Here is a 71593-nt window from a genome sequence, read left to right on the forward strand (position 1 = left end):
GTCCTCACAGCCTCAACAGCTTTCCGGGCCTCCCTGAGCCCTCCCTCAGACATAGGCGCGCACTTGATTCTCTTTGTTGTCCTCCTGCCACAACCACTGGCAGTGTCAAGTGTCATACACTCGAGCACTAATGAATTCTGAACAATGTATCTTGTGAACTTAATCAGGCCCTTTGTAGAGGTAAATCCGGTGACCCTCACATTCTTCAGATTGTGATGCCAACATTCCGGCAGCTGCCTCAAATGCAACTGAGCTCCCCCATCAAGGTCTCTAAAGACTGAATCATGTACCAGCATCTCGTCAGTTTGTATCTGCATAGGATCAAGATCAATGCCGCTGTTAAACATTGACCAAATAATATTAAAAAGAACCCAGAGTATCTTTATTGGGTGGAATCACTAATACTTCAACAAAGATTACCACAAACAGGGAAACATTTGCAAAATTTATCCTGTCAAAGTTGCATCTAATCACTTGGTACATTGAGTGAAAGTCAAACTTAAACTGAAGCAACTTGGTAAATTGCTTGCTACAGTACAACTGCTAGTTCGTGTTAAATGAGGCAGAACCAATGTTACACAACCGATCAGTAGTTAACATGAGCACCAGGTTGTTACACCCGTTGCCGCCGGCGAGGTACCACGACGTGAGCATGAACAGAGAGAGACGATAGGTGGCAGCGGAACGAGGACAGATCCTCCTCCGATTTACTTCTGAATTGAGTTCATGAGTTCAACTTGCTTACAAGACTGGGTCTTATACCCGATAGCTAGGACACGGCACGCAGGCCGGCGCTTACTTAAAACAAAAACATACTTTGCGAAAACGTAAACTACTAGTTGTGCCTTCATCTTGATGATGCGTCACGGCCCAGTCGTGACATCTCCCCCCCCCCCCACCCCCGAGAGTTGAGATGACGCTTGACCCCAAGCGATAGCTTCTAGAAATTACTTCTGTACAACATAGAAGTCCTCCCAAGTAGCAGACGCAAGAGAGAATCCCGACCACTGAAGCAACACTTGAGGGATAGCAGTATTACCGCGTTTAACCAGGCGACGTTCAAGTATCTTGACCGGAACTGTGGAATGAGCACTCAAATCGACCAGCTTCTGAATGTCTGAATAATGAGGGGTATGATCAGGAAGAAACGACTTCAACTGGGAGACATGGAACACGTTATGAACACGACTGTCAGCTGGAAGATCCAAGCGATAAGCCGCGCCACCAATACGCTCGAGGATAGTATAAGGGCCAAAGAACTTGAATGACAGCTTGGGAAATGGGCGATTCACCACTGACGACTGAGCGTAGGGCTGCAGCTGGAGAAGAACTTGCTCACCCACCTGAAACACCCTGTCAGTGCGAAGCTTGTTGGCCTGTTGTTTCATGCGGTTCTGTGCTTGAGCCAACTGTGTCTTAAGCATCTGTGTATGTTGTTCACGCTGAACCAATAACTCTTCTACAGAGGAATCAGACGAACTAGGAGAGTTCGATGGAGGAGAAACAATCCCAAGATTGGGCTCATAACCATACAAGGCTCGGAAAGGAGAACAACCCAATGCAGAGTGGAGAGACGAATTGTACCAAAGCTCTGCTAGAGGAAGCCATCATTTCCAGTGGGTTGGAGACTGATAGATAGCACATTTCAAATACATCTCCAGACATTGGTTCACCCGTTCGGTTTGGCCGTCGGTCTGTGGGTGGTATGCAATGCTGTGAAGTAGTTTGGTGCCCAACTGAGTGAATAAGGACTGCCAAATGGTGCTGAGAAAAATACGATCTCTATCTGACACCATGGATTTGGGAACGCCATGCAGCTTGACCACCGAGTCCAGAAGCAACTTAGCTACTTGCTGTGCAGTAAAAGGATGTTTGAGAGCTAAGAAATGTGCATATTTAGTAAACCGATCGACAACCACCAGAATAGTATTAGAGCCCTCTGAAGATGGTAAACCCTCCACAAAGTCAAGACTGATATCTTGCCAGGCACCATGAGGAATAGGAAGAGAATGAAGTAATCCAGCAGGATGAGAATGCTCATGCTTGGCCTGCTGACAGATAGAGCATTGCTTGACAAAATCTTCCACATCTTGCTTCATGCCTTTCCAATGGAAATGATGTTTCACCTTGTGATAAGTAGGAAGGATTCCAGAATGGCCCCCAATTGGTGTGGAGTGGAATGCAGCAATTAACTTAGTTCTGAGAGCTGAATTTTGACCCACCCACACATGGTTTTTGTGTTTAATCAGTCCTTGATCCAAGTAATAGCCTTGTGTATTTGGAGAAGTAATGGCTAAGGACTGAAGAAGGTGTTGGGTTGTGGGATTAGAATGATAAGAATTAAGAACTTCCTGAATCCAAGGAGTAGCTTCAGAAACAGCTTGTATAGCCATTAAGTGACCAACTCGAGATAATGCATCAGCAGCTAAATTTTCCTTGCCTTTCTTACATACCACCTTGAAATGCAAACTCATCAGCCGAGTCATAGCTTTTCTCTATAAATCTGATTGGAGATTCTGTTCTGTCAAAAAGGACAAGCTCTTGTAATCTGTTTGAATAATGAACTCCTGTCTTTGCATGTAAGATCTCCATTTTTCTATTGCCATGATCAATGCCAGGAACTCTTTTTCATAGATTGAAAGTTGCTGATGTTGAGGCCCCAGTGCTTTACTAAGAAAGGCAATTGGTCGGCCATGTTGCATAAGAACAGCCCCTACACCAGTAGCACAGGCATCAGTTTCTACCACAAAAGGGTCAACAAAATTGGGTAAGGCTAACACAGGTGTATGAGCCATTAGATGTTTGAGGTCCTGAAATGCCTGGTCTGCAGCTGTGGTCCAAATGAACTGTTGCTTCTTGAGAATATTAGTGAGAGGTTTAGCCACAATGCCATAGTGAGGAACAAATCTTCTATAATAGCCAGTAAGCCCCAGAAAACCTCTTAATTCAGTGACAGTTGTAGGTGTAGGCCAAGCCAACATAGCTTCTGTTTTGGCAGGATCAGTGGCAACACCAGCTCTGGAGATAATATGGCCCAAATAATCAATCTGATCCTAAGCAAAAGAGCATTTACTTCTCTTAAGAAAAAAATTGTGATGCCTTAGTTGCAGAAGTACTAATCTCAGATGTGCTAGATGGGATTCCCAGGATGGACTATAAATCAGAATATCATCCAAAAACACCAAAACAAATTTCCTGAGGTAAGGCTGAAGAACCTCATTCATCATACACTGAAAAGTGGCAGGTACATTTGTGAGACCAAAAGGCATGACTCTAAACTGAAAATGACCATGGTGTGTTTTAAAAGCTGTCTTAAGCTCATCCTCAGGATGCATTCTAATCTGATGGTAGCCTGCAGTCATGTCCAGTTTGGTAAAATATTGGGAGCCCACTAACTCATCCAGAATTTCTTCTATAATAGGGAGGGGAAATCTATTCTTGATGGTGAGATCATTCAATTTACGGTAGTCCACACAAAATCTCCAACTACCATCCTTCTTCTGGAATAAAAGAATAGGAGAAGCAAAAGGGCTTAAGCTGTGTGATATGAGACCAGCATCCAAAAGTTCTTTGACCTGACGCTCTATTTCATCTTTGTGGCCAGGAGAATATCTGTGTGGTTTAGAATTGACTGGAACAGCTTGAGGAACTAATAGAATAGTATGATCATAAACTCTGCTAGGGGGTAGTGTGGTTGGTTTAGCAAAAACATCATCAAATTCCTCAAGAAGAGCTTCCAATTCAGGAAGAGGTGAAGAGGTAGACTGTTCCACAAAGTTAACTATGGCCATAGCCCACAAATCATTATCTTTACTGAGTTTCATTAAAGAAGTAGCAGAAATGGCTGACAGAGTCAAGGGAGGAGACTGAACACCTGCCAGCTGAATGGCCTTGCCCTGATGGCAGAATTCCACCTTATGCTCATCCCAATAACAAGTCATAGGACTGTGAAGTTTGAGCCAGTCATACCCAAGAATGGCATCATAGCCTCCCAACTGCAAAACTTGCATATATGATGTAAATGTGTGGCCCTGGCACCACCATTGCAAATCAGGCACAACTTGATCACTGAACAAAAGCTGACCATTAGCTACTTGAACTTTCTTTGGTGACACTGGAACTGCAGAAATCCCCACAGCTTGTAGAAAAGAGGGACTGACAAAACTATGGGAGCTACCACTATCCAGTCATATAAGCATAACTTTGTTTTTTTTACTGGCCTTCAGTTTTAACACCTCTCCATGAGCTGTACCCGAAATGGCATTGAGAGAGAGCTGCTGAAAATCATCAGAAATAGCATCCTCTACTGCCAACTGGGTCCAAATCTCTTCAGATAGTGGCTGATCAATATCATTGATGGCTAAAGCGTGGACCTGAGCCTGAGGCCGTTTAGTGCAAATAGCAGCATGAGCAGCATTATAAGTGTCCCCATAATACATGCATAAGACATTGGAACGACGAAAATCTCGAAGTTGTCTCTCTTTCCACAGGGAATTAGTACTGGTGGTAGAAGTGGTGGACTTTTGATCAAACTTTGGTGTAAAGGAAGGATTCTTGGGAGAAAACTTATTGGACTTGAACTTGGTGGCATCCAAAAGTTGCTGCTGCACTTTAGCCAACAAAATGGCTTTCTTCATAGCACTGGGAACTTGTGATTGCACAGAAGCTCGCAATTCAGGTTTGAGACCAGTAGTAAACTGTGTGACGAAATAAATTTCATCCAACCCCAAATTATGCATGCTGACTTGATACTGAAGGTCAACAAAAACAGTGACATAATCTTCCAGAGAACTAGTTTGTGTCAAAGTAACCAGATCACCAATAGAATCTCTGTAATCATAAGAACCAAATTGATCCTCTACAACAGCAATAAACTCTGCCCAACTGCCTAAACCATTTCTGAGCTTATAAACCTGAAGCCATTTAGAAGCAGGACCATCCATGTGCATGGAAGCAGCAATTGTCCACATAGACTCAGGAACATTGCATATACTAAAGTAATTCAGACATTTATCTTTCCATATCTTAGGATGCTCACCAGTGAACAGAGGAAATGACATCTTAGGAACATATGGTCGAGAAGAGCCAGAGGACTCACCTTGATGGCGATGATTAGTATGCATAGTGCGGGTGTGAGGTACCTCCTGAGAAGCGGATGGATCAGATCGAAACGCTGCAGAAGACGGGTAATGGTGGTGTTCAGCCAGGCGCGCCACCACAGTACTGGTAACCTCCATTTGCTTGGCGAGGGTTTGCTGATCCTGCAACACTTGATCCATGACTTTAGTGCTAAGATCCAATTGAGACGCCATATGCTGCTGAGTTCGATCAATATCCGCAACACGAGAAAACAACAAATCAATACTCTCAGTTATACGAGACCAGCGATCATCCTCACGCTGACTAAAAGCATCCATCGCATCCAGGATAAATTGGGACTGCACCGAGGGCTTAGGAGGAGCCGTGATGAAAGTGATGGGGAAAACTGGTGGAAATGGAAACAGAACGCACCCAAAAGCGGTGCTCACACCCGATCTCAACTAGAACCTAAGCGGCGCGTAGAACAGGGGTGTTCGACGGCGCCAGGCGGCTAACCGTCGATATGCAGGGCTGCCGCCGACTAGAAGTCGGTGGGCGGGGCGAGGACGCCGAACCCGGATCAGGAACGGCGGAGCAGTCGAACTCACTGGAGAGGCGAAGTCGACCAGAGACCGGTGTCGTCGGGGACGAAACAGAGGAGCGGATGCCGAGAATCGCTGAATCTGATACCACTGTTACACCCGTTGCCGTCAGCGAGGTACCATGATGTGAGCATGAACAGAGAGAGACGATAGGTGGTGGCGGAACGAGGACAGATCCTCCTCCGATTTACTTCTGAATTGAGTTCATGAGTTCAACTTGCTTTACAAGACTGGATCTTATACCCGATAGCTAGGACATGGCACGCAGGCTGGCGCTTACTTAAAACGAAAACGTCCTTTGCGAAAACGTAAACTACTAGTTGTGCCTTCATCTTGATGATGCGTCACGGCCCAGTCGTGACACAGGTCTCCAAATATACTTTTAAAGGTTTCACTTAGATAACAGCATGTACAGAGAGCATAACTTACATCTAAGATGAAAGTCTCCAAGGCAGGAGATGCCTCCAGGAAAGACACCAAACAAGAGTAATCAGAGAGGTAGTGCCGTACAACATTCACAAGATAAATGTCCAAGTATTTGAGGTGGAGGAACTTGCTGGACATCATTGGTGTCTTTACCTTCTGAAGAAAGAGGAACCTAATAAATAACTAGTCATGCTAGCTATGTATAGCATCACATCGCAACCGGCCTGTATAATACGGTGCATTTTCAAAGAACAAAAAGGCAATGGCACATAAAACATAACACATACCTCGCCAAGTGATTCCACGGTAACTCTTTCAACTGCTGGCATGAAAGAAGGAAGGATAGTACGAGCATAACAAATCGTGTTTGGCTGACTACTCCTCACAGTAATGTGTTTGACCTCTTTCGCTCCAAGAGAGATCTGTGGTAGGTTCTCCCCACAGACAAAACTGGAGAGCTTTGGAGCACTGATCTCTACTACTCGTAATTTTTTACATCCTGCCACATGAAAGTGATTAAGGTGCCACAACACGCCTGGTACCCTCAAGTAAATTATGCCGTCGCATCCATAAATTAACAACTTCGCCAGAGCGTGGCAGTTGGAAGCAAAACGCCCCAGCTCCTTCCCAGTGATGCGCACGCAGCGTAGATGCAAGCTTGTCAAGCTCTTGTGGCAGCCAAGAGCTGTTCTAGGAGGATGAAAAGCACACGAAGCAAGGCGAAGAGATTGCAGTGACCCTACTCCTGTCTCGTTTGATAAAAGCGAGCACGGGAAGTTGTACTCGGCTAGGGCTGGACGAAAAACTCGTAACTCGCTAGCTCGCTCGACTCGCTCGTTAATGGCTCGGCTCGAGCTTGACTCGTTTTATAATGAGCCAGCTCGTTTTATAACAAGCCAGCTCGTTTTATAACGAGCCAGCTCGAGCTGGCTCGCGAGCCGCTCGCGAGCCATAACGAGCCAGTTAATTATGAAGCCAGCAAATTTAAATGGGTGCATTGTTAAAGACAAAAAATTCTAATGACTCATATTTGAAGAAAATGAGTGCTGCAATGTTAAACAAATTTGATAAATATTTGGAAGAGAAGAACAATGTCATGGTTATTGCTACAATCCTTGACCCTAAGTTCAAAATGATATATATATTCAGTTCTATTTTAGTCAGCTTTATGACTCCTCGAGGTATGAACAAGAGGTTGCTTATATAAAAAATGAGTTAGAATAGTTGTATAAGAAGCAAGAATTGGAACAATGCTGGAAAATGGGTAAGAAGAGCAGCATAAGAAGCAAGAATTGGAACGAGCCAAACGAGCTATAACGAGCCAAACGAGCCATACTCTGTGATGATGTGTGTTCATATTGTCTCTCTACATTGGCTCGCGAGCCAAACGAGCTAGCTCGAGCTCGCTAACGAGCCGAGCCGAGCTAGCCTGCTGGCTCGTTAGTATAACGAGCCGAGCCGAGCCAATATGTTAACGAGCCGAGCTATAACGAGCCGAGCCATAACGAGCCGAGCTGGCTTGATATCCAGCCCTATACTCGGCCCTCTTATCCAATAAAGACATCTCGAGCGCGAGCTTTTCAACACCAGGTTTAAGAGCAAAGTGAAGCCATTTGAGGGACCGAAACCGGCGACCAGGGGGGTGAATGAGAGCCGATCAAAATTTCTTCCGAAATCGATCCGTCGGTCTATATCCCAAAATCACCACAAACCCTCAAGAGTTCTAGGTGAAGTTTGGAATAGCTATGGAAGAGCTAAACCAACACAAACAAGCCCTAAAATGAGCGAGCGAAAACTCGGAAGCAAACGCAAAAATCAGCAGACCTGGCAGACACAGACCGGTCAGACCGCCTACTCAGACCGGTCAGACCGGTCGGGCTGGAATTGAAATCCTAGACCGGTCAGACCGGTCGCTCCCAGAAAGCCCGCAATCAAAGCTTCAAATGGTGAATCTCGAGCAAATGAAGTCCAAATCCAACGAAACTTGGAGGATACCTTCACAACTGTTCCGTGAACATATCCCCAAGAAATCTTTCCCAAAAGATTAACAGATCGTGAGAAATCAAGGGAAGATCAAAGATGATTGGGGTTTTCTCAAGAACTCAAAATCTCCAATTCGTGAGAACTCGCGATTCCAGGGGGTTTGACACTAGGCAAGATGCATAGGAATCGTCACAACGAGTTCGGCAAAACACGAATCCACGGGCTTGATTCCTCTAAACACGAAACATCCCAAAAGAGGAGAAATCAAGTCTGAAACGCAAAAGAGGAAGGGGAGGACGAATACTCAGCACACATAGATGGTCTCAACAAGATTCCCATTCATAAATTTCAGAGGAATTCACCTATACAAAGCTAGAGCCATCCGCCCATCATCCTACCCACTAAAATTGAGAGATTAGTTAAACCCTAACCCTCGTTAGCGTTGGAGTCCTTGGCCCTAGTCTGGAGCAGGGGTAGGGAAAAGGAAAAACGAAGAGAATACAAAAAGACTCAAGAGACTCACCCAGCCACGGGCTGGTGGGGGTATTTATACCCAGCTGCTGCGGCCAGACCGGTCAGACCGGTCGGGTCTGCAGCACCCGCTGTACAGACTCAATCGACGGCAGAGTTTCTTTCTTCGACCTGAAGTCTTTGCTGCGATGCCGCCACGTCGACGAAGTTTCGGTCCGCGGTTTTGGAGGGTTCGCGAAACCCGGGTAGGTGGCCGGTTTTGAGAAAACCGCCAAAACTTCACGCGCGGGAAGATTCCCGCCTCCACACCGTGGCTCTAGACATCGTTCCCGCCTCAGCCTTCTGACGGCCCTAGATGCCGCCCGACGCCCGTCTCCTCCTCGCCCGCAGCGAGGCCCTAGACGCCGTTGACGCCCGTCGCCTCCGTCAGTCCCGAGACCGACGCCCGTGCCTCCACTACTTGGCGTCTTCAACCGCCGTCTGCCTCCTTGGTTTTGTGGCGCAAACCAAGAAACCTGCCTTCCGTCGCCGCTTGCGCCCTCGATCTAGGAATGGACGCCACAGCTGCCGCCCGGCCTGAGCTCCTCCACGGCAACTCTCCATCGACACTCGACGCCCGTGTACCTGCAATCCAAAGATCAAGCGCACGATCATACCGCACGGTTGACAATTCACTCATCACAGGGAGGATAGAGTACTCAACATTCCTCAATCTCCCCCTTGATGAGTGCATTGTCAACACACCACCTGAAACCAGAGAAGTGATAAAATAGAAGCAAGAAAGAGAAGAACTCAAGCAAGTGACAAAAAACTCAGAAAGTCAAGAATAGTCACTTACTCAAGCACAGATCGATTCCCTAAGACAAGGGCAACGGCTCGACGCAATCGATCAAAAGCCAAAACATGACTCCTCAAAGACAGAGGTAACGCTTGACGTAGTCATGCAAGAAGCAGAGGGAAAACGAGAAAACCAGGAGCCACAACCAAAGCAAAAACTCCTCCTAAAAAGCATTTTCCCTTCACACGTGCAACTCTCACAAAATGATGCACTCTCAAAGCCCTGTGCACAAGTTTTTCAAAAATCAAACAAGTCTCCCCCTTGTTCGATCACTTCTCCCAAATTCTCCCCCTTGTTGGCACATGCACACATCAAGTCTAAAAAGATCTAAAGCTCCCCCTGAAGCTGAAACTCCCCCTGAACAGATGCTATGCAATGAATGCAATGCAAGAGGTGTAAGTGAAAGCATTCAGGGATACAATGATATGAGCAACATCTAGTCACAAGCATATGTGCATCCATAAACAAGACCTGCATCTAGCTCAACAGGGTATTTCAAATCAGTCTAGAGCTAGACAAGTTCAGTTTAGGAGAAATAAAAGTATCACCCATGATCTAGCACTAACAAGTAGGGAAAGGAAAGCAGTGCTAATCATACTCATACAGGTGAGCCAAACCAGCCAAAATATGTTGCAAACATTCATTTTTCAATCAAATTATATCAAGCAATTCTTAATGCCAGGGGTTGAAAGCTTGTCATCTTTTACTTAGCAACGAGGCCAAGTCTATGCCAAAGACAATCAGAAGCTTAAGGCGCTCGTTTCAGTCATGCACAGCCTTGCTCGGGTTCTCACAAGTGCAAAGTGAGCCGTCCCGAAAACTCGATCAGTGCGACAAGCAATCCCACCTGGATCTTTTCAATCCATTTCAAGAACAGTTCAAGCAATTTTATCAGATTTAGATCATTTCAAGTATGAATTGCGGAACGAAAAGCTACACTAGCATGAATAAGATAGCAAAGCATATCAACACGCCCTAACATGCTAGTAGCCAAGACAGGGTGATCATGTTTTCATATTTTCAAATCAAAATAGTTTAACTCAGATGATGTTATATACACAGTGGAGCAAGCTATACATGATCAAATTTATCAACTCACACTAGCAGGCACTAGAAGATCATAGCAATGTATACAAGAATGCTAGTGCAAGTGAAACAATGCAAAATGCAAACATGTACAATGCATATGCACAATGCAACTACCAAACCTAGAAATCAAAGAGAAGCAAATAAAACCTACAAAGGTAACCAAAGAAAAATCAGCGATCAAAAGGGGTAATAAACCCCATGCTCCCCTCGCAAGCAAGCAAAGGTGTCCTGCTCAAGCGGTTTGGTTAGGATATCTGCGGTTTGCCTCTCTGAAGGGACATAGATCAAGTCTATGTGGCCTCTCTCATGATTGTCTCGCAGGAAATGGAACCAGATATCAATGTGTTTGGTTTTGGAGTGTAGGACAGGGTTCTTTGCAATGCTAATAGTGGACATGTTGTCTATAAAGATGGGAACCCTACCAAAAACTCAATCCATAATCCTGCAAGGTTTGTTTCATCCAAAGTATCTAGGAGCAGCAGCTAGCAGCGGCAACATACTCAGCTTCTGTGGAAGAAAGCGCTACGCTAGCCTGCTTGCGATAGGACCAAGACACCAAAGATGTACCAAGAAATTGACAAGTGCCGGATGTCGACTTGCGATCCAACCGACACCCACCGAAATCGGCATCAGAAAAGCCCACCAAAACAAGAGAAGAATCCGCAGAGTACCAAAGACCAAATTCAGGGGTGAATTTCAGATACCTGAAGATGTGTTTCACCACCTGCCTGTGGGAGGTGCGCGGAGAAGCCTGGTACCGCGCACAGAGGCCGACCCCGAACTGAATGTCCGGCCGGGTCGCCGTCAGGTACAGGAGCGAGCCGATCATGCTCCTCTACTCCTTCTGGTCCACCGCCTCGCCGTCCAAGTCCTCATCAAGCGCCGTCGAAGTGCTAATCGGAGTCGGCTGAGGAGACAAGTTGCTCATGTCGAACTTCCGCAGAAAGTCCCTGGTGTACTTGGCTTGATAAACGAACGTGCCCTAGGAAGTTTGCTTGATCTGCAGCCCGAGAAAGAACTGCAGCTCACCCATCATGCTCATCTCGAACTCCCTGGACATCTGCTCAGAAAACTTGGAGACAAGAGTGTGAGAAGAGCCACCAAATATAATATCATCCACTTATATCTGAACTAATAGAAAGTCATTGCCAGACCGCATGAGGAACAAAGTTTTATCCACACATCCCATTTTAAAACCCTGAGCCAGCAAAAATGTTTTCAATCTATCATACCAAGCTCTGGGTACCTGTTTCAAATCATAAAGTGCTTTCTGAAGTTTGTAAACACGGTTTGGAAACTTGGGATTTTCGAAACCAGGGGGTTGTTTCACATAAACCTCTTCTTCAATAAAACCATTTAAGAAAGCAGATTTCACATCCATTTGGAAAACTTTAAAACCCTTGGAAGCAGCAAATACAAGAAAGATTCGAATAGCTTCCAAACGAGCAACAGGGGCAAAAGTCTCCTCAAAATCAATACCTCCTTTTTGGCAAAACCCCTGGGCAACAAGACGAGCCTTGTTTCGAACAACCAACCCATCCTCACCCTGCTTGTTTTTGAGAACCCACTTCGTTCCGATGGGATTACAAGCAGGTGGAGGCTTGACTAAAACCCAAACTTGGTTTCTTTCAAAAATTTCAAGTTCCTCATGCATGACATTGACCCAATTAGAATCAGAAAGAGCGTGTCCAATATCTTTGGGCTCAAAAGAGGCAACAAACGCTGAATGAGCAAAGCCAGCGATACTCGTTACCTTGGACCTGGTGACTCGCTCGTTGAGATCACCTAGCATCTGTTGAGGTGGATGACGACGCTGAATGTGTCGAGGTGCTTCCCGCGTCGAAGTCGCCTCCTCCTCAACCAAGTCTGGTGTCTCCTTAGGTGCAGCTGGTGAAGCCTGAGTCACTTCCTGGATCGGCCCCCGGGAAGTAGACGTAGTCGGGTCGGGACCATCGTCATGGTCCGAGCTCGTGGCAGAGACGGCTGGGTCCACAGCACGCGTGGTAGCCTCAGCATCGCCCTCCGCAGCTTCTTCCTCCTCATCTTCAAAGATGGAGGTGCCGAGCTCATCATCTCCTACAACTTCAAAGACAGAAGAATTGCACGGTGCAGTCTCGTCGAAAGTGACTTCACAAGTCTCTCTGACGATGTTAGTATCAATAATCAGCACACGGTACGCTCTAGAGTGAGAAGCATAACCGAGAAAAATGCCGTCAGACGAGCGAGACTCAAACTTATCAAGATTTCCATCTTTCAGCACAAAGCACCGACAACCGAAAACTCTGAGATGGTCAACACGGGGCTGGCGTCCAAATCGCAACTCATAAGAGGTCCTGTGCATGAAAGTACGCAAGAAAATGTTGTTGGACACGTAACAAGCGGTGTTAACCGCCTCAGCCCAGTATTTGTGAGGAGTTCTATGCTCATCGAGCATCGTCCTCGCCATCTCAACCAGCGTCCGATTATTCCGCTCTACAACTCCATTCTGCTGTGGAGTGTAGGGAGAAGAATACTGGTGTTCAAGCCCTTGATCACTGCAAAAGGCGTCAAAACGAGCGTTTTTGAATTCTGTGCCATTATCACTGCGAATCGCTCGCATGGCCTGGGGTAGCTCGTTTTTCAACCTCAAGATCAAGTCTCGAACAAACTCGAAAGCCTCATCCTTGGTTCTCATGAAAAAGACCCAAGAATAGCGAGAGAAGTCGTCCACGATCACAAGAACATACCACTTCCCACCAACTGACATCACATGAGAAGGACCTACTGTGTCCATGTGTAACAACTCTCCAGGGTGAGCGGTCATCACCTGATTAACAAGCGGATGAGAAATGGCAATCATCTTCCCGTGGCGACACGGATGGCAAACAAGGTCCTTTTCAAACTTCAATTTGGGCAATCCTCGGATTAGGTCAAGTGAGCTAAGTCTCGACAACAAATCGAAGCTCAAATGTCCAAGTCTCATATGCCACTTCCACAGATCAGAAGAAGGACCAGCCAACAAGCAACGAGAAGGGCCAAGAGGAGTTCCAGAGAAGTCAACCAAGAAAACCCGATCGTGAGGTATAATCCGGCAAACCAAATCTCCTCTGGAATCCAAAACACGCGAACAACCCTCCTTGAAACGAACCTCAAACCCCTCATCAAGAAATTGCGAAACAGAGAGCAAATTGAACCCAAGGTTCGAAACCAAAGCAACCTTAGTCAATAGGTGGGCTAGACTCCACGACCTTAGTCTTCCCCAAACTGCGGCTCACTAGCAGAAACCCAACTAAGAATCGCCCTAAGATAGGTATTCTCATTCTCCAGGTTGGCTTTCTCTACCGCAAGATTATCCAAATCAGAGATCAAACCAGGGCAAACATAGCAGTCAATAGGTGGGCTAGACTCCACGACCTTAGTATTCCCCAAAGACTTAATCAAGGTGTTCTTCTCATCTAGCTAAGACCTAAGCGTGGGACAAAGCTTACAAGCACCAAGCAGAACAGGCCTAGTTCACACACAACAGTAGCAAACTTTGACTGTAAAGAAGCTAGATCAGCCTTAAAGATAGGACATTCATCACATTCAAGCACATCACTAACAATGGGAGCGTCCTTAACCAGTTCAAGTTCATGCTTGGCCTTAGCGAGCTCATGAGACACGTCAGCAAGCGAAGTCTTAGCAACATCTAAGTTCGCAACGTTCTCATCATGCTTGGCACGGAGAGCAACAAGATCGTTCATGTGAGATATGCAGTCAGCGTACTCATCCTCACCAGATTTCTCCCTAGCACAAGCCAGCTCAGCCCTAAGCTTTCTACGCTCTCTAGCTGCTTCCTTAAGCAGCCTCTTCTGGTTGTCGAGAGCGGCGTACAACTCCCTAACCTCCGTATCAAGCAGGTCGATTGTGGAGTTTACCTCTGAATCACTCTCGGATCTAGGAGAAGAGTCGGCGTGTGTCGGGGTAGCATGTCCACCTGAAGACGCACGAGTACCATCGGCTTCGCCTGCCATGGTGCAGAAGCCCTTGCGCCGACCGGCCGCCAAGCAAAGGCCGATGAAGCCGGTGGCTTCCTTGTCCCACTTCTTCTTCTTGTCGTCATCGTCGGAGGTCGGTGAAGAAAAGCGGTCGGTGTCGGAGCTCTTGTCGAGGTCGCTGAGCTGCGCCAGAAAGGCCTTCTCCCGCTTCTTGGCCTTGTATTGGAAGCGCTTCTTGAGCGACTCCTTGTCGAAGCGTCCTCCCCGGTCACGACTACGGTGCTTGTGGCGCCGACGCTCCTTGTTGGAGCCTCCCTCGTCGCGGTCACGGTGGCGGCAGTAGTCGAAGTGGTTGTTCTGGCCACCGCCAGACTTCTTGGGGCAATCGGCGATGAAGTGGTTGAAATCGCCGCAGTTGTAGCACCCGGGGTTCTTCTTCCTCTGCCTGTTGTGGTAGACGCGCTGGAACTTGCTGATGAGAGGCACAAGTCGTCGTCGTCCAGCGTCTCTAGCTGCTCATCTGTAACAGAAGGCAGAGAGGCAAGAGAAAAGCCAAGAGCAGAGTTAGCGTTAGAGCTCGATCCACCTGGGCCAGTCACAAGAGCGATGCTCTTGGAAGGAGGGGCACCATTGAGCTTGGCTCGTGTCTGGTTATCCACCTATGTGGCCTTGAGCTTGCTGAAAAGCTCGTTCACCGTCAGAGTCTCATAGCTAGCAGACTTAATGATGGTGTTCACCTTGAGATCTCACATAGAGCGGTCAAGTGCGTAGAGCAGCTTGAGGGCCTTCTCATGCTCTGTGTACTCAAGGGCATTAGCAGATTTGTTCGCATTGACCTTGTTCACGATCGATTGAAAACGACTGAATATCAAGTCAATGCTATCACCTGGCTCCTGTGTGAAGTTCTCATATTCACGCCGGTGAGTCTCGTACAGCCTGGCCTTGACCTGAGGTGTGCCCTCGTGGTAGTTCTCAAGGCACGTCCAAATCTTGTGGGCTTCCTGAAAACCCTGGACGCGTGAGAACTCCGCACGAGAAACGCCAGCGAACTAGGCATTGACAGCCTTGGCGTTAGCCTCGTGCTCAGTCACTTGAAGAGGAGTGACCCGAGCGGCAAGCACCACGTAAGCCTGGTTCTTGGTAATATCCCAGACCTCAGCTCCCATGCTCTACAAGAAGGCTCTCATGCGAACCTTCCAGTAGGCATAGTCCTCGCCGGAAAATACCGAGATCTTCCCAAGACTCGCCATGGTCGCCAAGTGGTTTTCGAACCGGTTAAGGTACTGAAAACCGCAACTAAGCTCTGATACCAATTGAGGGACCGAAACCGGCGACCAGAGGGGGTGAATGGGAGCCGATCAAAATTTCTTCCGAAATCGATCCGTCGGCCTATATCCCAAAATCACCACAAGCCCTCAAGAGTTCTAGGTGAAGTTTGGAATAGCTATGGAAGAGCTAAACCAACACAAACAAGCCCTATAACGAGCGAGCGAAAACTCGGAAGCAAACGCGAAAATCAACAAACCTGGCAGACACAGACCGGTCAGACCGCCTACTCAGACCGGTTTATTCGATCGGTCAGACCGGTCGCTCCCAGAAAGCCCGCAATCAAAGCTTCAAATGGTGAATCTCGAGCAAATGAAGTCCAAATCCAACGAAACTTGGAGGATACCTTCACAACTGTTCCGTGAATATATCCCCAAGAAATCTTTCCCAAAAGATTAACAGATCGTGAGAAATCAAGGGAAGATCAAAGAGGATTGGGTTTTCTCAAGAACTCAAAATCTCCAATTCGTGAGAACTCGCGATTCCAGGGGGTTTGGCGCTAGGCTAGATGCATAGGAATCGCCACAACGAGTTTGGCAAAACACAAATCCATGGGCTTGATTCCTCTAAACACGAAATATCACAAAAGAGGAGAAATCAAGTCCGAAACGCAAAAGAGGAAGGGGAGGACGAATACTCAGCACACATAGATGGTCTCAACAAGATTTCATTCATAAATTTCAGAGGAATTCACCTATACAAAGCTAGAGCCATCCGCCCATCATCCTACCCACTAAAATTGAGAGATTAGCTAAACCCTAACCCTCGTTAGCGTTGGAGTCCTTGGCCCTAGTCTGGAGCAGGGGCAGGGAAAAGGAAAAACGAAGAGAATAAAAAAGACTCAAGAGACTCACCCAGCCACGGGCTGGTGGGGGTATTTATACCCAGCTGCTGCGGCCAGACCGGTCAGACCGGTCGGGTCTGCAGCAGCCCACTGTACAGACTCAATCGACGGCGGAGTTTCTTTCTTCGACTTGAAGTCTTTGCTACGATGCTGCCACGTCGACGAAGTTCCGGTCCGCGATTTTGGAGGGTCCGCAAAACCCGGGTAGGTGGCCGGTTTTGAGAAAACCGCCAAAACTTCACGCGCGGGAAGATTCCCGCCTCCACGCCGTGGCCCTAGACGCCGTTCCCGCCTCAGCCTTCTGACGGCCCTAGACGCCGCCCGACACCCGTCACCTCCTCGCCCGCAGCGAGGCCCTAGACGTCGTCGATGCCCGTCGCCTCCGTCTGTCCCGAGACCGACGCCCGTGCCTCCACGACTTGGCGTCTTCAACCGCCGTCCGCCTCCTTGGTTTTGTGGCGCAAACCAAGAAATCCGACTTCCGTCGCCGCTTGCGCCCTTGATCCAGGAATGGACGCCACAGCTGCCGCCCGGCCTGAGCTCCTCCAAGGCAACTCTCCGTCGACACTCGATGCCCGTGTACCTACAATCCAAAGACCAAGCGCACGATCATACCGCACGGTTGACAATTCACTCATCACAGGCAAGATAGAGTACTCAACATTCCTCACCATTTATCAACATAAGATGCCTCCATGTTGGGACAAGCGTGCAAGTGAAGTGGGAATGCCTTCATCACCCCTATGTCAGAACGGTTTTTAAGAACACGGTCGATTTTGTTGACAAGATAGCTTTCTTTCACCACCCCAATGTCAGAACGGTTTTTAAGAACACGGTCGATTTTGTTGACAAGATAGCTTTCTATTCTGTGTTCTCCATCGTCTCGCTCATCTGTCGAAGCAAGTGTGCCTTCTCTCTCAGTCTGACAAAACCTGTCGAGACCCAGTGTTTTGTAATCGAATACAAGCCTGGGATAGCGTCTCCAGGAACGTAGAAATCCACGAGATGCGCAGGCAGCTCGTGCAGCATCTTCCAGTGGCACGAAGGAATACAAGTGATCAAAAATGTCCTGCGAAGACAATGATGAAGAGATCGTTGAACATGCAAATTGAACATAGGATACCAAAAGCTACCAATACCTCCGGAAGTTTGCCAAGCTCAAATTCTCGTCCCATGACTTGCACACCTTGCGAGAAAGGTTGCTTTCTCGGTAACTATAGTAGATCCGGAGCACGCGGCTCACTCTATTATTCAATATTCATGTTCCTACAATGAGCAAATTTTCTTCTCGAAGGAAAGCAATCCTATACATCTTCTGGACAGATCTGTAAAGAAAGAAAGATCTGGAACAGAAATCAGGAACCCTAGGTGTACGGTGAGGCAAGGAAAGAGGTGCGGAAGAGATGTAACTGTACGGAACCCCGGCGTTGCAAACGTGATCTCCACGGTCTCTATCTTGTCGATGCCGACGACAAGGAAGGCGGACGAGCAGACGCGAGGGACGAACAGGCTCCGGTGAACCTCCCCTCGCCTCGGCAAATCGGCTAGCGATCACCTAAAGCAAGAAGATGACCGGAGAGGAAGCAATTGGATGAAACCGGGCTGGAATAGACTATAGAAGAGGGCTGCACGACCAAGCTCCCGTGATTTGCAATTTGACACATCATGTGGCATGCGCTGGAAATAGGAGGCATGTGGAAACGTTAACGCATCACCTCAGCCCATCACAAAAGAGGAGTAGCACAGGAGTTGTAAACCCATCACAAACAGAAGTCCGCAGAAGCACTACTGTTATCTTCCTGTCCATGTGTGAAGGCAAATATATGGACCGGTACGGTCCTAATATATGAATACGTGATGCTGTTGTAGTCTACTAGTTCTTTTCAGAGCTAGTAGCCAGCCTATTTAACTGGATGGACTTGAATCCATTCTTAGGCAGTCGTAACACACAAAATCATCTATTGCTCTGTACAGAGTACTATACACTACTAGGGGCAGGTAAAAATATATTTTTAAGGGCGGGTATAGTACATGTCCCTACTTCTCGTAGCTACATATGTGATTTGTAGGAGCTGATAAGGTACCCGCCTCTAGAAATAGACTAGAAAACCTGGGGCGTGGCAACGGTTGGGTTCCCAAGTGGGGAACTTGTGAAAGTATATATATATATATATATATATATATATATATATATATATATATATATATATATATATATATATATATATATATATATATATATATATATATTATGATTGAAAATACTAATTATCCATCAAACTTAAGAGTTGTCGTGGATCATAGGTTCCTTTTTCGTACAAGTTGTAACACTGCATGGTATATATTTTGGACTATGCTATTATTTAAATAGGATATTATTATTTAAGTATGATATAATTTAACATTGTTATGTAGCAAAGCTTTAGATTTTAAAATTTTGAGCAATTTTTTTCATTCAATTTTTTTTATGTAAAGACATTTCGGTGTCGGAATCGTAGGTACAATGGATCAACTTGCCATGCCAGGTTGGTTTGCCCGGTGGATTACTTGTCAATGTATATATATATTTTTTGTATGATTGGAAATACTAATTATCTATCAAATTCAAAAGTTGTCGTGGACCATAGGTTCCCTTGTCATACAAGTTGTAATAATGCGTGGTATATATTTTGAACTCTCTAATATCGTGTTGCTACTATTTAAGTAGGATATTATTTAACTTTGTTATGTAGCAAATATTTATGATTTTTAAAATTTTGAGTAATTTTTTTACTTCAAACTTTTCAACGTGATGTTTTGATGTCCGAATCGTAGGTAGAATGAATCCTATCTAAACATTTATACAGATGGATTATAAAAGCGTCTTGAATTTGGAATTGTATTATATAATAAAGCTATAAATTTTGAAATTCTGAGCAATTTTTGTATAGAATATTTTTTAAACTGGAAGATGTTTTTGTGTCCATATTGTAGGTAAGACGGATCGTATGCAAGCTTTTGTGCAAACGAATTGCGAAAGCATTTTGAATTTAAAATTGTGATTGTAATAAAGTTGCAATTTTTGTTTTTTTAACCAAATGCCATGTTGAACGACTTTCAATTTCAATGTGATTTGGTGTTTAAGTTGTATGTATAATTAATGTTGCTCGTGACGAATGGAATGGGTTGTGCTTTGATTTAATTTAAATCCAAGAGTTTTCCTAAAAGAAATCCTGAGAGAGGACTGGGTTGATTTTATAAAACTTAATGTTATCTTTGCAAATTTCTTTGAACTATGTAGGTTGGACTGTGGGTTGATTTTGAGAAAATTGAAGACTTTTTCAAAAAAAATTCTAAGAGAGGATGCCGAATTGCGGGTCGATTTTGTTGAAGTACAAGGAGTTTTTTTTGCAAAACGATCGAGAAACGTACGATTTGGGTGGTCCGCGCGCCCGATTAGACGGCCCAGAAAGGCTGGTGACGTGGCATGCTCTCACGCTAGAGAATGAACCCAGCTACAGTACTTATGCTAGGATGCACACTGTACTATACCAAAAATATTGTAGCAAAAATATAAATTATGAATCTAATTAATCACTAAACCTAAAGCAAGGTAACACAAGTACGATACAGCTTATGCCATGCTAATAAGTTAAAATGCTACACCAATAATACGGTGGCTCGGAGATTCGAGAGATTTTGTTGCAAAAATCTGTGAACATATATACTCCCTCCGTTTAATAAAAAAGTCATGGGGATGGATTTTCCGGCAGGCAGTGCAGGGGTAAAAAAATCCCCCTCGCTGTGCTCGCCGCAAGGCATGGCCCTTGTGGGCATGGGCCAGAGTTCGGGGGGTTTTTCCGCGGCCGGAGAAGCCGTGGTGGCGTGGTCTAATGAAATACGGTGGGGGCCGTTTCACCCCGGCCGCATTTTTGTTAATAAAAAGTCATTCTCGAATTCAATTTTTTTTTCAAAAAACAAGTCATCTTACCGTATTTAAAATGTCCATGTTTATGCAAAAATTAATTAGTGTTAAATATGGTAATAAATAGGGCCAAACATGATTATTTTATCTTTTTGACTTTTTCTTGGACGGAATGAGTATATCGCAAAACCTTTTTACTCATTTTTTTCTTGGTTTCTCATAAAAAAAGAAAAGAAATTGAAACATTACCAACGTGGCTTCGTGTGTCAACTCCGGATCCGTCCTCCACCGTCGTTGCAGCGGTTTCTGTCCCGCGATTTTCCGCGCGTCGGATCCACGCACCCAACCGTCGCCCCCGCTTCCGAATTCCGATCCCGTGGTCATTGGTCAAATCGACACGAGACCGAGCCCGAACTGGCTCCCTGACCGTGCGCTATATATAAAGCCATGCCACCTCCGACTGTCTCCGCTTCTTCGAATTTGTTCTCCTCCCCTTGCTTCCACGCTAGCCTTGCCGTCGCTGCCGCCAGTGCCTGCCGCCACTGCGCCGGCTGCCACGCGAAGCCTACTTCTTCTATCCTCCATGGCTGTCGTCATCCAGAGGAGCCCTTCCTCGCCTGCTGAGGGTGGCTGCTTAGCCGCCGAAAGGCGACGCTGCGCGGCAGCAACGACCATGCTCGACGACGACATGGCGCGGATCGGCAGCGTGGAATCCTACCAGAGGCTCAGGAAGATCGGCGAGGGGGCGTTCGGCGCTGTCTCGAAGGCGCAGCACCTCGGCACCGGCGCGGTGGTCGCCATCAAATCCAGCCGCGGCAGCGGCGGGGCGGCGGCGGCGCTGCTGGTGCGGGAGGCCGCGCTGCTCGCGGCGTGCCGCGGGAACCCCGCCGTGGTGCGGCTCCTGGAGGTCGTGCGCGGCTCCGGGATGGACGACGTCGACGACGGCGCCCTCCACCTCGTCCTGGAGTACATCGGTCCGAGCCTCGACGACGTGATCCGCCGCCGCCGCGGGATCCCGTTCGCCGAGTCGGAGGCGCGCCGCGCGATGGCGCAGCTGCTGGCCGGCGTCGGGTCCATGCACGCCGACGGCATCGTGCACTGCGACCTGAAGCCCGGGAACGTGCTGGTCGGGGGGGAGCACGACCGCCGCCGGCTCAAGATCTGCGACCTCGGCCTCGCCAGGTCCGCCGCCGCCGCGCCGCCGCCGGACGAGCAGCGGGTGGACGGCACGGTCGGGTACATCGCGCCCGAGGTGCTTCTGCGCGAGAAGGACTGCGGCGGCGCGCCCGCCGTCGACATGTGGGCGCTCGGGTGCATCATGGCGGAGCTCGTCACGGGGCGGCCGCTGTTCCCGGAAGAGGACCTCTGCCGGCAGCTGATCAGCATCATCGACCTGCTAGGGATCCCTGACGACGTGTCGCTGATGCCGCTGGGCATCGACGCCGGGGCGCCGAGCAAGCTGCGGGGGGAGGTGCCCGAGGAGCGGCTGTCGCCGGCGGGCTTCGACGTCCTGCGCGGTCTGCTGCAGTATGACCCCAAGGACAGGCTCACCGCTGCGGCGGCGCTGCGGATGCCATGGTTTGCATTTGCGCCCATGGATGACTGACGAGTGACGACTGATGCCTGACGGTGCATGCATGCTCCAGGCTGTTAGCCAAGCTGCAGTGCGTTAGCCCTGATGATCTAGTTTAGATTACTTGCTCCGTGTCATCAGACAGTTTTTCCCCGTAATGATGCAGTGAGCACAACGTAGGATTTGTAGCTGCAGATTTGTATGGATTCTTTGCATCATGAAGTGCAAAAGTGTCATCAGAATCTCCACATTGTACCTGTGGAATTGGACCTGTACGATCTGTATGTAACTATTATACAATGTTTCACAAAAATTTCTTGCAGCTGAAAATTAGTGCCAAGCCATTGTTTCTTCAAGTCTTACTGTATTGCAGAATCGGTGTTGATTAGGGTAGCCACAATGTGCATGACAAGGGGTACATCGATCGTAGGCAACAAAGACAGCGTTGTTACTGACTTACTGTGCCCACGTCAAGCAAGATCGCACCATCTCGTGCAAATGCATACAGCCTAGCACAATTAGTTTTCCCAGTATCGACCCATCTGGTCAACAAGTTTGTTTTAAATCTATATTATCTATTCAAATCAGGTTTCACAAACAACAATTACTACTCTAAAGCTCTACTCTCATGCTTCCACGTCACTCATATTATCTACCATCCTGTCTTATAATTTCTAACAATTGACCAGTTCACTCACCCCCTAAGCAAAAACTTAATTAATAATATAAGAGAATTTACAATTCTAAAATCCTAATAAATATTTTTGAAAAATGCACAATCATACATGCCCAACCACAATCTCAAATTCTATTAGAATTTTTTTACAATGATCGTAAAAAAAAGATTGCCGTCTATCTGGCTGAATTGCTGATGTTGTTAAAGGTAGGAAGTACATGGAAGTACCTAGATTAAAAGATACTTGGTGATACAAAAATGTGGAATCAAGTACAATAAATAATAAAAATAGTGGGATCAACTCCTAATTTAATTTATTTTTCCATCTTTAAGAAACAGTATAAGAGTAATTACACTTTGTTGTTTTCTTTTGCCGTGAGTTCTCCGTCAAATGTTCATCCCTGACCCGGCCCCTTATCTGCCTATCCCTCTCCTCTACTTCGTCATCCTGTTGCTCTTGCCTAGTGTTCACCGGCACCTGCTGGTGGTGATTGTGGAGGTGGTTTGGATTCCAGCCTTGGAGGGTTGGGGATAGAGTCCCTCCATTGCGGTCTCCTCCTGGGGGTGGTAGCCGGCGTGGAGGTAGGGGGATTGGAGTCCCGAGCTGTGATAGGGGCTGATTCAAGCTGGAGTTGCCAATCACGCATTTTGCTTACGCTGATGAAGCGAGTGATGGTGTTGCTACCCTGCAAAACGAGACTCGATGCCATTCATCCTCCTAATTTTGCTAGCTTGACGGTACGGTGTTATTCTGAATTTTCCCAATCAAGCTATACCCGTCTGTTGTCTCTCTTCGTATTGAACATTGTACTTCACTCTGTTCGGCTGGTTGTGGCTGGTGGCTGGTGCTAATTTGCTGTGAGAGAAAAATACTGCTGTCTGGCTTGGAGTAAGAACTTCTAGAAAAAGAATGCTAAGGTTCATTTGGATTGCTTTGAATATATGCATATGTATTTTGCAATGTTAAAAATAGCGGGCTAGTACGTTTATCGGTTAGTTTTCCAGAGGTTAAGAGAAGCCTATAGCAGGATATAGCTTCCGCTAACCTTATTTAGCAGTTTTGCAAATTGAGTAATTAAGTTCAGAATTTATATGTTCAAAATATCAAATCAAACAGATACATGTGACAAAGTTCATTACATCTTGCACTAAAATACCGGTAGCGAAAATCATGCACTGAAATACGTCTAGAGTTTCATTCCCTCATTACTAATAAAATACAAAGTTTTGTAAATGATGAAGTTCAATACTGTTGAAAATAGTAATGCATATTGTGAGAAGCTTCTAGAAGATTAAAGAGTATGCATGAACCATGGTTGTCATGCTTCATGGTAAAATATGAAATACTTTAGAAACTAGATATTTGTATGATTAGATAAGTATAAGAAAAAATTTTAGAGTTAGATATTTTGTAGGAAGTGTGTATAAGATTAACACATGGAAAAAACATGAGTCATGGATTCCTATTAATAGGGGTGCTCCCCTCCCCTCTTGCCATACTATGACATATGAGGTCTCAAGTAAAAAATGGTATGGTTGTCATATAAAGTAGTAGTGTTATGGTAGGGTGCCACATAAAGAGTGTAAGAGTCTTGTGTTGTACTAAATTATGGTGAATAAATATTTAAATCTCCAAATAAAGTTGGTCTCCCATATTCAGGGCCGGCTCTAGGGGTAGGCCAAAAGTGCGACCACCTAGGGCCCAAGCTAGTTAAGGGCCCATAATTCCGGACGCCAATGTATATTTACACACAAATATTTCAGCTCAATATCTATTCATATTAATATACATGTATTGCTCACAGCCGCTATTTGCCAAACATTGGACTCTAAAAACATAGTCTCTTAGTGCCTATATTATTAGTTAGCTAGTATTCAATTTTCTCATTTGTTGTTGATTGCAATATATTTACTCAGCAAATATTTTTATTCCTAATCGACATAAAATCTGTTAATGCTAACATCAACAATCGCGGACATCACATGTCTTTATTTTGTATTAGGAGCTTTATGGGCCCTTCGTTCATCATCTTCTCATTTTAATTCAAGATAATCTACTTTATTTTTTTATAATTTCTATTGTAATATTGGTATTGTTTTGGTCAAACTAGAAATATATTTTTATAAGTTAACTTATATTATCGGATTTGTATCATGACTCATCAATGTTTATTTGTACCGTTATCTAAATATATAAAAAGACTAAATATGTTCATGCGTAGCCACGGTTAAAGATCCCATACATGTAAATATTGTTGTTCAATATGGATTTCGTTGTGTTTCACATTCTTATTGTATTCGAGTCCGTTAAGGTAGACTTACAATGTAGTGTTATTGTCTGATTCTTATTATATATGCTTTGAATTCACTTGTCGGTGACACATGTTGGACCAAAATAAAATTTATTTTGAAATATTAAATGCTTTAAAATTAGATATAAATTTACATTATACAAATGACAAAATGTATGTAATATATATAAAAGGGCCCACAACACCGCGTTCGTCCTAGGGCCCTTGAAACTATAGAGTCGGCCCTGCCCATATTCGTGTATAGGTGATGGTCTTCTTGGTATATAGTGTGGGTACAGGGTCCGCGGAAGAAGTGTATCATGCTAATTTGATACCATTCCTCGAAAATCGGTGTCAAGTTAGAGGCAATGATTTCTCAACAAATACTAAACTAACAATAAACAAAAATCAATTATATAGTTTAGCTGGCTAAAAAGCCCTTAATTTAGGGCTAAAATACTAATTTAGCGGCTATGGCAAGATATAGCGGACTATTAGAGGATTTAGCCTTTTAGGTCTAAAAGATGCATATCCTAGTTTTCTCCTCTTCCAAAGACTATAGCGGGCTATAACGGTGATTATAGCCGGCTATTTTAAACATTGGTATTTTGATATACTGAGGTAGCACTACAAGGTTTTTTTCTCCCTGTTGCCACGCGTCACAATCGCAACCCCATTAATTTGGGTGCAATAGCGTGTTAAATTGCTCCCAAACCATACGGTGGTGGTAATATGGGCTTCCCAAACCATACGGTGGTCGCCCGTTACTTTTCATCCGTACCGTCGATTTACGACAAACTCCACCTTTCCACATTTGGCTAATCCACAGTTCCCATACATTTCCCTTTTCGGAAACCAGCTATGAGCGCTAATCCATGGATTCACGTCCCTGGAAGCCCTCCCGATCCCCCGCTGCCACGATAGTTGCGTCCGCTCAGCCAGAAAAAAAATAGTAAAAAAAACTTTTGTACTAAAAAGTAATATTTCAAAATATGCTTGAGGTATTTGAAAGAGCACCTAGGCTCCTAGTGAGTTTTGGTGGATTGATTGACATCACGATTAAAGGACTAACCATCTTGTTGAGTATATGAGCAAGAATTAATCATCATATCAGTTATCTATGTGAAGAGATGGATTAATGTTTAACAATAAAAGGCTCATACAACAAGACGTGTGTAATGCTATGATCAAATGAGACAATATTGACAAGCAAAGGTATTGTGAATGAGACAAAGTTATATGCTTATGCATAGTCTCAAATTTGGAGAAGCTTGTTATAAGAAATGTATATGATGTATGTTGACCTAGCAAGTATGAAAAGTAAAAAGGAATATAATTTAATTCAAATGTGAGGTCTCAAAGTAGAAGGCTTGCTGATGATCAAATCAATTGAAGAAATGGTTTTCATTCTAATGGCACAAGACAATGTGAGTTCAAGAGGGCTCTTGTGAATAAATGGATGAGATCAAAAGGCGAGTTTCAAGAGGCTACATAAGCGACGGCTTGGCGTGAGTAAAGAAACCGATAATGATCAAGTCCAAAGAATTCTAAGAAATAAGGAGAATTTCATATTGAAAGGTATCATTCATTCTAAAAGACTTGTAAATCAAGATTGGATTTCATTGTTGATTTAAATATGATACAAGTGTATATGAAGCTCTATGTGATGCAAGGATGAAGAGTTAGAATCCGGGATAGTGTTTCGAGGGACTAAGCTTGGAGAAGGGCAATTGGGTTGTGCCGAATGACCAATTCTAGGGTGAAGAAATGTTCTTTGGATTCAACTTGAGGAATCTTGGTCATGTATGGTGTTCATATTGGCAAAATATCAAATCTTACTAGAATCATATTGTGAAGATGGTGATTTGAACTAGAAGTGAATTTCATTCAAAGATAAAGGTTCAAGTCACTAGCTCAAGGAAGATATGCTCAAAGTAAAGAAGCAAAGTTGGATGCAATCCTCAGTCTGAGTTTGATCAAGCACGGCATGAAATACAAATGAGAAGCTCAAGGAGTTGAAATGTAATTTATCTTTGATCTTGAGTATAGATATGCCGTACTATTAAGAGGGATGTATCACAATGGTTTTTGGTTTAGTCTCAGTGCTCAAGTAACCTAAGAAAGTTGAGAGAGACACAAAAAGCCTCACGTGCACATTTTGACCTGTCTGCCAGGGCCAACTCGGAAGTTTCAGATATGGTAATCCGGAAGTTCCGGATTTGGTACACATGGCACTAACGGCTAGTTGGTTTGAAAATCCGAAAGTTCCGGGTTACTGAATCTAGGAGTTCCGGGTTCTAACTGTCACCTAACGGCTAGTTTCTTTGGGACTGGCTATTTATAGCCTTTAGCCCCCTTCTTGGTGGGCTGCTGTTCTAGGCTTTGTTTAGTTTCTTGCTGGTCGTCATAAGAAACTTGGTAGCCATAGTTGAGCTCTCTCCAATCTCTTTTTATGAGATTGTGTGATCCTTGTAATATCTTTGAGTTGGGTTTGAGAGAGAGATTGCTAGAGAGCATAAAAGAGCACAGGAAACCTTGAGCACTTGAGATTAGCCAAAATCGTGTGTTTCGTATTTGTTACTCTTAGGATTGTAGCTCCTAGATGGCTAGGTGTTGCCCGCGAGCACCCAACGATTGTGATGTGCCCCGGAAAATTTGTACCATCTCTACATCGAGAAAGAACTCTTAGGAACTCGGGTTACTAAGGCAAGGCTAGATAGCTCAAGAAGAAGGTGTTCTTCTTGGATGCCTCAACGGAGACTAGGATATACATGTGGTGGACGTGGTGAATTTGAACTTCGGTGAAACAAATCTTTGTGTATCCGCTGTTCTACTTTTCATTGCATTCTTTGTGAGTTTTGTGTTTTTGGTTAATCTACCTCGTTGGTAACATATTTGTGTGCAGGAATTTTGTGAAACTGTCCAAGAAGCTTCACTGAACATACTCTACATTTGGAGGTTGAACATCTATCAATTTACTTGCACTATATTTATCTTAGTCACTTAGTCACTCTGCTCTGTGTGTACTCGGAAGTTCCGCGTTGCAAAACTCGGAAGTTCTGAGTATACCTGCTATTCTGGTCAAATCCGGAAGTTTCGAATTTGCAAACTCGGAAGTTCCGGGTTTGGCAGACAGTGAACTTAATCCACTGCATTTGAGTGAAAATTTGTAAGTACGTCTATTCACCCTCTCTCTAGGCGGCATCACGGTCCTTTCAGTATTGAAAAGTTTGTGCAGCAAATGACCCACGAAAGAATTTTTTTACAGAAAATTTTTTTGATAGTAAATGTTATGAATTGTGGGGGAGATATGTTAAGTAAAAAGCAGCAAAAAAATGTTCGTAAAAAACTTTTCAGAATTAAACTTGAGTTATTGAAAAAATTGTGAAAAAAATCGACGTGTGAAAATTTGGGAGAAAAATTATAGCTACAAGAAATGTTACAGATTTATTTGCTTGAAACAAAAGAAAATGAAAAGAAAAAAAAAGAAAAGATGGAGCGTAGCCCGCCACCGAGCTGATGTGGCCAGGCTCGCCGAAAACTGCAGCCGCGCGGAGGTCCACCGTCGTTGCTTGCTGCAGTCGCCACCGTAACCCGCGGGGCTGAAGCACGCGGAGCTCCGGCTGCTCCTGAGTGGGGGTGGGGGCTCAAGCGCGCGAAGCTCTGGCTGCTCCTGGCCGAGACCCGGTGTTTCGCCCTGCTCCCACGAGTTGCGCTTCCCGCTCTGCTCGCACGAGCTGCCCTGCGCCGGTGCCTGCGACCCAGCACTGGCGCCTTCACTCACACATGGTCGACCCAGAGTAAAAAAAAAGAAGGGAGGAAAAGGGAAGGGGAAAAGAACATCCGGGCAAAGGGAGGAGGAGGCTCTGGATAATTGCTGCGGGCCCACCCACGTGCGGGCTGCACATTGACAGCAGCTTCGGGTTATATATGTCTTCAGTTGCAATAAAAAGGTCCTATAGCAATCATTTTTTTGTATTTGCATGGCAAATGGTTGTGGGTGTTGCAATGACGAATTGGCATGGCATTAGTATTATTTTCATTGCAATAATTTGGTGATATTGTAACCAATTTGGTTGTGGTTGCATTTGCGTGACAGTAAGGTTCTGTTTGGTTCCAAATAAGTCACATACTTATAAGCTAAAAAGTGAAAAAAGTGATTTAATTTGTCAAACAATCCTAACTTATAAGTCACCTCAACTTATAAGTTTTAAACAGCTCCACCCCAACTTAAAACTTATAAGTCCCTCTTTTCCTCGTGGGGCCCACACCTTTTAAGTCACTTAACAACCAAACACTCCTGATTTATAAATCAATGGTTTTAAGTCACCTGACTTATAAGTAGGTGACTTATTTGAAACCAAACAGGACCTAATGCAACAGGTTAATTGAGTTGCAAAAGAGTATTTGGTGGTGTTGCAATAGGTAGGTGGATATTGCATCCACTGGTGTCACTGGATGCAACAATATGTTTATATTGCCACTATTTTTTTATCGTTGTAATAATGTTGTTGCAATCGGTATACGCTTATTGCAAGGAATAGCACGTTTTTTGGTATTGCTATAAACAACTGTTTCTAGTGGGCCTCCAATACAACTAGATCAATCCCCCTTCGCGTGCACGCTATTGTTCGTGACCCAGATATTTTCCATTGCTTCCATGTAAAGGGTTAATTTGACCATCAGATACAAGATTTTTACCTGTGCGTGCTTTCTCCTTCTTACCATATCTGGTCTGTCTTTTCTTGGTGAAGTATGACATGGGCCCTCCTCTTCATGATCATGATGTCTTTCATTTGTTCTAGGAGTACAGGACCTCGGGCTTGCATTGGATGACGTCGGGTCAGGGGCGGGCCCTACCATGTATGCATGGTTATTCAAAAAAAAATATATACACAGTGTATAACATGTATATGTATAGTAAAATAGCAAATAACAGTATCTCTAAAAGAATACTTAAATCGTACTCCTTCCATTCTAAAAACAAGTCATCTTACCCTCTTTAGAGAGTATGCAAGAATCAATTAGTGCCAAATAAGGATATAGAGAGTTAGAGACTACCCCTTCTATCAGATGTGAAAAATGAAGAGAGATAATTTATGAGGTTGCTACCTTGAGGGATTGTTTATAGAGTACTGCTAGAGGGAGGTTTTTCACTAAAAATCCTAAATTCGTAATTAGAATAGTCTTTAGGGTGTCTTTTGGAGATGATCTATACAAAAAAGTCTTCACAATCTAATATTACCTCTTGTGCTCAAATAGTCCACTTCGCCTCCTCTAGGCATAGCCGCGACGGTCCAGTCGCGACCCTAGTCCCTAGCCCCAACTATCCCAATTCCACTCCCCCTCCTGTGTGGCCGCTTTCTTTCTGTTTCTGGCCAGCGGCAGCGAACTGTAGCGGCGCGGCGGGCGACGGTGGCTCGCGAAGAGACGAGCAGCCCTACAACGCATAGCGGCAGCTAGCCAAAAAAATTTCAACCTTTGAAAATGTTGAAAACCCAAATCTCACATTCTGGGCCCGCCCCCTGCGTCGGGTCATGGCGGGGAAGGGCTTAATTTATCTCGGTGAACCAAGGCTCTGACATAGATTGGTTCCACATCCTTGGAAAGAATTCCAAAGCTGCCGTCTTTATGAATCAAGAACGCCTTGATCGAAAGCCTCACACATCTCCAACACGTAGGGCCTGTCAAGTGTTAAATGGCGCAATGCAAAACAATGCGCTGTTAAATACCAGGTAGTATCTTGCCATGTGTCAGATGTTTCACTGCTACAAAAAAAGAATTTTAAGAGCAGGGGCGGGTGTGGTATCCGCTCCTACTTCTCGCAGCTAGAAATCGATTTGTAGGGACGGGTAACGTGTCCATAGCCTACAAATATATTTGTAGGGACAGGTCATGGCGTCACCCATCCCGCCATCCCTACAAATCGATTGTATGAGATACTATATATAGTCATAACCATATGTAGAGCACAACTAGTAAATAATCTTGTGATCTTAAATGGTCTTAAATGAATAATCTATAAACTATAAAATTTTAGATTTTATTACCACTACAACTTTGATATGGAACTACTCTACGTTCGAGGTTGTTTGAAAACAAAACAAAACTTATAGATTTTAAAACTAGAGAAATTATAATAATTTTTTGTACTATTAAATGACGAAAAAGTTATCTACTATAAAATTTTATATATCGTCAAGCTCAATAATTTTGGTATAAAATTTGTCTTCATCCGAGATCATATGAAAAAACTATTAATTTTTTGAGACCATTTGTAAAGGCGAGTCATGGCATCACCTGCCCTTCAAATTCATTTTTAGGGGGTGACACCATCACCAACCCTAGAAATGCATTTTTGAGGGGGTGGATCAACTACTACAGTAGTTCTTCTCTCTTTGTAGGAGCGGGTTACGTTTTGATCTGTTCCTAGGAGAAACACGAAACGTTCCTACAAATTATTTTTGTAGCAGAGTTTATCGCTGTCAGATTGATTAAGTGCCAAATCGTCAATGCTACTACTGTTGCCGGTGCACTCTGAATGTCTGTCACCTATTGTGCCGGGAGTTGGGTCGAGCTACATGGACTGAGAGTTTCACTCTTCTAGAAAAGAAAACTCAGGACAGGTACGTGATTCCCCGTCGGCTGCCTGTAGTTTCTAAATTAGTGGATTGCGCGCGCGTTGCGCGCGCGTAGATTTTTGGCATTTTTTATGGTTTAATTATGTAATTATAATGATTGATGTTTCAAATGCATGATGCGATTTTTCTTGTATCACGTGTTGTTTTCTTGCCTTGTTTCATTCATTGGCATTCGAAGGAAGATTTGTTTGTAGTAGAAGTATCATGCTTTCCTAACAGCCATAAATGAAGAGAAATTCGGAATAGTTGGCACTCTAAAATATAAATTTAGGAGTTGATATGTTGGTTCGCTGACAGCCGAGAACTGGTGCATAAGGTTCATCAGCTCATTTACTGTAAATGACATAAATCACACAGGTAATACAACAAGAAGATACATTAGGAACCAATGTTGCATATAGTACAAGGTCTAGGAAGTTAAAGGTGCAAATAAATAGAAGTCGTGGCAGCTGGTAACCATGTTTAGCAGCAGCATGGCATAATAAAGGAAATGCTGGTTACGTGGTAAGCTAAGTTGCTCAATATGCGGTCCAAGAGGGCATTTTAAAATGGACGAAATCTGATTCCACAGATGATTGCTCTTGTCATCCTGTTTCATCCTGCATAAAAATGATGTTCTAAATATAAGATGTTAGTTTAGGTAGCATAAAGAAGATCAATTTTTGTGTTCTTTTCTGGTGTTAGAGAGGTACCATTGGAGCAAGCTATTCTGCAATCTACAAAGGATCCTTGGTTTAATAGTTTGCAAAGAATCTTCGAAGGAACAGGCATAGACTCACCAGGTAGCGTCCAGCTAGGAACACAACAGCTTCAATTGTTTGGATTACTGTTAGTACAACAGGGGGAATCAATTGAAGCATCAAGGTCTTGGACGCTCTTTCCTTCAAACTTGTTTCTGTTTTGGGTAGACAAAGGATAAAGACGACTGCCCATAAAAGTGTTCATGATGTGACGCAGTCTTAGTTCATAATAAAAGGTCAACCACATTTAATCGCATACAGGGTGGTAGAAAGATGTAACTTTATGTATGCGATAAGAGCACGCATCCATTGTGGTATATGGGGTATTTCCAGACCACAGCAGTTGAAGATGAAGTGAAGCAACCTTTTCCAGATAAAAAATGCTGTTGTGGCCACTACAAAAGCTTGGAAGACATACCATTTCTCCACGGGTATATAACTGAACGGGATCTGAACTGACAAAGCGAGGAAAGTGTCCACCAATGGGATTGTCATCTCAAGGGAAGGGGGCTGAAACATGACTGGAGCAGTAAAGCCAGCTGTTTCTTCAACTTGTTCAGTAGTTCCAAGAGGCAACTGGGAGTTGTCTTCTGCAGTTATGGTTAGGGATAGCTCAGTAGCTCGGTTTCTTCCAATTCTGTTGATGAGCCGTGCGATGGGCAGACCTAAAAAACAGCGAAAACAAATAATATGGTCATTTCAGAAGCAAGTAGTATGAGCAGTGAAAGGCAAACGCTAGGCTGCACAGGTAGTGTCTGAGTAGTGGGTTAGAGAAATGTAGTGTTCAGTTTGTTTTAAAATCATTTGCTTAGCAGGGTAAGCTGTGGTGGTAAGTTGTTGAATATGAAGGTCTTTTGTCAAGAAATATTAGGTGGTAGTAGATTTCTAAAAAATTTCATTGTATCCTAATCAAATATACATGCAGCAAGAACCAATATGTATCTGTAGTGCGGTGTGGAACTAAATAGTTCTGAATAAGACGGAACAAATAAGGTTTAGGCAGCATTCATGCATTTTCTAGTATACCATCTAAGTACAACTTTGCGTAACTAATAGAGATGCCACTTACAGAGTAACTTTGGATAGTGCAGTTTTTAAGTCAAAGGAAAGGCTTTACTGTGCAGGTAGCTAATGATTTATATGCATGTGGTTGACAGGTTTCTTGTACCCCCAAAGTTGTCAGATTTAGATAAATTTTAGGATGATTTGCTGACAGGGTAGGCACATATATTTCATCCTCTGGACACTGAATAATTGGTGTAAATGGCACATAAAAAAGCATGTAACAGGTATCTGTTTGTTTCTTAGTGGACAAACCTGGCTGTTGGCCTGCTGTGATAGTAGCTACAGATGTAGCTTGGTGAGGTAAAGGTCCGCTAATCATCGGAGCACACGACGAAGTCTGATCACAAAGATTATATCCAGTTTCTTTGTTCACCTTGCATACACCACCTTCTTTGTTGTTGTGAAGTTGAGCAGGGGTTTTGGCCTGATTGAGGAAAGTAATTAGTGTTGGGAAATGGATTTCTGTGAAGGAAAAATACACAGTTTATTTATTGAAGTTTGTGCATGTCCCTTTCGTCAGATTTTGAAGGGGCTCAACCATTAACAGATCATGACCTGCAATACTACTTTAAATCCTCCACATGTTAATATGAAAGGCTAAGTTATGAGCAAAGTATCGTATGGATAAGCTGCAGAATCCTATATTCAATTAAAATAACAAACCCAATTTTAGAATAAACCCACCAAAGAAAAAGGCATAATAAGCTATTAATGCAATCACATGGCATTGTCTACATAATGCGAATCAAATTAGTAGAAAAATTTACCTTCTCTGCAGCCGATTGAAGCTCCTGGATTTCATTTTCATGTGCTTGCGCTTTCTGGTTTCTTTGGAAAGATCGAAGAGATGGTAGACTTTGGGAAATGAAAGAAGCATAACATACCTTTGCATAAGCTGGGAAATGAAATTTAGCATTCTTCTTTTAATGGCAGTAATAACAGATCGAGGTCGGGGATGCCAAAAACTTCTATATTTATGCAGTCAGCCACATAAGTGGGGGAAACAACAAATTTGCGGCAGAGGATCTGTAAAATCCCTTTCAGTGCTTAAAAATAATTTTTGCTGGAATACCATTGGATTTCCTAGAGAGAGGGGTACCTCGGATTCCATTGCAGAAAGAGGGAAGAAATGGGAATAGCGGTAATTGGTGAGAGGAGGAGGTTTGTACGAACCTACGAGGGGAGACAAGGGCGCTGAGGCTACCAGATAACACCAAGGAACCACTTGAGGCTCCTGATTTTAGTCCACTAAAATGCCCTCAAAACACACCCAATTATGAGCTCTTGTCTGCACTAGATAGAACCGAAGCGTGCGGAAATTGAGCAGGCCCGTCGGTCTGCGGGTGAGGCCTCTCCTCAAAGAGATGCCAGCCTACCGGCATAGCCTGTAGCTGCTGCCCCTAGGAGCCGGCAGTGATGCCCCGTGCAACGAATTGCCAGGGAAAAAATGAGCCAGCGAAGGAATCGGAGGAGAAATTGGGGAGAGCGGGTGCGCACCTATCTCTCCGAGGACCGCGGATCCAGAGGCGCACGAGAGGCGATGAGGAGCGGCTGGCAAGGATGGGGGACATGCGCACAAGAGAGGAGCGTCTACCGATGGCATGGCGGGGCGGCCAACGCTCCGTGCCGATGGCTCGGCTGTGCATCGCGTACGTGTCCGCGAACGGGGAGGGGCGGCCGGCGCGCCTCCTTTGGCGGCAGCGCATGGCGTGTGCCACATCGGCGGGGATGGATGGCGACCGCCGCGCGAGGACGGCCGGCGGGGATGAGCGGCAGCTGTCCGGGCGGGGAAGGGCAAGGAGAAGCAGTGCCCGGGCGGGGAGACGCGCTTCGGCGGCCAGTGGCAGGGTTGATGGGCGGCGGCGGCGACCCGTGCGGGAAGAGGCAAGGCGGCGAGGCCACGTCGGGACGCCGACGCCGACAGGCAGGACGGCGAGGGAGGCAAGCGGGGGCAGGGTCGGCGCGCGCAAGGGAGACTGTAGGGCGGCGAGGCTCACCCACGGCTCAGACGGCGGGGAGCGGCGGTGGAGAGCCAGCCCGAAGGAGGACGGAGGCGGCAGGCGGAGGCGGTCGTGCGGCACAGGAGTAGGTAAGCACTCGAATGAGCCGTGGACGGGATCCTTCCTGAGAGATCGAATGGGGCGCAGAGAGGGGGGGAGGGCGCCGGGGACGGCGCGGATCGGCGGCGGACGGGAACGGCGCGGAGCAGCAGCGCGGTAGACGGCGGTCGGGAAGGGAATCCACGCGGGAGACGGGGAGGGCCCCATGGTTCGCAGCCTCGCAGGTGTGGCCGATGTTTCGCGAAGGGAGCAGCCGGGTGAATGGTAACCGTAAATTTTGGAACGGAAATTTTTTTTTACTGACGTGGCCTACCTGATCGCCCGCCGAACCCCGCACGAATCATATATAGAAATGCCTGCCGGTCAACATGCATGTTCTGCGCCATGGTTTCTTGTCTATAAACTGCATGCATGTTCTGTAAAATGGAGTATTTGACAATGCATAGCTTCGTCGGAGGCATCGATTATTTAGATAGGCAACTGGGTGCAACAACGAGGGCATTTGGTCTAGTGGTATGATTCTCGCTTAGGGTGCGAGAGGTCCCGAGTTCAATTCTCGGAATGCCCCAATGTTTTGCGTTTTTTTTTCTTTTTTCTTGATGAGCCCGGTGGACCTTGCCATTTCCCGATTGGGGCCCTTGGGTCACGGGCCCACGGCCGCTGAGGAGGAAGGCCGAAAAAACAGTGGAATCCAAGCCCAACGAGGCCACAAATGAAATATAAGCTGTCACAAAAAATGAAAAGAATATTTCTTCAAAAAAAAATGGAACGTAATTTACACACAGGAGAGTACACCCTGATTACGCACGGGCATGTGTATAGTACGTAGTACCAAAAAGCATTATTGGACCATCTTTTCCGTGTCTGTCTCCGATCTCTTGACGCGTTGCAGCAGCTCTCTTCGGCCTCAGCAGCTTCCGTCACGTACACCGGCAGACCAGCTCAGCAGCTCGTTGCGTTGCCTGTTGTCCGTGTGCGTGCGTCACACGAACGAGCCTGTATTGGTGGACAGGTGGGGCCTCTTTGCAAGTTGAGAAAAAGGATTCTAAACAGATGGGCATGCATGTGATGCTTGATTTACCGGTATGTTTGGCCGCGCAAGCTAATTAAATTCTTTTTTTTTCCCGCGAGGTAAGCTAATTAAATTCAGGATGAGAAGTATGCATACGGACACGAAAACAGTGGACACAAAAAAATGGAGGACGAGCGTAACATCAACAGCAACCTTTGCAGAGACATACGGTAGGTTCCGTAGTTTTACGTAGCCAAAACATCCACTTAAACTTCTTAGACAATTACGTCTGACACTAAAACAAAAGGTACTACTCTCTGTGTTTTTATTTACACATCATATTAAATTTGTGCTAAATAAAATTTAACCAACTTTGTTCATATCTATAGAAAATATAACAAAATAAGTACTCAATAAAATGAATTTGGTAATGTTATTATAGAAGAAAAAAAATGGAGGACGAACGTAGCATCAACACATCCATTGCAAAAGCATACGGTTCCATAGTTTTACGTCGTGGTCAAACATCCACTTATACTTCTCCGACGATTTCTGACTGACGTAATAATCCAACCCGTGCCGTGACTGCGACAGCCCAACCGGCGGTTCGGCCCGTACGCCATGGCCTGCTCGTTTGTGTGATTGTGTCTCTCTCCTTTCTATTTTTTTTTCATATCTGGCCGTAGCCACGACGGCTGCCTGTTATGGCTGGGCGTTCGGGTTATCCGAAAAGTTCGAATCGGGTATTTCGGGTTTTGAAAATTTCGGGTTTTGAAAATTAAAACTCGAAATTCGCTGACAAAAACCAGAACCCGACAATTTGGGTACCCGAAAACTTCGGGTTCGGGTTCGGGTTCGGGTTACCCGAACTACTCGAATTGCTTAACTCTGAATGACCAAACTGAGTAACTGAATAAACATGCCCAGTCACTAGTATACATGTTCAGAGATAAACATGAGGTTTTCAGAGATAATCAACACTACCAGTACATGACCAAACTGACAGTTTACACTTCAAATATCACAATTAATAAATATAGTTTTGAAGCACTCAACAGAGATAAACACGACTCTCATGAAGATGAAGCTGCGCCTCCAGGCACCAAAGTCCAAACCACCCAGGCACCCACCAGCACCATGCACCACGGCACCAGCCTACATGCAAAGGCACACAAAGCAATAAGACAGGGATGCAAATTAACAATGACAATGATAATATTACCTTCTAAGATGTAGACGACCCGGCTAGAGAGCCCCTTGCCCCTGCTGGCCGTCGGCCGTCGCTGAATAGAGAGGCATTTAAATCAGACTTCTGAATAGACATATAGGCATATAGCAGTAGTGAAAAGTTTACTGAAACTTAAATATGCATGGCATAATTCAGAAGTATGTTAAGCACACTTGGCACTATATAATTTTTGATAAGAACAGTTCAATCAATCCTAGAAACTAAGATGCCAGCACATGAAATTGATCACTATCGGGGACATGAACATTAGCATTTATAGAACTTGGAATCAGATGTTGAAAGCGACAAGGAAGAACATTAGCATTACTTGGAATCAGATGGATATATAGAAGGAAGTAGTATGTAGTACATGATGAGTTTACATATACTTGGAAAAGCTTATATATGTAAAATTCACGACTAGCAAGTGCACATATATATATATTGCTTGATTTAGCTGAGGGCGCAATGCAACAATCAAGAACACACACTGGCATCAGCCGCAGCAGCACACACACGCGAACATATAAATTACAAAACACGTACGTGCATACATAGACCGGCCGGAGATCGAGCAGCTTCTTATTGAGGCATTACTTGGAATCGTATTGGCAACTAGGGGGTCACTGACCAAGTTAAGCTACAGAGATCCATACGATGCAGACCAACCAATTGCTAACGGACAGACCAATCGGAGATCATATAGGAGGAAGGGGATCGATGAGCCTCGCAGAGCTCAGACGGATCTGGGGCGCGTACCTTTCCTAGCCAGCGGTGTCCCAGATATGGGCTTTGATGACCTTGTCCTCGACGTGGATGCGGCGAGTGGCGAACTCGACGACCCCAGTGGTGGACGACGACGGCAAAGAGGTGGAGGCAGAGGACACGCGGCTCGCTGGATCCAGCGAAGGCAAAGGCGGATCGGAGGGGCGGCGCCATTGTGTGGATGCGCGAGGAGGAGTGGAGGGGCGACGCCGTTGCGTGGAGGTGCGAGGCGGAGTGGAAGGGCGGCGCCGTCGTGTGGACAGGAAGCCGAGGTCACCGGGGATAAGAAGAGGAAGAGGCCGCCTCGGGCTCGGGGGCCTGCACGCTCGGCCGCTCGCGCAGGCGCAGACGCACACGGAAGGTGGTGCCGGTGGCGGCGGGCGGTGGCGCGGTGGGCGGCTGGGGCTAGCGTGGGGGGCGGCGGCGCGGCGCGGGGTCGGGGCGTCTGGCGAGTCGCGTCTGGGTCTGGCCGTCTGGGGCCTGGGCGCACGACGTGGGGTTAGGGTTAGACTTGACGCTTGGTGTTGGACTGTTGGTGGTGGGCTGGGCTGCAATTTATTTGGGCTATTGGGCTGACCATTTTTTCGGGTAAATCGGGTATTTCGGGTACCGTGGCCCAAAACCCGAACTACCCGTATTAATTTCGGGTACCGTGGGCTGGAACCCGTATTAGGGTTCGGGTTTTTCGGGCTCGGGTTTTTCGGGTTCGGGCTTCGGGTATCGGGTTTTTTTTCCCCAGCCATACTGCCCGCTGTTCCGGGCGTTGCAGCGCCAGCGCATCCATCCATCCCTTGGGATTTCGATTTTGGCCTTGCGAAGCCGCGATTCGATATCTTCTCGTGCGACTGTCGCCCTCCTGATCCGGTTCACATTTTGCACGCTGGCCCTCCCATGCTCGGCGATTTACATTAAGGTAACACAAGAACGTAGTACGCGGCAATGGTATTATTGTTGGGCCCTATCCTATGAGACACGCACACGCACTCCCTCTAGACTAGCCAAAAGAAACGGGGACATGCATCAGGCGCCTTTTCGCGATTTTGCGTCCGTGGTCATGCACCAAAAGGGCTTTCGTTTTTAAGCCTTTCTTTTAGCACATCGCTAAAAAGTTAAAAAAAAAAGTTAGTACACTGTATACTTTTGGACAGCTAAAGTTTCAGGTTAAGTAAGCTAGTTAGTACATGATAGCTTATTAACTGTATCAAACCTTAATAGTTTAATTTACCATAGATAGCCTTGGGAACATGTTGTGCTTGTTACTTGTTGCATCTATTGACAGTGTCACATATGTTCCCTTTTTATGGCATTGTTACGTGTACTTTATAGTTCTGCAGTAAAGATTCTATAATAACCATGCGTACATAACTCACCTCGAACGTAGAAGACTATGATGAGGCTATATGCACGAAATGGACCGAGATTATTAGGTATTATTATTTAAACTTTGAGGTATATATACAAATTAGTTTCAAAAGAAAGGGCTGATCAATGATTTTTACCTTTCTTTGGGGGGGGGGGGGGGCAATCTTCAGTAAAGTTACTATTTATCCTAGAAACAATTATTAACTTACTATTTATCCTATAGACAATTATTTGTGTCAAATTATCTTGGAAGATTGCCCTTTCTGTCTTGTATTTTGTTATATTCGTGAATAGTAGTACTAGATTGCAACACGCAAGTATAGTAGTCAAATACTCGAATGTAAATATTTGGGCCGGCAGGCATGTACTAGGAAGTTGATTTACATTCACCGGTCAATTCTGTTGCGTAATTGTTTTCCTTGACACATTTGTGAACAAAATTTTGGAAAGGATTGCGACAGGATATTCGGGTATAAAAGGAGGGCCAGACTGGAAGGAACTACATCCGGAGAGGAGAATACGCAGCATTTGCAGAAACCACCCCGCGCGGGGCGCTGACGTGGCACAGCGAGCGCGCAACTACTCGCCTCGCGGCGTCCCCCACCGCCAGGTGGGCCCCACCTGACTCCTCTTCTTCTTTTAGCTGCTGCTCGCCTCCGCCGGGTCACAGTCACAGTCACAGTCCCCCGGCGACCTCCTCCCCGCCGCCTCCTCCCCTCTCCGCCCTTCTACCGCGGCCGCCGCCTCCATGGGCCCCGTCCGACTCGCCCTCCTCGCCGTCGTCGCGCTGGCCGCCGCGGGCGAGGCGGTGTACATCCCCTACAACACGTCGGCGGGGGTGGTGGCCGGGAAGCTCAACGTGCACGTGGTGCCGCACACCCACGACGACGTCGGGTGGCTCAAGACCGTCGACCAGTACTACGTCGGATCCAACAACTCCATCCAGGTGAGGCGCCGGCTCCGCCGGGCTGACCGCTGCGCGCCCCCGATTTCGTCGCTCGCGGTTGCCCCTGATTTTCCGGAGGAATTCGAAGTGTTTGTTCTGGGGGAGCGTGCTAATTACTTTTTAGTCTTTTCTCGGGGGATTTCTAGCTAGTTCTCTCAACTGAGCCTGCTGTTCGTCAACTTGGCTCTGCTTTATTTAGTCCAATTTGTTTTTTTTCCTTCCTGGTTGCAGGGGGCATGTGTGCAGAACGTTCTGGATTCGCTCATCCCGGCCCTGCTCAAAGACGAGAACCGCAAGTTCATCTATGTCGAGCAGGTAAACATTGCAAATTGCATTCATAATTGTGACTTGTAACTTTTTGATTCGTCAAAAAATGGGTTGTGGCAAGCTTGGTTACTGAAACTGAGGGATAAGAAGCAATGCGCATCAGTCAGTGATCATACCGTTGTTTCTGCCAGCATTTTTGGGCTTGCGGAACTTTTAGGACCCTGTTATGCCGATTCAGAGATTTGAAGCTCGATTACCAGCTCTGCATCCCAGTGCTTTGCGTCGTACTGCAGTAGCATAATGTGGATTCTCTCTGATGGGATGGAGTGTTTCCGACTTTTCTTCTGACAAGTGGTTTATGTACGATTGCAGGCATTTTTCCAGAGATGGTGGAGGAACCAGAACGACATGATCAAGGATACCGTGAAGGGGCTCATCAGCTCTGGACGGTTGGAATTGATGTATGCTCCTTCAAGTTCTGAAACTGTCGCTTTGTAGTTGTTTCTGTTCTTTAGTGAATGACATTGCTTCCGCTGTTGAAGCAATGGGGGCATGTGCATGCATGATGAGGCCACTGTGCACTACATCGACATGATTGATCAGACTACGCTCGGGCACAAGTTCATCAAGGAGGAGTTTGGTCAGATTCCACGGATTGGCTGGCAGATTGATCCATTTGGCCACTCTGCGGTTCAGGCATACCTTCTTGGTGCAGAAGTAGGTTGCTTTAACCATATCCATTTATGCCCTGTCCTGATATCTCACATGACTAATGCTTGCAAAAGCTTGGCTAAGTCGAATTATGGTGCACTGCTACTTCCCCGGGCTTCTTATTTGCATGATAAGTTGAACTTTGCACCTATGAAATTACATTTACATTGCTATTATAGTAATTTTGACTTGACAGCTGCTTACAAATGTCCTTAATACCTAAGCATTAGGATATTCTACCCTTTCTTTTTCCGGACTAGATATTCAGTCTATATACAGTTGCATAGAGCGCACACTATTGAGAAATTAAGAGCTGTTATCTTGTGATTGTCACGCTGGCCAATCATAATGCAATTGACACACTTCTTGACACCCAACAGAACTATTTAATTAGAGGGGCCAAATCAATTAATTGAATTTACAGTTGCCACCTACAGTGTTTGGCAAACATACTTAGTAGGACAAAGATGGCTGAGTAAACATTTCATTATCTGCCAGGTAGGATTTGATGCTTTCTATTTCTTCCGGATTGATTACCAAGATCGTGATACTCGAAAGGAAACGAAAGAACTTGAGGTTGTATGGAGGGGCTCCAAGAGCTTTGGCTCATCAGCTGATGTAAGTAGTCTTTTCTTTTCCAAAGTGCATGCCTTACTCCAGTTTGATGCTCTGTTTATGAATCCTTTGCTAATGCCTAGGCGCTATTCTATTTTGCTTGTAATGTTCGATTGAAAAAACTGTATGATTGTTTCAGATCTTTGCTGGCATCTTTCCGAAAAACTATGAACCACCTCCTGGTGATTTTTATTTTGAAGTTGATGATGATTCCCCTGTTGTCCAGGTAATTCATCAGAATTAGAGTTATTATATGTTGCTCAGGCACTAGGCAGTTCTTCATGGCTTTCCTTTATGCAGGATGATCCCCTTCTTTTTGATTATAATGTTGAAGAACGAGTAAATGATTTTGTTGCTGCAGCTCTAGCACAGGTACATTCGGATCTCGATATGGTTATGTTTCTTTCGTTATTTCCTTTTGGGTTTCAATGTACTCTCTCTTTGCACCCATGTACACCCAAGGTTTGGTTAGTGCCACTACAGACTTTACCTTATTTAGTTTATATTGGCTCTCTGTTGTTGTGGTGATAGGTTTTATGACCCGTGAGAATGCAACTTGGGTGTTCTTTCTATTATGGAGTTTGACTTTTATCTGTATTTTGTATTATCACTAGTCATATGTACTAGAATATTCATACTTAATATTATTGTTCTATTCCGAAATACAGCTTCACATCCTAAGTTATATTTTATTCTTTCTTTTCTGTAGGCAAATATCACGAGGACAAACCATATCATGTTTACAATGGGAACAGACTTCAAGTACCAATACGCAGAGAGTTGGTTCAGAAATATGGACAAATTAATTCACTATGTGAATAAGGTTAATGATGAACATATTAAAGAAATCGCATAATTATTTACTTGTTAAATTCTGTTATGAAAGTTCATCTCATTACTTTGTTGTATAGCCATGATAATTTTTTAGATATGGTTTGTCGAATACATTTGAGTTTTTTATGTTCTCATACCAATTTTAAACTTTATATATATCATGTGATTCACTTGGTTTATTTCATTGTTACATCAGAACATAATTTCTTATCGATAGAGGATTTTTGTTTAACAAAGTACCAAAATAAGTAGAAAACAGTGTAGTTTTCTACTGTAATGATGGTCGAACTCACCTGCTTGCTCTTCTGGACTATACCTCAGGATGGCCGTATCAATGCTCTTTATTCCACACCTTCCATTTATACTGATGCAAAATATGCTGCAAACGAGCAATGGCCTCTCAAGACCAATGATTTCTTCCCGTATGTTTTTATTTTGTTTTCATAATTGTTATGATTAACTTTACCTTATTCCTGTTGCTCATGTGTGACCTTATTGTTTGTTCAACCAGATATGCAGATAACCCTAATGCATATTGGACAGGTTACTTCACAAGTAGACCTGCCTTAAAGCGATATGTCAGGATGATGAGTGGATACTACCTGGTAGTGTTGATATCCTATGTTTTTACTATGCTGAGCTGCGGTGGCCTTCAAATGTCCATCATCCACTGCTTAAGTACATATGTATTTGGTAAACTGCTTATTCTTAAAATTCAATTTATTTTCAGGCAGCCCGGCAGCTGGAGTTCTTTAAAGGAAAAAGCAAATCAGGTCCAACAACAGATTATCTAGGTGATGCTCTAGCTCTTGCTCAGCATCATGACGCTGTTACAGGAACAGAGAAGCAACATGTCGCAAATGATTATGCCAAGAGATTGTCAATTGGATATACACGAGTGAGCATCCTGAGATAATTGTTTCAAATCATGCTTCATGTTTTTTTTTTCATTTTGTTTTAGATGAAACTCATTTGGTGCGATTCATTTTACAGGCCCAGGAGCTTGTTTCGACTTCTCTTGCTTGCTTAACTGAGTTGGGCTCGAAATCACATTGTTCTTCTCCAACAACAAAATTTTCACAAGTTAGTTGCAGCATCCCCCCCCCCTACCCTGTGAAGAGTAGAGACTTTCAACTTAGGCATCAATGGAGACGATACATTCCCTTATGTTCCTATATGAAATAAATTTGATTAGTGTTTAGTCTAAGATGAAATGGATGGGTCACCTTCTCAGTTTCTCTAATCTTTTTAGAAATGACTTAATATTTACTGTGTCACTGTATCTTCTTTTTCAGTGTCTTCTTCTAAACATTACCTATTGCCCTCCTTCCCAGACGGATTTTTCTAAAGGAAAAAGTTTGGTAAGTTTTGGTATCAACTCATGCATTGCTCCTTCTGAAGTGCCCTTTTTCAGTTCACCCATGTTACTTAAACAAAAGATAAGTGTACCATCAACCATTTTTTTTCAATACATAATTTTTTTTTTCAGGTTGTTCTTGTGTACAACTCACTTGGCTGGAAACGAGAAGATGTTCTTCGTGTGCCAGTATGCAATTGTTCATTATTCTCTTCAAAAGAAGTTATTTTGTTTTTGTGTGTCTATAATATTTTCTTTTATAAGAAAGCAGCTTCACCTCACATTTGACTTAATCTACCACTAAATGAAATAACAGGTTTTCAGTGATTCAATTGTGGTTCATGATTCTGAAGGAAGAGAAGTTGAATCACAACTTCTGCCTATAGCTAGTGCCTCACTAAACATACGGGACAAACATGTTAAGGCTTACCTAGGCACTTCACCAGGTGCAAAGCCCAAGTTTTGGCTTGCTTTTCCTGTGTCAGTACCGCCTCTTGGTTTCAACACTTATTTTGTCTCAAGCATGAAGAAATCAGGTGACTTTATTTCTTTATTCTTGATGAGCCACTGACTTAAGAAATACTGCTGCTCAAAATAAAATTCTAATTCGTATATATAATCCAGCATCTGTTTCTTCCAAGTCCACAATATACTCATCTCAAGGAAGTGAAAATAGTAATCTACAAGTTGGGCAAGGGAACTTGAAACTTCAGTATAATGCAGCTGGAGCATTCTCTCTGTACTCCGATAGCAGGACTCTGGTAATGTACCAAAGCTCAATCTTTGTGTTCAGTGTTTGTTATTGCACTAGTTTCATATTGCAGAAATGGAGTTAAATCATAATTCTTATGTTGAGTTTCAGTTATGATCTAGATCTTGCCTAATAACTTAATTAATAAATTTCAAGATTGAAGCAAATTTCGAGCAGAAATACAAGTATTACATAGGGCAGGATGGTAACGGAAGTGATCCTCAGGTGCACTAAAAATTCCATAAGCCATTCATTTACAACAATAGTAGTTTTCTGGTATTAATGGTGTTAATTACTTTTCCTCAACCGTAGGCTTCTGGAGCATACATATTTCGGCCTAATGGCACTGTTCCTATCAAGACTGACAGTCAGGTATGGAGAGGGATTGTATTTGCTCTAGAACAACATATAAGTTGCATCATCCACAAAGTTATTTTCAAGATATTTAACATGATTCTTGTTAAATTTACTATGTAAGGTTCCTCTCACAGTTCTGCGTGGCCCCATAGTGGATGAAGTGCACCAGCAGATTAATTCATGGATATATCAGGTTATCCCTATGGGAAATGCTTTTCCGAATCATCATTTATGTACAATTTATCTTCTATTTGTTTTTTTTCTTATCCAACATCTCAATGTTCTTAATGAATTTTTAGCTTACATTCCTTACATAACAGATATGTAAGGATAATCCTCATTAGCAATGCTATTTACACTCTTTCACCACTATCATTTAATCGAGTTATTTTGAGTAATTTATAGGATTGGCCTGTCATTAGATGGCATATTTACTCATATAGATTGTGAAAGAAAACACAATATGATCAGCTGTGGAATTTAATTATGTTATATAAATGTTGGTCAAACAACTAGTAGTTATCCATTGTGTTCTTGATACTTATTTTTCAATTCTGAACACAGATTACCAGAGTTTACAAGGGGAAGGACTATGTGGAAACCGAATTTATTGTGAGTGCTCTGCCAATAAGATGTTCCTTGCATTGCTATAGATGTTTGTTTAGACTTTTCATTTTGTTTCATGTTTTGTGTGTATTTCCCCCCCTCTATATTGGCATAGGATTTTAACATTTTCTGAACTGATTGTTCACATGCATAGGTTGGGCCTGTTCCAACAGATGATGGAAATGGAAAAGAAGTAGCAGCTGAAATCGTCTCAAACATGGCAACAAACAAAACATTTTACACTGATTCCAGTGGACGCGATTTCATCAAAAGGGTATGCGGCACTGACACTTTTTACCTTCTCTCCCAGCAAAGCATTTTTGTTGCAGTTCTCACTGACAGAGTTGAGAAATAACTGTGTTAGTGATTCCTATTCTATAGTCTAGAACATGAAAGGGACTAAAGAATAGCACAATGATAAATCAATACAGAAATACATGGTAGAACGTTGTAAGATTGTCTCAAGCTTTATATTAATACACGGGTACCCATTTGTTTTTGCAGATAAGAGATTATCGATCAGAGTGGAAGATTGAAGTGCACCAGCCCATTGCTGGAAACTATTATCCTGTGAGCTTTTGTTTGATCTCTATATTTTTTTAATGAAGTTCAATAACATTAATAAGTGCTATCTTTTTATCTGGGCAACATCAGTCAAGAGTGGCATCTTCCACACAGTTGATTCAGTTTTGAATTGATTATTCTATGTTATTTCTCCTGGAGAGTTTTATAGTTATTTTCATCTTTTTACCAACATTTATTGATTTTACTGAATGATGTCAACATAGACACTAATGTTAGCTCAATCAGTTGTCTGCATATGGTGCCATAAGAAGTTAAGGATTGGAGATCTTTGCAAAGTTCTGATGCATAAAAGGTGATGATTATGAAAAAGGGGCAAGAGATCAGACATGTGCAGTGTAGAGAGTTGGGCAAACACCACACACCCTAATGAGGGGGGGTGACCTTTCATTATATAGGCCGTATAGGCTTGGAGTACAAGTTAGGGTACAAATACAATACAAGACCATATACAACTCTATATATCTAACACCCGCCCGCAGTCGCAGGGGAAGCATCACGAACACCAAGACTGGACCTAAAATCAGTAAACAACTGTACAGGAAGACCCTTAGTCATGATATCAGCATACTGATGTGATGAAGGAACATGGAGGACCCGGACTTCCCCCAAAGCGACCTTCTCACGGACAAAGTGGATGTCAATCTCAATGTGCTTCGTTCGTCGATGGTGAACTGGGTTAGCTGTCATATAGACAGCACTAACATTGTCACAAAAGACAACCGTAGCCTTCTTGAGAGGAAGATGAAGTTCCTGAAGAAGCTGACGCAGCCAACAACACTCAGCCACAACGTGAGCAACTGCCCTATACTCGGCCTCGGCACTCGAACGAGAAACTGTGTGCTGCCGCTTGGACTTCCAAGACACCAGAGTATCACCAAGATAAACACAATAACCCGAAGTAGAACGCCTCGAATCAGGACAACCAGCCCAGTCGGCATCAGAATAGGCTGTGAGGGTATCAACAGGACCTGTACCAATGTGTAGGACAAAAGACAGTGTGCCCTTCACATAGCGCAGGATGCGCTTGACAAGCGCAAGATGTGGCTCCCGAGGATCATGCATGAACAAACAGACCTGCTGAACAGCATATGCAAGATCAGGACGAGTCAAGGTGAGATACTGCAAAGCTCCAGCAAGACTCCTGTACTCAGAGGCATTGGCCACAGGTGCACCATCTGTGGCAGACAACTTGGACTTAGAATCCACTGGCGTCGATACAGGATGGCAATCACTCATACCAGCACGCTGAAGAAGGTCCAAGGCATACTGTCGCTGAGACAGAGATAACCCATCTGAAGAGCGAGTAACAGAAACTCCCAGAAAGTGATGAAGTGCTCCAAGATCTGTCATAGCAAACTCAGCATGAAGTCGATCAGTAATGCGCTGAAGCAGGACAGAGGACGAGGCAGTGAGAACGATGTCATCCACATATAACAGAAGGTAGGCAGTGTCAGCACTAGTCTTGTAGACAAACAATGAGTGGTCAGACTCTGAAGGAACAAAACCCAACTGTCGTAAGTATGTGGCAAACCGCTGATGCCAAGCACGAGGAGCCTGCTTCAGACCATAAAGAGACTTCTGGAGAAGGCAGACATAATCAGGATATGCAGGATCAACAAAACCAGGAGGCTGTTGACAGTAAACTGTCTCATCAAGACGACCGTGAAGAAAAGCATTCTTCACATCAAGCTGGTGAATCGGCCACTGTCGAGAAGCTGCAATGCTCAGAACCGTCCGAATGGTCTCTGGCTTAACAACCGGACTGAATGTCTCATCAAAGTCAAGACCAGGCTGTTGAGTGAATCCGCGGGCGACCCAACGAGCCTTGTGACGAGACAGAGAGCCATCTGAATTATACTTAAGCTTGTAAATCCACTTCCCTGTCACAACATTAGCACCAGGAGGCCGAGGAACAAGACGCCAAGTATCATTGTCAATCAGGGCCTGAAACTCATCTGCCATAGCTGTGCGCCAATTGGGATCAGCAAGCGCACTACGATAATTGCTCGGAACAGGAGAAGCAACCTTATGATCAGCAGATAAATTCCGGTAATCGACAGGGTTTATGGTACCAGTCTGAAGACGAGTCAACCGCCGTAGAGTAGGCGGCGGTGAGGGGCCGCGCATCGGCCGGAAAGGAGGCTGAGGCGGCCGAAGATCACGCGCTGTAGCACCATACCGTCGAACAGGAAGAGGACCATTGACGGGGCGACGACGGTAGACGTTACCGAAACGCCCAGCCGGAGCAGCAGGTCCGGCAGGCGCTGGTGGAGCAGCGGGGACGACAGGAACAGCAGGCGCTGGTGGAGCAGCGGCTGGAGAAGGCGCAGGAACAGTCTCCACGGAGTCTGTCCCGCCAAGAGGAAGACAACCGCCCGTAGTCGAAGCAGATCCTGACGAGGGCACGAGACCACACCCGCCCGGACTGCCAGTAGCTGCAGCGTCGTCGAGAGGCCCTAACGGGGGCACGAGACCACACCCGCCCGGACTGCCAGTAGCTACAGCGTCGTCGAGAGGCCCTGACGGGGGCACGAGACCACACCCGCCCGGACTGCCAGAAACCGAAGTGCCAGATGGGGGTACGGAACCACACCCACCAGACGTGGAGACACCCAGAGCGCCGGGTAGGGGCACTAGACCACACCCACCAGACTGGGAAACGTCGGGGCTTGGTAGGGGTACGAAACCACGCCCACCAAGCAATCCGCCACCAGCTGCATGATCAGTAAAACAAGGTGCAATATCCAAGTCGCGACCGAGAAGAAAATCAAAGGAGCTGGTGGGAGTGCTAGAGTCACGCGCAAACGGAAAAGAGAGCTCATCAAATACAACATGACGAGAGATGATGATCCGGCGTGTGGAGAGATCCAAACAACGATATCCCTTGTGAGCAGAGGGGTACCCCAAAAACACACAGGCAGTGGATCGCGGCGCAAGCTTATGCGGAGATGTGGCCTGTAGATTGGGGTAACAAAGGCATCCAAAGACACGTAAATGCTCATAGGAGGGAGGAGATTGGTACAAACGAGTGTACGGGACTTCGTTGCGAATGGAAGAGGAGGGGCGCCGGTTAATCAAGTATGTGGCGGCTGCAAGGGCCTCAGCCCAATACTTGGGGGGCATGGACGCATGGATGAGCATGGTGCGCATAGAGTTATTGAGGGTACGAAGCACACGTTCAGCTTTGCCATTTTGTGGGGAAGTGTAGGGACAGGAGAGATGGAAGACGATGCCGTGGGCAGCAAGCAAGTCGTGCATGGCATGGTTAACAAACTCCGTCCCGTTATCAGCCTGGAAGCATCTAACGGTAGAACCGAACTGTGTGCGAACGTATGGGATAAAATCAGCAAGGTGCTGACGGACCTCAGACTTGTGCTTAAGTGGAAACGTCCAGCAAAAATGAGTGAAATCATCCAGCAAAACCAAATAATAAGAATAGCCAGAAATACTAGGAACTGGTGATGTCCAAACATCACAATGAACTATCTCGAAAGGGGAAACAGTCTGTGAACGAGATGAACTAAAAGGGAGACGCGCATGTTTGCCAAGTTGACAGGCGTGGCAAAGGGTGCGGTCTATTTTATTACATGAAAGTAGATTGTGTTTCCTGAGACTAGCTATGGCGGCTGGAGCAGGATGACCGAGGCGACGGTGCCACACCGAGGAAGATGCTGCAAGGAGGGCGGTAGCAGTGGACTGGGCAGCAGGCGAGATGGTGTAGAGATCGCCTGAGCTATTGCAGCGAAGAATCACGCGTCCTGTCTTGGGTTCCTTGACAGAGAAACCAAAAGCGTCAAATTCTATAGAACCACCATTATCGCGGGTAAACTGGCGAACAGAAAGTAAATTGCGAACAATGGAGGGAGCGATAAGGATGTTGTTCAGGAGGAATTTAGCGGAATTGGTGTCTAGAATCGAGGAGCCGCGGGTCGTGACAGGGATACGTGCACCATTGCCTACTAGAATTGAAGAATCAGCAGCTGGAAGACGAGAGTGGAGTATACCTTCAGATGAATGCATGTGAGTGGAAGCGCCGGTGTCCATCACCCAGGTGTCGCCTTGCAGCGACATCTGCTGCAGAGCAGCCACAAGGCCAGCCATGTCCCACTGCGCCTGGCCGCCGGATTGCTGCGCAGCAACCGCAGTGTGGGCCTGGGGAGCAGACCCAAGAAGTCCAGGGCCACCGCGCTGTTGTCCACCGCCACGCGAGCCCTGGCCGCCGCCGCCGAAGCCGCCCGCCTGACCCTGCTGACCCCATGGATTGATGCAAATCCAGGGTCCATTAGGGTTGGGCGCGCGTGACTGTTGCGGCTGTTGGCCGCCGCCGCCGCCCTTGCGGTTGTTGTTCCTCTTCCGCCTCTGCTGGCCGCCGCCCTGCTGTTGCTGCTGCGCCAGGAGTTGCTGAGGAGGAGGCGGCATGGAGGAGCGGCAGGAGGAGCCGCAGCCGGAGGAGCCGCAGCCGGAGGGCGTGGAGGCGTTGAGAGCGGTGGAGGTGACCAGCTTGGCCTCCTCGGCCAGGCGCAACTCCTTGAGGGCAAGGCGATCAAGGGCGCTGGAGAAGGTGATGTCGGGGTCATCAGCGATGATGTCGCAGGTGGAGCTGAAGCGAGGATTGGCGCCTCGAAGCAGGTTGAGCACCATCATCGTGTCATCGACGGGTCTGCCGACATCACGAAGGCGATCAGCAGCCTTCTTCATCTCCTGGCCGTAGGCTTCGACGGACAGATCCCCCTGAGTCAGGGTCATGAAGGCCTGACTCAGGAAGATAGCACGGGGTGCCCGATTCGCCCGGAAGCGGGCAGCGATGCCGGCCCAAAGCTTGTGTGCCGTCGGGTCCGCCTCCATGATGAAGTCGTGAACGGCGTCGGAGATGGTGCTGTAGATCCAGGAACGGACACAGCAGTCCTCCTGAATCCACAGAGGGGTGAGGGGATTGGGAGGTGCTGTCCCGTCGATGTGCGACATCAGGGCGAAAGTGCCGCACAAAGCCTCGAAGCACGCCTTCCACTTGGAGAAGTTGTCGGCGCGGAAGTCAAGCTTCATCGGGACGTAGGAGTGCACGTTGATCGCGGCGTAAGGGAGCGCCATGGGAGAATCAATCTGTGCAGCAGAGTCGTCGCCGAAGAGAAGAGAAAACCCGATGGAGCAATCGGAATCGCTGTCACCGGAGTCCACGTGGGTGATGGTGGACATTAACAGATGAGATCTGGTGTGGTGGAGAGGTCGCGCGCAGCCAGGGAGGCGGCGGCGCGAAGGGCAGCGGAAGAGAGGAGGCACGCGCGGCTAGGGAGGGGGGCGGCGCGCGCTAGGGCAGGGAGGGAGGGAGGGAGAGAGGCAGGCCTAGGGTTTATGCTCTATACCATGTAGAGAGTTGGGCAAACACCACACACCCTAATGAGGGGGGGGTGACCTTTCATTATATAGGCCGTATAGGCTTGGAGTACAAGTTAGGGTACAAATACAATACAAGACCATATACAACTCTATATATCTAACATGCAGGACCCAGTGCTTAAGAAATTAGAATGCTGTTCCTACTTCTTACTAATTGTGCAATGAAGAGTTGAGCAAATCACTCTGTAGCTTTAGATATAGTTTCTGCTGCGGTAATCTGTAAATATAGGTGATTCTTTACATCTCTTCAGGTTAATCTTGGCATTTATGTGGAAGATGGCAACAAAGAGTTGTCTGTACTGGTAGACAGATCAATTGGAGGTTCAAGTATAAAAGATGGACAAATAGAGCTAATGCTACACAGGTACATCCTCAAGCAGCATAATTGTAACAATAATTTGCTGCTTCGTTTTCTTTTATTCTTTAATCTTTACTACTTCGTGCCTACCAATGTATAGGAGGCTACTTCATGATGATGGGCGAGGCGTTGCAGAGGCACTAAATGAAACTGTCTGTCTCGATAATCAATGTGAAGGACTAATTGTAAGTAAGAGTGATTATCTTCCTGACACCTAAGTAGGATAGAAGCAAAGCAAAAGTCAGTAATTGCTTACTAATACCATTAGAATGAACACACCTCATTTTTTCTGAAGAAAACCTGTCACTTATTAGGATATGTTAAAGTCAACCAATGCCTCAAAGGTAGAATTACGTTAGACAAAAAAGGCCATATGAATTTCCTCAACTCATGAACTCAGGTAGCAACTAATTACAGAACTCTCATAGAATTACTAATTAGACAAAAAAAGCCCTATGAATTTCCTCAACTATCATGTCACTGAGGTAGCAACTAATTACTTATTGGCAGCTAAGTCATCAGAAGATACTGTTGTGTCATTACCCATCAGTTTACTATATTTTGACTGCAAGAATGCAATGTCATGCAGAAATATAATGGAATGCATCTCATTGTACTTTTAACAGATCGAAGGAAAGTACTATCTCAAAATTGATCCACAAGGAGAAGGATCTAGGTGGCGTCGGACATTTGGCCAGGAAATATACTCACCTCTCCTTCTTGCTTTCTCAGAGCAGGTACAGGTTGAAACTTGCCATTAACATGTGCTCAAGCTGTTCATGTGTTAACATGCACCAACTTGTTTATGCAGGATGGAGGCAACTGGGCAAATTCACATATTCCAAAATTCTCTGCAATGGATCCAACCTACAGCTTGCCTGATAGTGTTGCATTGCTTACCCTTCAGGTACCTACCCGTTATACCACTGTTGCCTTAATGTGCGAACCAGTGATAATATACATAACTTTTATGTTATATTAACCATGGATAGGTATGCGGTCCTGGTTGGTTTGATTGATAACAAACAATGAAATGAAACCATGCACTCTTCTAGCTGTATATTACCGCAAGTGCAAAACTGCTGCCTGGATTTTTTGCTTTGCCAATTGTTACAACCTATATACCTGTTTAATATTTTGTTATACGTGTCATATTTGCTCACTACACAGGAACTCGAAGATGGAAGTGTTCTTCTTCGGTTTGCTCATCTATACGAGGTTTTGCCACCACCATTCTTACTTTGCCGTTCCAGATCAGGTAAATTCTATTTGCTTTACTAACTTTTGTGTTGTTCTGGACAATAGGCTGGAGAGCACAAGGATCTTTCAGCTCTGGCAAGTGTCGACCTCAAGAGAGTATTCCCAAACAAGAAGGTCCTCTTTGAGTCTTTGGCACACATCTGATTTACCCTTGTCTTGGTCTTCAAGAGTATTCTTGACCCCATTTCTGATACCTCACTCCAGATTGGCAAGATCATTGAGACAAGCCTATCTGCAAACCAAGAGCGTGCAGCCATGGAGAAGAAGCGCCTGAAATGGAAGGTGCAAGGGCCTCCAGCTGACGGGAAGGTGGTCCGTGGAGGGCCCATGGATCCTTCAAAACTTGTTATCGAGCTGGGGCCAATGGAGATCCGCACGTTCATTGTCAACTTCGAGCGCAGCATCAGTGGCAAGCAGTTGCTCTGATTGTCCGGCCCCGAGGTCCGAATGGCGATCGGGGCCAATGTTGTATTATTATGTTGACATCCACGCTTTTAGGAAATAAAAAATAATGCAGTCGTGGTGGCCTTGAGCATCGTCAGCTTTTGTGTGGAAATTGCACTGATTGTATCGAGCCACCAATTCCTCATTGGAGTTGGAACTGAATCTGATTTGAACACTCAGGTTCAGATACAAAGCTCAGTTTTTAATCGGAACTGTCGATGTGCATTATTTTATCATGAAATTCTGGAGTCTTGAGTTGCCAATGAGATCCTTTTCGGACCCACCTGTCAGCTGAGCTTGAGGTTGGTATAATTTCTGCACCAAACATGCCTAATTTGGTCGCCATAAGTTGATCTTAGATCTGATACTAAGCACGAATATGGTCTTGAAGCCAAACATGATTGAAAACAGGACGAGTTGTGCTGTCTGGTTGCTATTGTTGTCCCGTTTATGCTATAGAACATCACAGCTCAACTAATACTACTTTTTTGAGAAATGTAATGTAGTTGAAGCACAAACAGTGGGGATGAGCGTTTGCTATGATAGAACAATGTAAACAGTTCATACGAAGCTATCACCATGAGCAGCTCAAGCAAGGCAAAAACTAACAATACAATAGTGCAGTTAGAAATTAAGCTGTTGCCTTGTGGGCGTTCTAACTCCACAGAAAACAATGTTAGGATCAATGACTACAAATTTAGATGGTTGTAAACATCTTTAAAGAAAAAACAAAGTATGCGAATGAAACATTCACATCACCCTTCAAAACATATCATACCATAAAAGGACAACATCAACAATTGACGGTTATCTATACTGTATCTCTTATGTGTATACTATAAAAGTTGAAAGAATTAAAATCATTTCTCACCAAAATTAGGCCCATCTTACGCCTCATAGAGGCCCCACTTGTCAGTGCGGAAAGGTTTGGGGGTGGAGTCCCAATTTTTTATAGAAAGAAAATGTTTCACCTTAAAACTAAATTTTTTTCACCAAAGCCCTCTACATACCCACCCCTTGTACCCACGGTACTTTCCTTTCATACCCGCTGCATGCGCTCAAAGCATGCACAATGATGATCGTGGGTGTTTGATTTTTCGGCAAAAATTTTGGTGCCCTGATGATGTTTCCTAAAGCATTCCAACCAATACGGCCGTCATCTCCCTAAATAGCCGGCTGGCCATGATGTTTCCTAAAGCATTCCAACCAATATTTTGTTGTACCATTCCAACCAGTGCCGCCGGAGGAGGATGGAGTGCAGGGAGGTGAGTAGGGTGGGGTGGGGGTGGGGGGGGGGGGGGGGGGGGCGGCAGTCGGCTGCCGTGGAGATGTCTGCCGGGAGCGAAAGGCGAAGGGTGGTACAACGATGTGGCCACGACGGCGGCGGTGGGGAGGAGGGAGCCGCCGCCGCTCACCCACGACGATAACTGCGCCTTCCTCCGCATGCTCCGCGAGAAGGAGAGGTCTGATCGATCCGTGGATGATCATTAATTATACCGAGAAAAAGAATATATATCCATGCATCTGCATCATCATCGATCTAAACTGCCCGTGCTCACGGATGCACATTGCACGCGCATGATGAGGTTATGCTGCTATGAACTGATCGACATGTATGGATTATGGTCTGGGCGTGGAGGCGGCGAAGGTAGAGGTGGGGTTCAAGAGGCTGACCGTGGAGGCGGACGTCCGGGTGGGCCCCGCGCCGTGCCGACACTGCTCAACTGTGCGCTGGATCCCGTCGTCATCTATATTCTATCATTGCTAGCTTCCCGTGGCCATGCATGCTGCTGCGACGATGTGTTTGCTTCTCTCCTTGGCTCTCTTTCTAGCTTTATCTCCTCTTCTTCTCCTCGGGTGCATGCATTGCAAGCTGCAACTGCAAGGCAAAATACCTGCTTCCATGATCCACATTCCATCATGTGCGTAGAATATAATTCAATTAAATGGAAACGATAGTCTACTCTTGCATTGTTTTATGATCATGATTTTGTTTTCATGATAACAAGAATTACCTCTTATGAAACAGTTTTGTTGACAGTTAGCCTCTCATGTGCGAATTTGCCGTATGGATTGGCAATGTTAACCCTCTTTTTTTGACCTTTTAATGCTTGATTAGCTCAATGATAAGGCAACATTCCAAACGAATAAAGGATGCAAGTGTTGATCAGATTGGAGGCCAGATCGTGAATAGAAATTATAACATGAGATTAGATGATAAATATTTTTTATGAGATAGATTGTAACAAGTTAATTAAATTCATGTAACCATGTAAAATACTCCCTCCGTAAGAGTGCAATTCTAAGTTTTTTCAGACAGATTAGTGATGGCGTGAAAAGACACTCATACCCTCATTTGTTTGCCACATATGGTTAGTTTTGACATGCAATTCAAATCTAACCACTTAATTAGGCAGATAATTGAGATGCAATCCCTAGAATTGCACTCTTCGTGAGATTTTTTTCAAACTCAGGATTACACTTTCATGGGACGGAGGGACACTGCTAGAAAATCTCTCATTAGTACCGGTCAGGAACCCCCGGTTTGTACCGGTTTCCCGACCGGTACCGCTCCTCCGGTACTAAGTGCACGCGCACTTAGTACCGGTCAGCTGGCCCGGTACTAAACTGCTGGCCACGCCAGCAGCTAGGCCGAGCAGTTTAGTACCGGTTGGTAATACCAACCGGTACTAAAAGAATTTTTTTATTTTTGATCCTTTATATTTGTTCTCTTTTCCTTTCAATTTCAATTAATTAGTATTAGTAGTCGTACTCGCGTTTTGTGTATTCGTACTCATACTCATATCTAGAATTCGTATTTATATATGGAGCAAAGAAAATAAAAGAAATTATATACATACATGGATAAAAGAAATGTTAGAAATTATATACATACATGGATAAAAGACAATAATATTTACAAGTATGAATTCTCATAAGTTTTTTCTGACAAATTCTTCAATAATTCTAATCATCTGCGGCATTTGTTGAGTTGATCAGCAGCCACACTTATCCTTGGATCAGAATGAAATTCACCTTTTGGATTTATCACCTCATCCAATAGGAATCCACAGAGTGCTTCTTGAATTGCCCTGATTCTTTCCGGTTCGATGAGGTTCTCTTTCATATTCCAAATCTGTCAACAACAAATAAACACCAATAGTTTAATTTAGTACATGTATGGAATTAAATACAGGAAATTGTTACTAATGTTATACGTACTTCAAAGTTTTCTTGTGTCACCCTCTTGGTATCTCTGCAAAAAAAAGTGCATGTGCTCACATACGTAGTATCCGCAGAGGTTGGTTCCTTAGTTCTGTCTCAAACACTATATACATATATACATGTTATGAAATATTCATGCTGTTTGAATAAATGAAAGTAGATGTGATATATTCGTACCGGCTTGTTATGGTTGAATTGAAGTTCAGTCGGTGTTGACGTGACTCCTAATTGTGTTTTGAGGAACCGAGACCATACCCTATGCATGATGTCTACGAGATTTTGATATAATTCTGGTGGCTTCTTCAAGGAGTTCCACACAGTAACTTGGGACCGATCGATTTCGATCACAAGTAGGATCCAGTGGAAACTGTTGATACATACATATAGATACAAGAAATATTAGATATATACACTTATTGTGTCGGTACCCTGTAGCAGGGATACCCACTCATACTGCAGCAAGGCAGGACTCGCGTAGTCATCCGTAACTACGCGATAAGGGGCAGAGCAGCCGGGCCCCACGGGTCAGGCTCTTACCTCACCGGGCCAATGGCCCCGGACCCGCTCCCCGCTCTGGACGGGTCCGGAGACGCCACGTGTCCCTAAGGAGGGGAAGCTCCGAGCCAACAGCTGAGGGCGCAGACCCCCCATAGGGGTCCGGGACCTCCCGCGTCCATCCAGACCTCCCACGCGCGTAGAACCAACATACCGCCGGGGGGGTCCGGGGGCGCCACGTGTCTCGCAGGCGCGGGCGCGGGTCTTCCGCTGGAAGACTCGCCCACCCACCGCATTCAATGCGGGTGGTTGAGGCGTGCTCTGCCGCCGCAGCACGCGGGGCAGCCTTTGTCAGGCCTCACTATAGACCGCATATTACCGAGGTACACAGTGCAGCCGCATGTGCCGCATCCGCGCAGAGCCCGTCTGCCGCATTAAATGGATACGAAGGCACGGCACCTTTTCATCATACCGCCTATGCCGCAAGCTTCACGGCCCATTTAGCTACGCTGCAGGCAACGCCGCAAGCTACACCCTGGCGCCGTTTCGACAAGACAGAGCATGGATATGCTGAACGGAGGATTCCCACGGGCAGAGTAAGGAAATCTAGGAATAAGATCTCCTTCGCCTGCAACGCCATAATGTCTGAATAGTATGTTATTTTATACAATATCGTTGGACCCACCTGTCGGGGACCCAACGGCCATGTACGCACCTCCCTTGGGATATAAAAGGGAGGCGCTCGCTGCCCACAGATTCTCGGACATCCTCAGACTCTCTCTAGACTCCGAACAATCCCGTTCTCAACCTCTTGAGAGCACAAGCAATACAACACACAGTGGACGTAGGGTATTACGCTCCAGCGGCCCGAACCACTCTAAACCTGCTGTGTTCATCGTGTTCTTCCGGCGAGATCGAGTTAATCCTAGCTAACCCCCGAGTACTCACCCTCTGGGTTTAGGCGGGTGCACTATGCCACCCGGCTGTGGGTTTGCATACCACGACATATTGGCTAGTTGAAGTGACTCAAAAAGTCAAAGGGCTCACTCGAAGTGGTACGGAAACAGAATGAATGTGCGATCATGCTGCCCTTCCAAGGACATGACTAAATTATCCTTGGTCCGATTAGGATATTAGCGTACACTCTCCTCATGTATAACATTCGGATCGATGAAGCCAACGTTGTAAATCCCGCTCTTCCGGTATTCTTGCATTTTCATCCTGTACGATTACAAATAAAAGGAGGGAATGAGAAATCTAAATGACTTAGTAGAGCTAGAGTATACAATTGACAGGAAACACTTACATAGACCATACACTGACGAGGGACTTGTCTAGGGCATCTTGATGGAATAGAAACAAAAAAATGGTCAAAATCGATCCAAATGTCATCCATCCCCAGATAGAAATAGGTATTTTTAATTCGAGCGGCTATCATTATATACCCCTCTGCAGATGCTTTCAAGTACCACTTATGGAACTCACACATTCTTGTTGGTAGGGTGTCAATCAACTCTGGCCACATAAGATGTTCCCCCATTACAAATGGCTTTCTTCCTGCCCCTTGGTGAACCGGGATTTTTTCATGACCTAGGAGTTGAGCTTTTGTGAGATTTGTTTCCTTGACAAACTCAGCAGTAGCTTCATCCTCTTTTGAAAGCACTACTATAGGGGATACCATTTTTTTTGATTGTTCTCCGAGCTAGGGAACTCTCTGGTTCTCTCGCCGGTTACTCTTCTTCTCCCATGACTTTGTGATCGAGCGGTCGTAGTCCAACATCAGTGGAGGCTTTGGTTGGCATGTCATGGATAGAAAGAATTTCTTCACTGCTGGATCCACTGGTTCCTTTGGCGGAGGCTTCTTTGGCTTCAACTGCTTGCGCACGTCTTCTTGCACCCAAGCAGTCAATTCTTCTGGAGTCATTTCGTAACCTGACTTCTCTGGCATAGGCTTCTCTTTCTTCTTTCGTTCTTGGGTCTTCTTCGGCTTTGGATGTGGCGGTGGCGATGGCGGCACCCAAGAAGATTTCTTCTTCTTTGCGGGGGGAGGAGATGGCAGAGGCGGACTAACACTGGGCTCCCCGGAAGCGGCTGGTGACGGCGATGGACTAACGCTGGGGTCCTTGGCTGCGGCCGGTGATGGTGGATCCAAGTTGGGGTCCCGGGCGGCGGCCGGTGACGGTGGATCCAAGCTGGGGTGCCCTTGAGCAGCTGGCGGTGACCTCGGAGATGGGCTAGGATCCCTTCCTGCAATTCTTATGTACTATTTTTTTTCCAACAGATCCAAGTGTGGAGGGCCTATCCTAGTTCCTCTTCTCCATCGTCTCCAGGGATCTCGAGGTCGAGGTCTTCCCATTCTTTCTCGACACGGTCAACCATGACTCTAGCATATCCTTCTGAAATGGTCATGCCATGGATTGTCCCGCCTTGAACAGGGACTTCAGCAACCCCGTGAGCGACTACAGGGGGTCCTCACGGCGATGTCATCCACGGGGTAATGTTCCGCAACCGTTTCCTCTCGATCTGTGGCTGGGTGTTCTGTTGAAGCGACACTGCTACGACGCTGCGAGCCGATGGGGCTAGTCTCCAACTGAGACGTTGATCTGGCTTCTAGTGGCTGTTGCTGGCTAGTTGCAAGTGCACCTTCAATCGAAGCAACCCATTCTTCTAGGGCACGCACCTTCTCTGCTACTTCAGCCTTTCTTCTCTGTCGGCTTCGATACGTCTCTATGTTGCCACTAAAGCCATGCTTCCATGGAACTACGCCCATGCCTCGCACACGTCCTGTGTGTTCCGGTGTGCCAAGAGCATATGTCAGCTCGTCTTTCTCTCTGTCCGACTTGAAGCTGCCTTCGGACACGGCCTTTAGTGCCACATCAAGCCTGTCGGCCGCTTCCCTTATGGCATCGCTAGTGACGAATGACCCATCTTCCATATTCAATGAGCCTCCATGAGCGTAAAAGTAATGTTTTGCTCGTAACAGCCAGTTGAAAGTCACCGGTACGATTTCTCTCGCAACGAGATCATCTTCCATCTTCTGCCATTTCGGAATCGCCGAGGCATATCCTCCTTGCCCAAGATGATGGAAGTGCTTCTTTTTACTCGCATTCTCTTTGGCTTGGGCTGTCTTCTTCTCGCTATCCTCGGACGACTTGTACTGCACGAATGCCTCCCAATAAGGATGTTGATTCTTGAAGTTTTTCTCGAAGTCCGGCGTGAGTCCCTTTTTAACATAATCTTTGTTCAAATTTTTCTTGAACGTCTGAAAAGCAATAGCCGTCTTCTTCATGACCCAATCCTTAAACAGCTGTTCTTTGTCCTCTGGAAAGGTAAAGTGTCGTTTCACATCTGCCCATAACATTTCTTTCTCGGTTTCGGGAATGATGTCAGCATCGATATCTATGGCTTTACTTTTCTTCCATAGCTTGAAGCTAATGGGAATGTGGTCCCTGACATAACATCCACATTGATTCACCACAGTCGTCTTCACACCCTTCGGAGACTTTGGTTCACCGTCAGGATGCAATGAAGTGATAATAGTGTGCCCCTCCATAATTTTCTTCGACCCTCGTTTCCGTTTTGGTTTCCTAATCGATCTGGATGCCCAGAAAAATATGTATTTAGTACGCATTGTACTTACATACAGAATTAATGCGTATGTTTAGATATATAAGCACGAATTGTATATACCTCTGCGCTATCATCTTGCACAGTCATTTCTTCTGGCTGATTATCATCGCCATCGCCAGTATCGTTAAGGTATTGGCTGCCATCGTACTCGGAAGCATCCTCTTTGTACTGGTGTGCTCCCGTACCAATTATGTTCTCAAGAAAGGCCTCGTCCTCATCATGACGAAAGGGTTCCATTTTGTTTCCTATGTGAATCAACATATGTTTGATATGCAATTTTGTACTAATTAACAATGTATAAAAAAATTACAAGTGCACCTTCGATAAAGCCGTACAACACTGACATGGACAAAATTTCTAAAATTTACATCATATACATCTTATATACAACGTTCCCTAACATTTCCAAGATTTTCTACTATTTTTCTACTATTTTTGTACTATTTTCACCAATTTCAAAGATTTTCTACTATTTTCTACTAATTTCACCTGTTTATAGTATAGCAAACTAAAATTTGACAAAATTCCTAACATTAGGCCACTATTACTTCATTTGTACAAATATCTACAATTTAGACATAATTTCTACAAATTTTCTACAATTTTCTACAAATTTTCCTACTATTTTCATCAATTTCTAGAAGTGTTCACAAATATCATCAATTTCTATAAAATATTGATATTGATAAAAAAATATAATATGTGCAATTTGCCATTGGAGTTTCTACAGTTTTCAACTATTTCCTCCTATTTAATGGAAAATAAGTACATGAAAAATATTGTAACATTTCGTACTATTTTCTATAAATTTTTACTAATGTTTACAAATGTTCTAATTAACTATCTAACATTTTTCTAATCAACTATCTAATTAACTACCATTTTCTAACATTTTTTTAATTCACTATCTAATTAAAAAACACCTATAACTATCCAATTAAAAAAATGCTGACGTCAACCCCTAGACGGCTGACGTCAGCACAATTGGCCGGCCCGGGCCGAGCCGAGGCCGGCCCGGCCCGGTGGTCGGCGCAGCGGGTGGGCGCCGGGAGGAGCGCCGCCAGGCGTGTGCCCGCGGCTTATCGGGCGGCGGAGCAGAGCAGCGGTGCGGAGGAGGGGGCGACGGAGGGGGGGGCGGCACAAGAGGCGGCGGCGTCGACCGGCGGGCGTGAAGGCGGCGGCTCGGAGGCGACGGCGCGGCGCGGAGACGTCTCGGAGGCGATGGCGCGGCGCGGAGGCGATGGAGCGGCGCGAATCAGGCCGGAGTCGACGGCGCGTGGCCGGGTCGGAGGCGGGGTCGGCGCGCGGAGGGGCCGGTGTGCGACGGATCTGGTCGGCGACATGGAGGGGCCGACGCGGAGGGGACGGGCCGGGTGCAGCGCAGAGGGGCCGGCGCGGGAGAGGACGGCAGCGGCTGCGGTGATGGACGTCAACGTGCGCGAGAGGAAGAAAGGGGGATGGAAACAGCCAAGTCCCGGATCCCCCCTATATGCAACACAGTTTAGTACCGGACCGTGGCTGCGCTCGGTACTAAACTGGCGTTAGGCACGTTTAGTACCGGCTCAGAACACGGCCCGGTACTAAATAGCGCCGTTTTGTACCGGGCAGAAACCTGGCTCGGTACTAAACTGTCCCTTCTGACGGGGGACAGTTTAGTACCGGGCCATATACTGAGCCGGTACTAAACTTCAAAACTGTGGTTATTTTATATTCTTTTTTATAGTTGTTTTATAATTATGGTAAATGGGTCTTTTGTGTAATAAAATTTAAAAAAGGTTTAAAAATGTATATGTTCACTATTTTTACCATGCAAAATTTCTTTACATACTTTAATTTTATGATATATTGGTTTCTGCACTAATGTCGAAGTATTGAGACTACAATTCTTTTAAATGTGTTTTGTGTGTAATAAATTAAATAAAAGGATTAAAAATGGATAAATCTACTATTTTGAGCATGCAAAATTACTTTATTACTCTAATATTTGTTTGTACTCAAAATTCAAAGTAATTAGACTAAATTATAGTTTACAAGTCTTTTAAATTCATTTTGTGTTCAAATAAAGTAAATAAAGAGATAAAAAATATATACATTTACTATTTTCAGCATGAAAAATTATGGCATTACAGTTTCTGCACTAAATGTGTTTTGTGTGTAATAAAATCATGCAATTTTATATAAAATGTCTCATTATTTAAAATGTCTTTATATGAAATAACATATCTTTATATAAAATGTCTCATGCAATTTTATATTGCCAAATCAAAAGTGTTTCAAATATATTACATACATCACTTCATCACATTGATATTCAATAGTACAACATATAACGATTACACATCATTATTTAACGGAACACTGATAACTTTTCTTTTTACTAATGTCCCTTGATCGTGATTGCGTCATAGATAAGGAGCGTCCTCTTTGGATAACATGATGCTGGTGTCGACATCGACAGAGAATAGAGGACGATCATCAAACTGATCAAAATCTTCTGACTTGTCCGAAATGTCTTCAACTCCAATGATTTTTCGTTTTCCTGGAAGAACTATGTGACATTTTGGCTCATCGTCGGACTTATCTTGATTTTTCTTAGGTTTGCTTGACATGTCCTTCATATAGAACACATGCGCGACATCCTTGGCGAGGACGAATGGTTCGTCTTTATATCCAATCTTTTTTAAGTCCACTATTGTCATCCCATACCGGTCTATCGTTATGCCACCACCTGCTCGGTTCACCCATTGGCATCGAAACAAAGGAATCTTCAAGGGGCCATAGTCAGGCTCCCATATTTTCTCTATGACACCAAAGTAGATGTCCTTACTTCCATCATGGCCTATTGCATCAATACGCACACCTCTATTTTGGTTCGTGCTCTTTTCATCTTGGGCTCTTGTGTAAAACGTATATCCATTGATCTCGTACCCTTGGTATTGCATGATTGTGGCCGATGGTCCCGTAGCAAGCCATTGCAGTTGTACATCAATCGTGCTGTCACCTATGAGTTTTCTTCTCAGGCAAACCGCAAAGCTATCTATGTGATGACGTGTAATCCAGGCCTCAAACTTCCCTATGTTTTAAGATCGGACAATATTAATGTGCTCATCCATATATGGGGCCACGAGGGATGAATTGTGTAGAACGGTGAAATTTGCTTTGCGGATTTCACTTTCAGGGATGTGCATATTAGATTTCTTACCTAGTGTGCTCTTTCCTTTCAGTCGCCCATCATAGCGTGACATGGGGACCCCAATTGGACTAAGTTCATCAATGAAATCAACACAAAACTCAATGACCTCCACTGTTCCATGGCCCTTGGCGATACATCCTTCTGGCTGAGAACGATTCCGAACGTACTTCTTTAAGACTGCCATGTATCTCTCGAAGGGGAACATATTGTGTAGGAATACAGGGCCTAAAATGTTTATCTCTTTCACAATATGAACCAGGAGATGGGTCATAATATTAAAGAACGAAGGTGGAAAGACCATCTCAAAACTAACAAGACATTGGACCACATCATTCTGTAGCCTTGTGAGCTTATTTGGATCGATTGCCTTCTGCAAAATTTCATTAAGAAAGGCACACAGCTTCACCACTGCAAATCTTACATTTTCTGGTAGAATACCCCTCAGCGCGACTGGAAGCAATTGGGTCATCAGAACGTGGCAATCATGAGACTTTAAGTTTGTGACCTTTTTCTCTTTCATATTAATTCTTTCCTGCATATTCGAGGAGTAACCGGACGGTACCTTCATACTGTTCAAGCAATCAAACATGCTTTCCTTCTCCTCTTTGCTGAGAGTGTAGTTAGCAGGACGTAAGTAGTGCTGTCCATTTTCTCTCTTCTCAGGACGTAGGTCTTCTCGTTGTTTTGTTTCTTTCAAATCACGTCTTGCTTCCAGTGTATCTTTTGACTTCCCATACGTACCAAGGAATCCTAGCAGATTCCCGCAAAGATTCTTCGTCAAGTGCATCACATCGATTGCGTTGCGGACCTCCAGGACTTCCCAATATGGGAGCTCCCATAGTATGGACTTCTTCTTCCACATTGGGGCATGGCCATTTTCATCATTCGGAACTTGTTGGCTTCCACGACCCTTTCCAAACACGACATGGACATCCTTCACCATCGAGAAAACACGCTTCCTGTTTCAGAACATAGGCTTAGCACAAGTTTCTGGTTCCCCTTTGAAATGTTTTCCTTTTCATCTTAAGGGGTGGTTGAGGGGAAGGAATCGACGATGACCCATGTACACGACCTCCCTATAATTTTTTAGATACAAGCTGTCGGTTTCTTCTAGACAATGAGTGTATGTCTGGTATCCTTTATTCAACTGTCCGGACAGATTGCTAAGTGCAGGCCAATCATTGATGGTAACGAAAAGCAATGCTCGCAGGTCAAAATTCTCCTATTTGTACTCGTCCCAAAGACGTACACCTTCCTCCTTCCACCGCAGCAAAAGTTTATCAACCAACGGTCTTAGGTACACGTCAATATCATTGCCCGGTTGTTTTGGGCCTTGGATAAGCACCGGCATCATCATGTACTTCTGCTTCATGCATAGCCAAGAAGGAAGGTTGAACATACAGAGGGTCACAAGTCATGTACTGTGACTGCTGCCCCACTCACCGAATGGATTCATTCCGTCCGTACTTAAACCGAACCTTATGTTCCTTGGGTCGTTATCAAAATTTGGGAAATCTCTATCCACGTTTCTCCACTGGGACCCATCCGCAGGGTGTCTTAGCATCTGATCTTGCTTACGCTCTTCTTTGTGCCACCATATCAATTTAGCATTGGATTTATTTCTGAAAAAACGCTTCAAACGTGGTATTACTGGGAAATACCACATCACCTTACCGGGAACTTTTTTCTTGGCGGGCTCCCCGTCGACCTCACCAGGATCATTTTGCCTGATCTTGTACCGTTTTGCATCACAGACAGAACAAGCATCCATTTTCTCATATTTTTCGCCTCGATAGAGAATACAATCATTAGGACATGCGTGAATTTTTTGTACCTCCAATCCAAGAGGGTAAACAACCTTCTTTGCTTCGTATGTTGTAGAGGGCAGTTCATTCCCCTCTGGAAGCATGTTCTTTACGCTTCCAAGTAGCTACTCAAATCCCTTATCGGTGACACCATTAGCTGCCTTCCACTGTAGCATTTCAAGTGTGGTACCCAACTTTTTAAGCCCCTGCTTGCAATCTGGATACAATAATTTTTTGTGATCCTCCAACATCTTCTCAAACTTCTTTGACTCCTTTAAAATTTCACAGTCTCTTTGTGAATCCACTAGAACCTGACCTAATTCATCAGGTGGTTGGTCTTCTACTGCATTTTCTCCAGCCTCGTCCATTTCTTCAGCATCATCCATGGGTTCATCTTCAAAGGCTCCCGCTTCATATAGATGAGCCCAGTCTGCAATATTATGATCATCATCTTCTTCACCATCTTGCATCACAACTCTAGGTTCACCGTGCTTGGTCCAAAGAGTATACTTATCCACGAAACCCTTTTCATAAATGTGGGCGTGTAGAGTGCTTCTCTTAGAGTATTCCTTTTTATTTTAGCAAAGGCGGCATGGACAACACATGAAACCTTTCGATGACATGTGGGCCTCCACCGCATCGAGAAAAGACTTTAGACCATTAATCCACGCCATGGTGCACCGGTCGCCGTACATCCATTGTCGGTCCATCGATCTACAATTTCGTATTAAGTAACAACATTATTTTACTTGTATTCATATCATTTGGCACATAACATAATGAAATACAATTGTCATTTTCACGAATTTAACATTGAAATACAAAAAATCCGAATATCCATCACATAACATGCTTAAATTAAACAACATGATAAATAAAAGTCCAAATTAATAAATATAGATTACACTACATGCTACCTACCTAATACAAACTACTCATCATGATTGCGTACCGCTGCCTGAGCCACAGCTCGACGCTCAAAGGCATCATGTTGCAAAGGCATTTCTAAGAAGTAATATTAATAACAGGTCAATTATATGTCTCATTAAGAAACAAAACTAATTTCAGTACACTAATCAAATAAATGTAAAAAAATGAATAAATTATTAGAATTAAAATGAAAACATAAATTGTAAACCATAATAAAAATAAAGATTTTTTAAACTTCTCGATGGTTTTCAATATGAGCCCGAATAAATACATCATTAGAGTGTCAAAATAATCAATGTAAAAGTCGCATTAAGAAATAAACATTTGTTTCTAATGTCAGTTCAAATACTAAACTAAATTAATTAACAAATAAAACTAATGTCGTCATTATACATGTAAAAGTACTGAATAAAACTAATTTACAAAACAAAAAAATTATCTACCTAAAAGGAAACAAACTAACACACTAACCATGACATTTGAAAATAACTGAAAAAATCATTAGAAATTAGCCATATTCAAACTATCTAATAAATCTTCTCTATGTTCAATTTATCAGTTCTATACATCTCAAAACAATGTATAAATCAAAAAAATCAACCTCATACTCACTCTTTCTAAAAATTCTAAATTTCTCTAAATATGGAGTGTTAAACAAAGAATAAAGACCATCAAACAAGAGAGAATAAAGTTGCAAACCTTTGAGACACTTGGATGAGTGGAATCCCCAAAAAATTGAAAAAATGGGCAGCACCTCCTCTCTCACGCCATGGAAGCACCCCGAGCTCAGTGAAGAAATAGTTGGCTCGAGCTCGGGGAGGAAGAAGGTGAGCTGATTTATAGTGGGCATGTTAGTACCAGTTGGAGACACCAGCCGGTACTAAATCTCTCATTTAGTACCGGCTGGTGTCTCCAGCCGGTACTAAATTTTCTCGGAGCCATTTAGTACCGGCTCGTGTCTCCAGCCGGTACTAAATGGCTCCTAGCCGTTGCGCACCGGTGTTGGTGCCGGCTCTTTAGTACCGGCTGGAGCCACGAGTCGGTACTAATAGGCTCCGATTTTTGGACCGGTACAAAATGGAGCCGTTAGTACTGGTCAAAAGTTCGACCGGTACTAACGTGCAGGGCTGAATGACCCGTTTTCTAGCAGTGGGAGTTATTATGAATTGTAATAGTATTATGCAACAGATTTGTTTTCTCTGTAGCAACGCACGAGCTTTTAGCTTTCCTTTAAATGTTTCTTTTTGAGGGAGGGTTGCAATAGCATGTATGCAGTAACTCAGATTTTTTTTCTTACTATAAAGAAAACCCCTGTAATGGTAGGGATACAAAATTAATGTTCTTTCCTTTGGATTTGCTTGCTGTGGGCATATATGAAATATTTATTTTTTGATTGCTGATTACTTTTACAGAGGGCGGGGTGACTGATGTATATGAATACATCAACAACTCTGTGAACTTAACTATTGCACTATAATTAATACTTGAATAATTATTATCTTATCATATAATCATTAATAAAAATTGCTAATGTATATGTTGGCATATATAGGCAACTTACATGGATCATGAATTTTTTCTTATTTAGTTCAACTCAATGCTACAAAATTTCTTTGTTATCATTCATTGTATTAAGTATTTTGATTTTGATATATGAATATAAAGTTTTGTTTACTGGTTTTTTTAAAACATGTGCTTAATTGTTGAATATAAATAAATATGTATAGGTTAAGTTTTTTTTGTTACCAAATTATTCCGAGTGATACTAAATTATCAGTTACAATATTCTTGTTTTCAAAGTTTCTCTTAAAAACACATCCTCACCACATGAACATCTTTACTATAATTATCATCTACTATACTTTCTATAAATATAAAATTTCTATTTAACAGGTTTTTAATACAGGTGTCTTGTGTCCCTACTAGTGAATTCTAAGGGTGTGTTGGTTGAGCTGTGACTTTTGAAAAAATTGTTGTGAGCTATAGGCTGTGGAAAAGCTGCTATGGGCTGTGAAATATTTCAAAAACCGTTAATTTTTTAAAGGTGGAGGGTGGGTAATTTTTTTCAAAGTTGCCCACCTCCACAGCAAGTAAAAGCAGGGTGGGAGCTGCTTTCAGTTTTGTACTAGAGAAAAAGCAGCTTTGACAAAAATCAGCTTTGGAAAGCCAGTGCGTTTGGTTGGCTTTTGACTTTTTAAAAAGCAAAAACAGTTTCAAAAGTAGAACCAAACACACCCTAAATGTGCGTTCAATCTATAAGTTCTTGCCATGGTAAAAGCATACACTAGGCTTGCAGGTTCATTTAAATATCTAAAATAACACCAGAACACATTGATCACATAATGTCATATTTCAGGTCTCAGATTCCATATTTCTGTGCGACTGCAAGATTCAATTCCAAACACAGTATATAATACATAGATCCAAACATGTTCAATATTTGTTGGCACAACTCTAGAGTTCAGTTCTGTTCTATCGAAGAAGACCATTGTAACATCCTGATGAGCAAAAGCTAGTAAGCTACTCAAAGAACAAAATCCAGCAACTCATTGTCCGTGCAGAAAACAACAGTCATCACAGATCAGCTATCCTGACGAGCAAAAGCTAGTAAGCTACTCAAAGAACAAAATCCGGCAACTCATTGCCTATGTAGAAAACAACGGTCGTCACGTATCAGCTCAATGATCCTGACGAGCAAAATCTAGTAAGCTACTCGAAGAACAAAATCCAACAACTCACTGCCTGTGCAGAAAACAACAGAGTAGCTCGATGATCCTGACAGCCATCATTACGAGCAAAAGCTAGTAAGCTACTCAAAGAACAAAATCAAGCAACTAATTTCCTATGAAGAAAACAATGGAATCATCACGAATCAGCTCAATGACCCTAACAGCCATCCTGGCAAGTACACGCACAGGCTTTGACACGGGCTGATCCAACAAGATTGTGAACCTGACCAAGGACTTCACAAAACCCCTAATGAGTGTGACAGAGCAAGGTTCTAAATAGCCGGCTATAGCCACCACTATAGCTTGCTATAGCCTTTAGGAGAAGAGAAAGTTAGAATATCCATCTCTTAGCTCTAAAAAACTAAATCTGCTAATAGCTAGCTATATCCCGCTATAGCTGCTAAATTAAGGTTTGTTAGTTTAGTATTGAACTTCGTCATTTACAAAATTTAGTATTTCGTCAATGTAACAAGGGAATGAAGCCCAAGATGTATTTCGGTATATGAAATTTTCTTGATTTCATGTTTATATGCAAAAATACTCATAGATTTATGCATGGTATTGAAGTAGAAATGCATAATTGTGAAAAATTTCTAGAAGATTAGAGAGTATACATGAACTATGGTTGCCATGATTCATGGTAAAATGTGGAATACTCTAGAAATTAGATATTTGTATGGTTAGATAAGTATGAGAAAAATTCTAGAGTTACATATTTTGTAAAGAAATATATATAAGATGAATATATGGCAAAACCATATGAGCCATGGAGTCCTATAAATCGGAGTGTTTCCCTCCTCTCTTGCCATATTATGGCATAAGAGGTCTAAAGTAGGAGATGACAAGATTGCCATATAATGTAGTAGTGTCATGGTATGGTATCTACATAAAGAGTGCAAGAGTCATGTGTTGTATTAAGTTATAGTGAATAAAGAGTTGAGTTCCCATATAGAGTTGGTCAGGGTCACCAATTTCTCCACACATGGTATTTATAGAATCACTAAATGGGTTAGCTAGGTTATACCCGCTATAGCCTTTCTTAGCATGTACAAACACCAGCAGCTAAATGTCTTAGCTCGCTATTTTAAACACGACTCATCCATTCCACTTGCAACCTGAAACAAAGTGAAGGCATGTTTCTCTAACTCGTCATTCAACAAGACCTCAGAA

The 71593-nt window shown here is 44.6% G+C and overlaps 3 protein-coding genes, 1 long non-coding RNA gene and 1 other non-coding gene across 11 annotated transcripts; 3 read left to right on the forward strand and 2 right to left on the reverse strand.

Annotated features, from left to right (window-relative positions):
* The first annotated feature begins 21101 nt into the window (after nucleotides 1-21101).
* LOC120645675 (putative cyclin-dependent kinase F-2) lies at nucleotides 21102-22124 on the forward strand. Its single transcript, XM_039922438.1, has one exon. The coding sequence runs from the start codon at nucleotides 21102-21104 to the stop codon at nucleotides 22122-22124; it is 1023 nt and encodes a 340-aa protein (XP_039778372.1).
* Nucleotides 22125-31994: 9870 nt separating this feature from the next.
* LOC120644519 lies at nucleotides 31995-34711 on the reverse strand. 5 transcript variants are annotated; one of them, XR_005663783.1, is made up of 5 exons: nucleotides 34678-34711; nucleotides 34272-34530; nucleotides 33757-33928; nucleotides 32392-33029; nucleotides 31995-32298 (listed from the first exon to the last, which is right to left on the reverse strand). It is a non-coding gene; the product is annotated as an uncharacterized LOC120644519 (long non-coding RNA). The 5 variants fall into 5 exon arrangements; XR_005663782.1 differs by having other exon boundaries at nucleotides 34604-34700; XR_005663784.1 differs by having other exon boundaries at nucleotides 32392-32594; nucleotides 32858-33029; nucleotides 34272-34700.
* A 122-nt stretch (nucleotides 34712-34833) lies between these two features.
* LOC120646283 (atherin-like) lies at nucleotides 34834-35837 on the reverse strand. 3 transcript variants are annotated; one of them, XM_039922926.1, is made up of 2 exons: nucleotides 35002-35837; nucleotides 34834-34895 (listed from the first exon to the last, which is right to left on the reverse strand). In XM_039922926.1, the coding sequence occupies exons 1-2, from the start codon at nucleotides 35769-35771 to the stop codon at nucleotides 34877-34879; spliced, it is 789 nt and encodes a 262-aa protein (XP_039778860.1). In that variant the 5' UTR covers nucleotides 35772-35837; the 3' UTR covers nucleotides 34834-34876. The 3 variants fall into 3 exon arrangements, with proteins under 3 accessions (XP_039778860.1, XP_039778859.1, XP_039778858.1); XM_039922925.1 differs by having other exon boundaries at nucleotides 34834-34898; XM_039922924.1 differs by having other exon boundaries at nucleotides 34834-34904.
* Nucleotides 35838-36060: 223 nt separating this feature from the next.
* TRNAP-AGG lies at nucleotides 36061-36132 on the forward strand. Its single transcript has one exon. It is a non-coding gene; the product is annotated as a tRNA-Pro (tRNA).
* A 4300-nt stretch (nucleotides 36133-40432) lies between these two features.
* Nucleotides 40433-54677, forward strand: LOC120644520 (probable alpha-mannosidase At5g13980). The gene is made up of 29 exons (XM_039921153.1): nucleotides 40433-40877; nucleotides 41109-41192; nucleotides 41517-41605; nucleotides 41687-41861; nucleotides 42354-42473; nucleotides 42610-42696; nucleotides 42771-42842; nucleotides 43180-43293; nucleotides 43626-43726; nucleotides 43816-43909; nucleotides 44035-44202; nucleotides 44298-44387; nucleotides 44600-44665; nucleotides 44794-44850; nucleotides 44978-45197; nucleotides 45286-45422; nucleotides 45569-45637; nucleotides 45725-45784; nucleotides 45891-45962; nucleotides 46334-46381; nucleotides 46530-46649; nucleotides 46880-46945; nucleotides 52606-52718; nucleotides 52813-52897; nucleotides 53339-53449; nucleotides 53524-53619; nucleotides 53883-53930; nucleotides 54018-54086; nucleotides 54177-54677. Exons 1-29 carry the CDS (start codon nucleotides 40680-40682, stop codon nucleotides 54396-54398), a joined length of 3051 nt encoding a protein of 1016 aa, XP_039777087.1. The 5' UTR covers nucleotides 40433-40679; the 3' UTR covers nucleotides 54399-54677.
* The last annotated feature ends 16916 nt before the right edge of the window (nucleotides 54678-71593 follow it).

The sequence above is a fragment of the Panicum virgatum genome, chromosome 8K, assembly GCF_016808335.1.
Source record: "Panicum virgatum strain AP13 chromosome 8K, P.virgatum_v5, whole genome shotgun sequence".
NCBI lineage: Eukaryota > Viridiplantae > Streptophyta > Magnoliopsida > Poales > Poaceae > Panicum > Panicum virgatum.

Coding starts and splice junctions, on each gene's coding strand:
- LOC120645675 (XM_039922438.1), top strand. CDS start 21,102: ATGGCTGTCGTCATCCAGAGGAGCCCTTCCTCGCCTGCTGAGGGTGGC.
- LOC120644520 (XM_039921153.1), top strand. CDS start 40,680: ATGGGCCCCGTCCGACTCGCCCTCCTCGCCGTCGTCGCGCTGGCCGCC. Junction 44,203..44,297: donor TGTCAATTGGATATACACGA/GTGAGCATCCTG, acceptor TTCATTTTACAG/GCCCAGGAGCTTGTTTCGAC. Junction 46,946..52,605: donor TTGCTGGAAACTATTATCCT/GTGAGCTTTTGT, acceptor ACATCTCTTCAG/GTTAATCTTGGCATTTATGT.
- LOC120646283 (XM_039922924.1), bottom strand. CDS start 35,771: ATGGGGCCCTCCCCGTCTCCCGCGTGGATTCCCTTCCCGACCGCCGTC. Junction 34,905..35,001: donor CGCGGTCCTCGGAGAGATAG/GTGCGCACCCGC, acceptor GCCGGCTCCTAG/GGGCAGCAGCTACAGGCTAT.